At 38.6% G+C, this 72089-nt stretch overlaps 2 protein-coding genes across 3 annotated transcripts; one reads left to right on the forward strand and one right to left on the reverse strand.

The window, feature by feature from the left end:
- The first annotated feature begins 20624 nt into the window (after positions 1 to 20624).
- Positions 20625 to 22289, forward strand: LOC145000834 (cytochrome P450 76A2-like). Its single transcript, XM_078960118.1, has 2 exons — positions 20625 to 21536; positions 21606 to 22289. The coding sequence occupies exons 1-2, from the start codon at positions 20631 to 20633 to the stop codon at positions 22215 to 22217; spliced, it is 1518 nt and encodes a 505-aa protein (XP_078816244.1). The 5' UTR covers positions 20625 to 20630; the 3' UTR covers positions 22218 to 22289.
- Positions 22290 to 37363: 15074 nt separating this feature from the next.
- Positions 37364 to 39895, reverse strand: LOC144999868 (protein PSK SIMULATOR 3-like). 2 transcript variants are annotated; one of them, XM_078959027.1, is made up of 3 exons: positions 39590 to 39895; positions 37926 to 39118; positions 37364 to 37856 (listed from the first exon to the last, which is right to left on the reverse strand). In XM_078959027.1, the coding sequence occupies exons 2-3, from the start codon at positions 39055 to 39057 to the stop codon at positions 37603 to 37605; spliced, it is 1386 nt and encodes a 461-aa protein (XP_078815153.1). In that variant the 5' UTR covers positions 39058 to 39118; positions 39590 to 39895; the 3' UTR covers positions 37364 to 37602. The 2 variants fall into 2 exon arrangements, with proteins under 2 accessions (XP_078815153.1, XP_078815152.1); XM_078959026.1 differs by having other exon boundaries at positions 37364 to 39118.
- Positions 39896 to 72089: the final 32194 nt, after the last annotated feature.

Raw genomic sequence — 72089 nt, forward strand, 5'->3', positions numbered from 1 at the left:
TTGATACCCATGTTATCGGAACCACATGTTCTTCCGGAGAGGCTTCTAATGATGACATGGCACACAAACTGCTACACTGCCGAGAGCTAGTTCTTTTTGAATTCTCTGATTCCTCTTAACTTCTTCTGATAACCCATCTGATACAGGGTTGAGATCAAAGAGTTAGGCCTTAGAGAGAAGAACTTTGTAGTAGATATGACCCTTGTATTGATTGCTTCTAGGAACTTGGCTTTGGTTAAAACAATAAGAGAGTTATCCACCATATTGAAATGAACTTCTTGAAGCTTTTGAGATGGTCGGAAAGCGCTGAATGCACATTTGAATAGAGTTGGTAATGGAACAACTTCAGTGAAGGCGTTGCATTGTCCAAATAGTGGGTGTTTTGAGAGAAATTAGATCATTAGCCTGATAGCATCATTGTAGGAGGGATGATCGACAAATATGGCTATGAAATTGCTCGAGGCAATGGAAGGGGATTGATATTTGATTGTGGATTCAGAGTCGGTGGGTCGAGCAGACGTAGAGGACTTCGACTATTTCTTGGAGATGATTGATTTTACCATTGTTGCAGAAATGTTTTAAGAACTTGCAAGAAAACTGTTTGAGCAAGAAGGAAGAAGATGAAGATCATCGATTAGGGATTCAGAAAGTGTAAAGCATTCTTGGGAGAAAAAAAGGGATTTTTATACTACCGGATTTCAAATTTTATTTGAATTAACTTATCTACAACTGTTAATGTAACCATTATTAGCCACAAGTAAAATTAAATCAAAAAGAAAAGTTTTACTAGAAAATCGAAGAATTTAATGGCTGTCAGACCCATGATCACATGTTTGAATAATGTGTCGTGAGTGGGGTTTATCCGTTGTAAAAAAGGAGAACTTGAAACGGAGTAGACGGTTTGTAAGCTATGAGACACGATAGACTAAGAAAAAAGATTTCTCAAAATATTTCTTTTATGGAAAAAACAATTTATTTGTTATTTAACCTAAAATAGGCCTGACACAGAAAAGTGAATTTAAAAGAAACTAAAACATTGTATGCTACAAAATGAATGTTTTTTTGAGGAATTTTTATTTAATGAATATCATTAAATAGCACACAAAGTTATCAGAGAATTTATGAAGTGATTGCAGGATCATTTATTGTAATTGTGGATGGATTATGATGACTGCGGTGGAGAGAAGTGTAACTACTGTAGTGGAATATGAAAGGAACACTTGATAAAAGGTTAGAAATAACAAAAATTAAAGACCCAAAGAATATATGTCTTGTATATGGTTGCGGTATACATAGTATACTGAAACGATATATGATAAATATTTTATTCTAGGACCGCAGTGGAGACCAGAAGTGATCTGCGGTACCTATCAATTCAAAAAGAATTACGGGTCTGGATTCATCATTCCTAGCATTTCTAGAAAATTATTCAACTTTATAGCATCAAGTGCCTTTGTAAAAACATCAACAATTTCCTCATGAGTTGGAAGAAAAATTAGTTTGATGTTACCTTTAAGGATGTGATCCTTGATGAAGTGGTATTGAAGTTCAATGTGTTTCATCTTTGAATGGTGAATAAGATTGTGAGAAATCGCTATAGCACTCTTTGATTCACAATAAATCGGTATCCGCAACATTCTATATCCATAATCCACGAGTTGCGTTTTCATCCATAGAAATTGGGAATAACAGTTGTCTGTGGCCACATATTCAGCCTCAGTGGTAGACAACGAGACACAATTATGCTTCCTTGAAGACCAGCTAACTAGTCTTCCTCCTAGAAATTGACAACCACCAAAGATACTTTTTCGGTCTAATCTGCATCTGGCGTGATCTGCATCTGTGAAGGCTTGAAGGCTGAAGTCCTTTCTCGTAGGGTACCAGAGGCCTAATGCTTTATTTCCATTTAGATATCTGAGAATTTTCTTGATCGCGGTCAAGTGAGATACTTTAGGGTCAGCTTAGTACCTAGAACATAAGCCTGTTGCAAAGACAATATCCGGTCTGCTTGCAGTGAGGTACATCATGACCCAATCATTTCATGATAAGTTTTGTGGTCAACTGATTCTCCTAAAGGATCAGCTGCAATCTTGTATCCGAAGGCCATGGGAACCTTGGTTGCGAAACAATTGTCCATTGAGTATTTCTTCAGTAGCTCAGAGGTGCACTTCTCAAGATGAATGAATATCCATTGAGGTACTTGTTTCACTTGAAGACCTAGAAAGAACTTGATCTCTCTATTCTTGCTCATTTGAAATTTCCTTGTCATGAGCTTTGCAAATTCATTCATCATACCCTAATCTGTTGACCAAAAATGATATCATCAACATATATTTGGACGAGCATCATGTGATTACCAGCCCTTCTAAATAAAGTAGGATTAATCACTATTCTTTTGTAGCCAGACGTGACAAGAAACACAGAAAGAGTCTCATGCCATGCCCGTGGAGCTTGTTTAAGACCATATACTGCTTTTTCTAATTTATAGCAATGATTCAGGAATTCTTGACTTTCGAAGCCTGGAGGTTGCTGCAAGTAAACTTCTTATTTTAATTCACCATTCATGAAGGCACTTTTTACATCCATTTGATGTACTTTGATGTTCTTATGTATCACATACGCTAGGAAGATGTGTATTGCTTCCATTCTGGGTACGAGGTCATATGTTTCATTGTAGTCAAATCTTTCAAGTTGACTATACCCCTTAGAAACTAGTCTTTCTTTGTTTCTTACAACCACACCAGATTCATCAAGCTTGTTTTTATATACCCATATTGTTCCAACAATTGTGTGGCCATTTGATTTTGGTACAATTTTCCATACTTCATTCCTCTCAAACGGTTTCATGACGAGATGGGGACTCGTCTTCATTTTAGCACCGCCTTCCACCCCCAGAAGGACGGGCAGAGCGAGAGGACGATTTAGACTCTCGAGGACATGCTCCAGGCATGTGTTCTAGACTTCGGTGGTAGTTGGGATACGTATCTTCCACTAGCGGAATTTTCGTATAACAACAGTTACCACGCTAGCATTGACTGTCCTCCTTTCGAGATGCTCTACGGAAGGAAGTGCAGGACCCCGATTTTTTGGGGCGAGCTCGGTCAACGAGTCATTGGGAGCACTGAAGTGGTGCTCAAGACCACAGAGTTGATCCAGCAGGTTCGTAGCAGACTGCAGACTGTGCAGAGTAGGCAGAAGAGTTACGCCAACAGGAGGCATTCAGACTTAGAGTTTCAGGTGGGCGATATGGTCCTCCTGAAGGTATCACCCTGGAAGGGTGTTATCAGGTTTCGGAAGAGGGGCAAGTTGTGACATCCCCAAAATCTCGGCCAGAAAAGACCGATTTCATTTATGCTTTTTAAAATAATTTTCAGAGTAAATCCTTTTAATTTTAAAAGAGATGCGGAATTTGTTCCCAAAGACAAAACATGATAAAATAGATATTTATCAAAACATTTCATAAAGAAATATGATTTCATTTCATAATCAAAAGTCGGGATGTCATGTTCCGATACAGGTCATAAAGCATAAACGATAACATTACAAGTCGTTCAACAAATATATACATATACAGACTTGTAAACAAAAAGAACTTGATGTTCGCCCATCTTAAGCTCTTGCGCCACTTCCTGTAAAATAAATCAACTGAGTGGGTCAGGCTTGGGAGCCTGGTGAGCATATAGGGTTTTCAACCCACAATAATTATATTTAATTTCAACAATCAACAATAAACCCGATTACCCATTCCCGTTATCCTCACCTTACGTTCCTAAAAATAACGTCTATTATAAGGAACTTATTTTAGGATTTTTCATCGGGACGGATATTACTGCAGAGGGGCTTCCTCAACAATAAGTATCCTAAAGGCAACCATGTGGGGGATAGAGTACACCGGTGAACACGTCGTTCACAACACCTACAGGTAATGAGCCTGCTAGTGTTCCACAGGACAGTCTAGAATAATCCGTGGTCGTCATCCATACTCTGCTGAATGACTAGAATAACACCAATAACACCGAGGCCTCTCATCTGTTTATTACACACCAATTATCTACCCATGTTCTACCCAACATATTAGTAGATAAAAATATACATTTTTATACATAGTTTAAAAACCTGTATAACATGCTTTAAGCAATACATATTCCACATAACAGATGAGGCATACACACATAACACGTATTTCATAGAGAATACATCAGATCTATAAGATAGAAGAGAGTGAATATACACTCACACGTATAACAACCAAGTATATACACATAACACGTATTTTATAGGAAATACTTCATAATATTGCGTTGGAATGAAAATAACTACACACTCACTTGATCAAAAGATGATCGGGCAGCACTACGGCTTGCAGAAGAGGTGTTTCTCCGTAGATCTGGAAGATCTTCACAAAACCGGGCTCCTCGCGGGCAGCGTTTCGGCTCGGGAATAACGCTCTTCGGGATCCTCGGGGCTTCGGATCTTACTTCGGGGCTCGGGAATATTACCGGGGGTTTGGGGTATGATTGGCACGCAAATCGAGGCAAAACTTTGAGAGAGGGAAGAGTTTGAACAAGAGAAAATGGCTGAATTCGAGTTCTATTTATAGGCTGCTGGGTCTGGGATTACGCGGGGCGTACTCAAATTACGCGGGGCGTACTCAGTACGCGGGGCGTACTCGGGTTACGCGGGGCGTACTTTGACGTCACTGCGTGCGTCGACTGGTGGCACTCGAGTATTGGTCAGACAAGTTGCATCCGACTGAGTACGCGGGGCGTACTCAAATTACGCGGGGCGTAATTGACTTGTCAAACTTCTAAATTGCGTAACTTTCGCATACGAGCTCCGTTTTCGACGTTCTTTATATCCACGCGAAGGTCAGACCATACTCTACAACTTTCATTTAGACTCCGTCGGCTAATTTTGACTTTTATTTTTACTATTTATTTTTAGAAGGCCGGGACAGAAAAACTTCGTTATAAATTCATAACTTCTTCGTCTGACGTCCGTTCTCGCCTAACTTTTCATTGCTTTGCTACTAACAACTAGATCTTCGATTCTCATTTAGATTGTTTCAGCTAAAAACCGCTCGATCTCAAATCGAGTATTCGGGCTGCATACTGCTAAGTCGAAACTTAGAAAAATCATAACTTCCTCATACGAAGTCAGATTTGGGCGTTCCTTTTATGCACGTTCTCGGTTTAACGAAATCTACGACTTTCGTTTAGATCGCTAAGGCTAAATATCGCTCTATCTTAAATTCATATTTTACATCACTCAGCGTCGTACCGGTTCTGTCTCGAAACTTCGACAGGTCATAACTTCTTCGTTATAACTCGGATTTTGGCATTTCTTATATCTCCGGAATCCTTGTTTCGACCACTACAACTTTATGCAAAGATATCGGGCTTATCTCACACTTTAATTTTGACGCTTATTTTATTCTTAATTCATTAAATTATAATAATTAAGAAAATACACACATAAATCACATAATTCAAATAATTCACAAATAATACATTCTTATTATTTCAAGTTGAGTTACAAGGTTAACCTAGACTATTACATTGCTAAAAATGGCAAGCCTAGAAACACGGGCGTTACAATTCTCTCCACCTTAGAATGATTTCGTCCCCGGAATCACACACCAGCAAACAAATGCGGATAGCGACTCATCATGTCACTCTCCGTCTCCCAGGTGAGATTTGGCCCATTCGTGTGTTTCCATCGGACAAGCACTAACTCCACCATCTTACGTCGCAATTTCTTAGTCTTTCGGTCAACAATTGCCTCCGGTTCCTTAATCAACCTTTTGTTCTCATCGATCCTCAACTCTGAAAGTGGAATTATGTCGGGAACTTCTCCTGTGAACTTCCTCAAATAACACACATGGAAAGTGTTATGAATTCCATTCAGTTCTTCTGGTAGTTCGAGCTTGTAAGCTTGGTTCCCAATCCTCTGAAGAACTTTAAACGGTCCAATAAACCTTGGACTTAACTTTCCCCTTTTTCCAAATCTTATAAGTCCCTTCCACGGCGAGACTTTAAGCAAAACCGAATCTCCAACTTCAAAAGTCATCGGTCTTCGCTTTTTGTCAGCATAACTCTTTTGACGATCCTGAGCTGCTAACATTCTCTCCCTAATTATTTTCAACTTTTCAGCAGTCTGATGAACCATCTCCGGTCCCATAAACTGTTTTTCCCCAGCCACAAGCCAACAAGACGGCGTACGACACTTCTGTCCATACAAGGCTTGATAAGGTGCCATCTTTATGCTCGAGTGAAAACTATTATTATAGGAAAATTCTACCAAAGGTAAATGTTCATCCCAATTACCTAGGAATTCCAAGGTACACGCTCTCAACATATCTTCAAGTGTTTGTATCGTCCATTCGCTCTGACCATCATTCTGCGGATGGTAAGCTGTACTTAAACACAACTTGGTACCCAATTCCTCTTGTAGACTTTTCCAAAATCTTGAGGTGAAACGACTATCACGATCCGACACAATCGTTAACGGAACACCGTGAAGTCTCACAATTTCCTTCACGTAAGAATTTACAAGCTTTTCCATAGACCATTTCTCATTGGCTGCTATGAAATGCGCACTCTTAGTGAATCGATCGACGACCACCCAAATCATGTCGTGACCATTCTTTGTTCTGGGCAGTTTAGTGACAAAATCCATAGTAATGTCTTCCCACTTACCCATAGGCACAGGCAATGGTTCTAAACTCCCGTACGGTTTCTGATGTTGTGCCTTGACTCTTGCACAAGTCACACACTCGGCCACATACTTCGCAATGTCGAGCTTCATCGTCGGCCACCAATAATAGGGTTTCAGGTCCCTATACATTTTAGTGCTACCGGGATGAATTGAGTACATGGTCTTGTGAGCCTCTTCCATCAGAAGATCTCTGACTCCTCCTGTCTTAGGTATCCAAATCCGATCTTGGAACACCTTCAGTCCGTGACTGTTTACACCGAACACCAACGTTTTGCCCAAACGTTCCTCCTTCCGGTCATTCTTCTCCGAAGCTTCCTCTTGAGCTTTCTTTATACTTTCCAAAATAGTCGAGACAACTTCAATTCTCAACGCTCTTGGCCTTCTCCTTTCAAGATTGACTTTCCGACTGAGAGCATCAGCGACAACATTGGCTTTACCGGGGTGGTAAAGTATCTCACAGTCGTAGTCTTTAAGTAGTTCCAGCCAGCGTCGTTGCCTCATATTCAATTCTTTCTGACTAAAGAGATATTGGAGACTCTTATGATCAGTGAAAAGTTTGCACTTCGTGCCATAGAGGTAATGCCTCCATATTTTCAGAGCGAAAACTACCGCTGCCAACTCCAAATCATGAGTCGGGTAGTTCTTTTCATGCTCTTTCAGCTGTCGAGATGCATACGCAATCACCTTATCTCTTTGGGTCAAAACACAACCCAATCCAACACCAGACGCATCGCTATAAACAGCGAAGTCTTCAACTCCATCGGGTAGAGAAAGTATCGGTGCCTCGCATAGTTTCTTCTTTAGCTTCTCGAATGCTTCTTTATGCTTATCACTCCAAGCATAAGTAGCTCCTTTGTGGGTCAAAGCTGTTAATGGACTAGCAATCGAAGAAAAGCCTTGGATAAACCTTCGGTAATATCCGGCTAATCCTAAAAAGCTTCGAATCTCCGTGGGACTTTTTGGTTGTTCCCACTTCATTACAGCTTCAATCTTTGCTGGATCAACCATTATACCTTCTTGGTTGACCACGTGACCCAAGAATTGGACTTCTCGAATCCAAAAATCACATTTGGAGAACTTCGCATACAGCTTCTCCTTCTTCAAGACTTCCAAAACTTCTCGCAAGTGTCTGCCATGCTCCTCTTGGCTTTTTGAATAAATCAGAATGTCATCTATGAACACTATCACAGATTTATCAAGGAACGGGTTACAAACTCTGTTCATTAAATCCATGAATGCTGCGGGAGCATTGGTTAGTCCAAACGACATAACCAAAAACTCATAGTGTCCATATCGGGTTCTGAATGCAGTCTTCTCTATATCCTGCTCTCTTACTTTTAGCTGATGATATCCTGACCTCAAGTCGATCTTTGAGAAATAACTTGAACCTTGTAGCTGATCGAATAGGTCATCAATCCTCGGCAACGGATATCTATTCTTTATTGTTGCCTTATTCAGCTCTCGGTAATCAATGCACATCCTCATGCTTCCATCTTTCTTCTTTACGAATAACACCGGAGCTCCCCAGGGTGATGAACTAGGTCTAATGAAACCTTTGTCCAATAACTCCTGAAGTTGCATCATTAGCTCCTTCATCTCCGTCGGTGCTAATCGATAAGGTGTTTTTGCAATTGGCGTTGTTCCGGGCAACAAGTCAATACGAAATTCTACTTGTCGATCGGGTGGTAATCCAGGAAGATCTTCGGGAAATACTTCCGGATAATCACACACAACGGGAATATTTTGCATCACCTTCTTTTCCTTCTTAGCATCGATCACGAATGCTAAATATGATGTACATCCCTTGGTCAAACACTTTCTGGCTTTCATTAGGGAAATGATTCCAGAATTTACTCTGCGTTTATCTCCATACACCATAAACGATTCCTTTCCAGGCGGATTCACTTTCACTATTTTCTTCTTGCATAAAATTTCGGCATCATTGGCACTAAGCCAATCCATTCCCAAAACGATGTCGAAACCATTAAGTTCTATAGGTAATAATTCCTCGTGGAACTTATTCCCATTCAAATCAATTAAAATGTTTTTCATACGATGGCTAACAGGTACAATCTTGCCACTAGCAACTTCGACTAATAAAGCATTATCTAGTCTCACAATAGGCAAAGCTAGTTTTCTACCAAATTCATGCGATATAAAGGAGTAGTTGGCTCCAGAATCAAATAAAATTTGGGCAGGAAATTTGTTAACGAGAAAGGTACCTGAAGCGACATCAGCTTCATCTTTAGCAGCTTCCAGTGTCATCTGGAATGCTCTCGCCTTTGGCTTTGGCGGAATGTTGGGTCTTGCTGCCTCCTTCTTCTTCAGACAATCCCTTGAGATGTGCCCCTCCTCACCGCAACCATAACAAACATTCTTGGTGAAGGTGCATTCGTTGGCATAATGCCCTGGCTTTCCACACTTGTAGCATGTGGTTTCCCTGCCACACTTCCCATGATGCTTCTTCTTGCACTTGTCGCACCATTTCGCCTCTACCTTTCCTCCACTTCCTCTCGAACTAGACTTCGAGAATTTACTTTTCTTGCTGGACCCTGAAAATCCATCGATTTTCCTTTTCTCACCAACCTCTGACCTTTCTAGACCTTTTTCCCTGATCTGGGTCTCAACATTTCTAGCAGCCCAGATGGCGGCTTTCAATGTGGTTGCTTGCTTAACCATTGGACCATAGTCCGCTGGTAGTCCAAGGGCAAACTTGTTGACCTTAGAGAGTTCTGTAGGCACCAAATATGGGATAAACTTCATCTTTTCCGTGAAACTTGTAGCGTATTCAGTAACGCTCAATTTCCCCTTCTTCAAATTCTGAAACTCATTACTGATTTCCAGAAGGTCCTGCTCGGAGCAGTATTGCAGTTTTAGTTGTTCCAGAAAGTCTTCCCAAGACATTTTGCTTGCTTCTCCCTTGGGCATAGAGTCAGCTAACAGCTTCCACCAACTTAACACGCCAGATTTTAGCAGAGGGATCGCAAGAGCGGTCTTCTTCCTGTTGCTGCATTCGGAACTTTCAAACATAGTCTCCATTTCAGAGACCCAATCCATAACTTGTACCGGCGTCGGGCTTCCGGATAGGCATGGTGGTTTGGATGCCATGAAATCCTTATACTTGCACCCACGACCATCATTTCCTCCATACTGGTTATTGCGTCTAACCACTGGTTGTTCGTCTTGACCAATGATCCCACTAAAGTTTTCTCCTTCAGACTGCCCTCCATTCTCCTCGGGCTCTTCCGCTTGAATTGACGGTTCTTCACGATTCTGCCTAAGCAGGCATCTTGTTTCTTCCATCTGACGATCCAACATTATTTGAATCATCATTTGTACACCAGCCATTGTTATCGGCTCAGGTGCAGCAGCTACGACAGGTACTTGTTCGATTATAGGCGGTTGATTCCTGTTTTCATTAGCATTTCCAACTCCGCTTCTTGTTCTCACCATTTTGATCTATACACCGAATAATTTCACCTTATTACTCCAAACGATTACATGCTAGTTCTAATATCGTATACATACGCTTAGAATCCTAAACACATAAACCTTCAGATCTGGTTGGCAACAAACCATAGATCCGAACAAATAATATCATATATGGCAACATATAACATTTAGCACATACAAGCATTTTAGGCAACTTTCCTAAGATAAACTAGTGCTTGTGTCTAAGATCCAACAGACACACACCTCGCAATCTCCACTTAGAATGCTAAGTTTAAGTTTAGAAATCCTACAAATTCCTAGTTCGCTTAAACTAATGCTCTGATACCAACTGTGACATCCCCAAAATCTCGACCAGAAAAGACCGATTTCATTTATGCTTTTTAAAATAATTTTCAGAGTAAATCCTTTTAATTTTAAAAGAGATGCGGAATTTGTTCCCAAAGACAAAACATGATAAAATAGATATTTATCAAAACATTTCATAAAGAAATATGATTTCATTTCATAATCAAAAGTCGGGATGTCATGTTCCGATACAGGTCATAAAGCATAAACGATAACATTACAAGTCGTTCAACAAATATATACATATACAGACTTGTAAACAAAAAGAACTTGATGTTCGCCCATCTTAAGCTCTTGCGCCACTTCCTGTAAAATAAATCAACTGAGTGGGTCAGGCTTGGGAGCCTGGTGAGCATATAGGGTTTTCAACCCACAATAATTATATTTAATTTCAACAATCAACAATAAACCCGATTACCCATTCCCGTTATCCTCACCTTACGTTCCTAAAAATAACGTCTATTATAAGGAACTTATTTTAGGATTTTTCATCGGGACGGATATTACTGCAGAGGGGCTTCCTCAACAATAAGTATCCTAAAGGCAACCATGTGGGGGATAGAGTACACCGGTGAACACGTCGTTCACAACACCTACAGGTAATGAGCCTGCTAGTGTTCCACAGGACAGTCTAGAATAATCCGTGGTCGTCATCCATACTCTGCTGAATGACTAGAATAACACCAATAACACCGAGGCCTCTCATCTGTTTATTACACACCAATTATCTACCCATGTTCTACCCAACATATTAGTAGATAAAAATATACATTTTTATACATAGTTTAAAAACCTGTATAACATGCTTTAAGCAATACATATTCCACATAACAGATGAGGCATACACACATAACACGTATTTCATAGAGAATACATCAGATCTATAAGATAGAAGAGAGTGAATATACACTCACACGTATAACAACCAAGTATATACACATAACACGTATTTTATAGGAAATACTTCATAATATTGCGTTGGAATGAAAATAACTACACACTCACTTGATCAAAAGATGATCGGGCAGCACTACGGCTTGCAGAAGAGGTGTTTCTCCGTAGATCTGGAAGATCTTCACAAAACCGGGCTCCTCGCGGGCAGCGTTTCGGCTCGGGAATAACGCTCTTCGGGATCCTCGGGGCTTCGGATCTTATTTCGGGGCTCGGGAATATTACCGGGGCTTTGGGGTATGATTGGCACGCAAATCGAGGCAAAACTTTGAGAGAGGGAAGAGTTTGAACAAGAGAAAATGGCTGAATTCGAGTTCTATTTATAGGCTGCTGGGTCTGGGATTACGCGGGGCGTACTCAAATTACGCGGGGCGTACTTTGACGTCACTGCGTGCGTCGACTGGTGGCACTCGAGTATTGGTCAGACAAGTTGCATCCGACTGAGTACGCGGGGCGTAATTGACTTGTCAAACTTCTAAATTGCGTAACTTTCGCATACGAGCTCCGTTTTCGACGTTCTTTATATCCACGCGAAGGTCAGACCATACTCTACAACTTTCATTTAGACTCCGTCGGCTAATTTTGACTTTTATTTTTACTATTTATTTTTAGAAGGCCGGGACAGAAAAACTTCGTTATAAATTCATAACTTCTTCGTCTGACGTCCGTTCTCGCCTAACTTTTCATTGCTTCGCTACTAACAACTAGATCTTCGATTCTCATTTAGATTGTTTCAGCTAAAAACCGCTCGATCTCAAATCGAGTATTCGGGCTGCATACTGCTAAGTCGAAACTTAGAAAAATCATAACTTCCTCATACGAAGTCAGATTTGGGCGTTCCTTTTATGCACGCTCTCGGTTTAACAAAATCTACGACTTTCGTTTAGATCGCTAAGGCTAAATATCGCTCTATCTTAAATTCATATTTTACATCACTCAGCGTCGTACCGGTTCTGTCTCGAAACTTCGACAGGTCATAACTTCTTCGTTATAACTCGGATTTTGGCATTCCTTATATCTCCGGAATCCTTGTTTCGACCACTACAACTTTATGCAAAGATATCGGGCTTATCTCACACTTTAATTTTGACGCTTATTTTATTCTTAATTCATTAAATTATAATAATTAAGAAAATACACACATAAATCACATAATTCAAATAATTCACAAATAATACATTCTTATTATTTCAAGTTGAGTTACAAGGTTAACCTAGACTATTACATTGCTAAAAATGGCAAGCCTAGAAACACGGGCGTTACACAAGTTGGGTCCCAGGTTCATTGGCCCTTTTAGGGTTTTAGCTCGGGTGGGTCGAGTTGCTTATCGGTTGGATCTTCTGGAAGTGCTTAGCCAGATCCACAACACTTTCCATGTTTCTCAGTTACGAAGGTGTTTGGTGGACGAGTCAGTAGTTGTACCCTTGGAGGATATTCAGGTTGATAGCAGCCTGAATTATATCGAGAGACCAGTTGCGATCTTAGATCAGAAGACGAAGACCTTGGGGAACAAGGTGGTTCAGCTTGTGAAGATGCAGTGGCAGCATCGAAAGGGTTCAAAGTGAACGTGGGAGTCCGAGGGGGAGATAAGGGAGCATTACCCAGAGTTATTTTCAGCAGCAACAGCAACAGACTTCGAGGGCAAAGTCTAAGAAAAGTGGGGAAAAGTTGTAACGCCCCATTTCTGGTATGTAATTCAAATAAAGTATTTTCTTTTCTAAAGGGGTACTCGACAAGTCTGTAGCCTGACTCGTCAAGTAGAGATGGGACGATCACGCGTTTTGAGCTGGCTACTCGACGAGTCCATATGCTGGACTTGGCGAGTCTGCCTGTCTGGATGAATCCCTAAATTTTAAGGGTTTGCACCCTATTTAAACAAACTTATGCACCCCTAACCTCGCCTCTATCACTCTTAGAACATTTTCCCTGTAAACCCTAGCCCCATTGTTGAGTTTGAGTGTGCTTGTGATAGCTTGGTAGCTTTGGGAAGGAAAGAAGGTCCATAGAAGGGATTGAGGTCCCTCTTGAGCTTGGAACCCCGTTAAGAGCTTAGGGTTAGCATTTCAAGCCTTTAAAGCCATGCATGCACGTAAAGTTTGCAACTTTACGTGATAAGCATGCCCTAAAAGCTTGGATCTGTGATTTGGAGCCGCTGCATGGCTCAAATCAGGTATGTATGGAAAATGGATTGAATGGACTCGAAGAGTCGCAAGCTTTACTTGGCGAGTCATATGAAGATAGCCATGGACTCGACGAGTTGGATGAGCAACTCGGCGAGTCCGACGAAGATTGCCTTAGACTCGACGAGTTGTTCTACAACTCAGCAATTCGGATGATTTTTTCCCGAAAAAAGTAGTGTTTGAGTCAAATGACTTCATTCCTTCATATTTACACGTAAATTCAACAACTTTACGTGTTCAGATGGTCCTAAGGGCTCAGATCTACGAGTTATAGGCCCTGGAATGGATTAGAATTCGACTGTATGGAATCTACGATTGGACTCGACGATTCGAGTAGCGAGTCCCCGTTTTCCTTCGAGTTGTGAGTTTAGAGTGAATCAGTGAGTGGGAAAGGGGCTCGGTGAGTTAAAGTCAGAGTTAGTAAAGGAGTGACTCGGTGAGTATGCACCCTGACTCGGCGAGTCCGGTCAACTGGAAGTTGACTTTGACTAGGGGTAAAATAGTTATTTTACCCTAAGGGCATTTACAAGTAATTGATCTAGTGTTTTTGGGATTTGTAACCGGTCAGTTCCGGAGCAGCAGTCAGCCACTTATAGAGTTAGTATCTCAGCATCCAACATTACGAGGTGAGTTTTCCTTCCAGTAGGAACGGGTCTACGGCCACAATACCGACCCGCCTAGTTAGCAGTAGTTCCGGACTTTGGTCCGATGCAGTAGTTCAGTGTGCTTGATGTCTTTGTGATTCAAGCATGTCGTTGTGTTATGTGTTTTGGACTTCGGTCCGATGCAGTATGCAGTATATGTGTTTACGCTAGTTGATATGTTTATGCTATGCTATGTTATGCTTAGTCAGTTTCCGGACTTCGGTCCGATGCAGGGGACAAGGTCCCAGTTAGTTCCGGATTTCGATCCGATGCAGTTAGTTCCAGACTTCGGTCCGATGCAGGGGACAAGGTCCCAATCAGTTTCGGACTTCGGTCCGATGCAGTGGGCAAGGCCGTGGTTAGTTCCAGACTTCGGTCCGATGCAGTTTCCGGACTTCGGTCTGATGTAGTGGGCAAGGCCCAATATGTGTTTATATATTATTGTATGGTATGTGGTAGTCTGGGGGAGCTCACTAAGCTTTGTGCTTATAGTTTCAGTTTTTGTTTCAGGTACTTCCGCAAGCAAAGGGAAGAGCTCGGGATGATAACATTGCACACACCACATCTTTAGCTTTTGTCCTGGGAGTTTTATTTCAGATACTATGTTATGTTGTTACAGTTCTTTTGTTATGACTCATCTATTGTAACTTTTTGGGATTTATGATGTACGATTGTATGATATATTATAAATTGTTGACAAACTTAGTATTATTTAAGCAAAAGTTTTTGGGTCGTATTTCGGGTCGTTACATTTTTGTTATATGATTTTCGAAAACTGTATGCTAGATCTAGGGTATATTGCTTTGGTATTCAATTGCATGTCCAACTAGTGAAAAACATAGATCCAAAGCAATTAGGGTTGCATGATCACATAGGATGTAGTTATACTCAAAACCCAAAACATTTAGCCATATATAAATGTAAAGTTGGCAACTTTACATGATAATCCAGCTTAGGGAGATCAAATATATGTTTTGGAGCTTTGTTTTAATGGGCTATGTGAAAAATCAAGTGTGTGATGAATAAGGGTGAGTACAGTGGGTGTACACGTAGGTACGCTTAGCGTATAAACCTCCAAGCGAGTATGTTGTGCGTACGTGCTTGTATGCCCTGAGTACTCGGTCTGATTGGGGCTTGTAAGCTTGGGCTTCGGTTGTGGGCTATCTTTTAGGCTTGGTTGCTTAGGGATTTTTTGGGCTATTTGAGAGTATTTGTTTTGGATTAAGGATAAGTTAATGTGTTTTAGGGTTAGGCCCATGTAAGGGTTTGGGCCTAATTTGGAAAATTGGGCCATAAATCTAATTTGGATGATTTATTGGTCTGTGGGCCTTTATGATTGGTAGTTTGGGGCTTAGTCTTGGACCAAAACTAGGTGAGGGGTAAAATGGTCTTTTTACCCCTTATATGGATTGTTGGATTTAGATTGGAACCCAATTGTTAATTGGGTGTTACTTGATTGATAACGCGGGAATTCTAGCAGATCTGCAGTCAAGGATTTATTCATGGGTTCAACTGTCGATGTGAGTCTCCTCATTTTTCTATGGGTTGAAGGAACCAATGACAACCCATATGCTTTACGTATAGGAATACCAGGAGGCGGCCCTTGGTATTTGAATGAAATACTAGGAGGTGGCTCCTGGCAGGTCTTTATGCATGACCAAAGATTGGACTCTGGCAGTTAAATAGATAAGTAGTTGTAGAATATATGCTAGTTGTCTTTGTGATGCTTGCATGGAAGACCAGGAGGTGGCTCCTGGCACTTTTCTGTAAGACCTAGGGTTTTGATCCCCGACTTGGCAATGAAAGACCATGATACGGCTCATGGCATAATGGAAAGACTATGGTTGGCACATAACACCTCCTCTTGCATGTTTAATATGTATGGCTTGCATGTTATGTTTGTTATGTGGTATTTGGGGAACTCACTGAGATTTGTGCCTACAACTTGTGGTTGATGGTTTCAGATACTTCTGGTTCGGAAAGGAAGGGTCAGGCTTGATCGCAGCGCAATCCTTTTAATTTGTGCTTAGAACTTGTGGTTGATGGTTTCATGTTTGTACTCAACCAATTCTTCAATGCCTCCGAGGAGATCCACAATCTCTTTAATTTTTGTTCTATAATCGTGAATAGAGAGATCAAACATGGCTTCTTTATTTACCGGGAAAAGTAATTTGAGATTCAACCATATTTGTTGAGAGGATGAATCAGGGTTGAGCAGATGTGAGTAAGGATTGAGCAATCGAACTATATAGCTAAAACTTCACAATCGAATCAAGTTTATGCCATTCCGAATCAGTAAGAGACGTCCTAGGCGGATTATACGTGTTGTCGATGTGATCAAGTACATTGAAGCTAATACAATTATTAGTAAATATTTTGCACCATGTTGGTGATTTTAGTATCACCATGTCATTTTATGTAACTAGAACTAACATGTGAGCTAGGGGCTTCATAATTTGTACTGTAATATATGTACGGGGTTTGTGCGGAGTGCACATATGTATAAGATTGAATTAGAAGCCGGTTCGACGACAAGTCGGGGGTCCAGGGGCAGCCTCCTGAGTTCGGGGTTTCCAAAGGGGCGGCGCCCCTAGCGGGGTCCAAGGGCAAAGCCCTTGGCTAAGGTTCCGCTGCCAGGTCAGCGGGCGGGAACATATGGGAACATAGTGAGAAATTCATATTCTTGAAGGTGATTATGATAAAGCTAACGAAACTCGTTAGTATTGGAAACCCTAAATTCTCATTAAAATCTGGATTACCCTGACTTGCTTCCAAAGGAACTTATGACGACCCAACCTTAATGAAACCCTAATCTCGTTTGTTATATATAAACGTCTCTTCCTTTTATAGGAGACACATGAAAATTAGCTCTTGTTTTTTCTTCAAATACTCACATAATCTTTCTAGCAATTTGGCTTACGATTTTTTTTGCCTAGAATCGTAAGTGTCCTCTTGGATTATCCTAGACTGAATCTCTTATAACCCAAACATATGGTAGAAATATTAGTTTGGAAAGTGTTCACACGATCCAAGTTGGTATTCAAATCTCCACTATAAACCCTACTTGTTCTAACACACCAAGCATCGTAGTTGAGACAATTGAGATCAAGAAAAAAAATATACGTAGGTTTTTATGTTTGTGATGCCATAACAGAGGCTCTGGTTGGTTGGTGGCCATTAGATTTTAGGCTGTGAAGAAAAGAATAGAAATCAGGAAGGATCGTTGGAAAGGAGGGAAAGACAAAGATATTGAAAGGGTCATCGATACAATGCTAACGGGTATTTTCCCACTGAATCATGATTACATTTTAAACATAATAAATAAATATAACTTACAAGGCTTTTGGCCGATACATACACACAATAAAGTGGGCTTGCTCTACAAAGTATACAAAATACAAATATATACCTTGGATATTTGGGGTGTGTTTGGATTGCTTTTCAAATATTGGTTTATTGGCAGTTTTAAAATCTAATAAATTAAAAAAATGTTTTGACAAACTCAAAAACACTTTTTAAAATAACTTTTTTATTATTTCAAAAATCACTTTTAAAAAAGCATGTAAAATTTGGTTTTTTGAAATTGTTTTTAGTTTTTTAACCAAAATAACTTAAAAAACATTTTTAACTTATTAACTTATTGGTTTTTCACCATAAAAACTAATCCAAATACATTTTTTAAAGAACTCATTTTACCACTGGTATAAACCAATAAACATTTTTATCTAAAAATACTTTTAGAATTCAAAAAATACTCTCAAACACAACATTGGATACCAACCCTGATGTTATTTGCACAACTGGCTTGAAAATAATGCAATGAACAAGTAATATAATATATTGCTCATCGTATTTGAACTTATGAGATCACATGCTAAAAAATGTTATTAAACGACAAATAAACTATATATTCATATTATATAAATTTGTTATTTACCTACTCAAATAAATAAATAAATATGTCTTATCCACCGAAAATGTTCTGAACTTGACTAATCATGAATCACCTGATAAAAAGGTGTTAGGCCCAAACACGAACCATGGTCCATGGATTTGCATATTGATTATTAAAGTGCTGCATACGGTATTATGTGCATCATTTTGATTTTCTTTTGCGAATTTATAAAAAAAATGATGTTTGAAAAATAAAATCAACATGATGCACAAAACCCTAGTTTGACCAATTTAACAGAAGACGACAGTTAAGGTTTAAAAAATATGGAAAAGAGTGATCCAAGTTGAGATGAATAATTTAGAGGATACGATTCCAAGAGTACCAAAATATTATTTGTTTCAAATAAAAAGTCAGATGCAAATATGGACCAAATTTACTGAGAAATTTAAAGGAAAAATAACACATACGTCTTATAAATTTTATAAACTTTACCCTTTTAGTCACTTAACTTTTTAAGTGGTTTTATGAGAGAACAAATTGTGAAACGACATGTCTTTTTGATCACCTTAACTTGAAATAACCGGTTCTATCTACCAAATAAGCAATTGATGATGCCCTGGCTTGTAAAGTTCACAATGTCAGCTACCATAGTCAACGTTGAGGAATTGTTGAATGGAACACATAAACACACACACGCACACACCATATCCTCCTTTTAATTGGTTTACAAGTAAAAACTTTTTCCCTAAACAATTCATCAAACACACTTCTAATAAGAACTTCCGAAGAAAATGTTAACTCTGCAATTTGTTTGACTTCGATGAGTAAATGTCAACTAGAGTTGCTAATCAAAATTTAACCTACGAATTTCTGGAAAAAAAAATCACAAAATCCACATAAGAATCAACTCAAAGTAACCTGTTTAACTTCATTGAATCGAATTCATTATTCAATTCCATAAGAAGATTTACTAATCTTTCTATCGTTAGTGCTGGTGAAGGTATACATAAGAAGATGACCAATACACATACTTAAACTTTAATTTTATGAAGACAATGTCCTCTACAATTCATTATCATCAATTACTCCATTTCCATCCTAATCGGCGACCTGGAAACACATCACCAAGTTCGGATCTATTCCCGGAGGAAACGTTGATGGAAGAAGATTGCAAACGGGCTGTCGTATCCACCATGTGCTTGTGGGTATCCACCATTGGGTTGTGGAGCAGCGTAGGGGGAGGATGAGGGTTTGTTGGGAAGAAGGAATCGGGAAAGCTTTTCGGTGCCAAAGATTTGGCTTAGAGGGAAGAAGGAAAAGTCTAATTCAACGGTGGTTGCCACTATTGGGACATCGTCAACAGGGTTTTCTCATTCCGTTTTACCGTAGCTTACGAGAATAGGTGATCGGAAATGAAGATGAGATCAAGGCAAACAACAGGGATAATTCTGAATTGGATATTGAAAGGTGATCAAATAACTTGGAGATGAGGATAAACACACAGAGGAGGCGAGGCGGTTTTGCATCATAGCTTGCGAGAACAGGTTGTTTAACCTCTTCACCAAATTGCTTCTGCAATAGGTTTTCTTGTGGTGATTTGGGATGAACGAAAACAAATGCAGAGCTCTCACCATAGAATTAGTGGATAAGTTGATTTTCATATGTTGATTTGGGGATATATGGAGAAGTCAACCCAGAAAAAGGATTCTTATCACTGTATGTTTGTGTGTGTGTGTGTGAGGGAGAGGGGGGAGGTGTCAATTTCCTTTATAATAAACAAATAAATAATTACATCAATTTAATGAGTTGGCATAGGGGTAACCGGGTTACCCATTCGTTTTGTTAAAAATGACATATTCGACCCGATAAAACTAAATTTGTTCCCTCATAAAGTCACTTAAAAAGTTAAGTGACTAAAAGAGTAAACCCTAGAAAGTTTATAGGACGTATGTGTCATTTTTTCAAATTTAAATTGTCACTTTTGTCAATTAAAGTCATGTGTGACATTTTCTATTATTTTTTTAAGGATTTTTTTGGAACAACAAACTAATCTTATCACAACCTATGTTTCAAGCGAGACTTGAACCTATAACATTTCAAATGAGATTGTCATTCCTTACCGTTATACCAGATGCCATTTGATAATTTAAAGATTGTTTTTTCAGAAACTATTGAATTTTTTATTTATATAAAAAACAATATTTCTAATGAATCACTATGAAGTAAATGTGAGACATGTGGCAGCATCATGTTATAAAAAAAAATACTGTTATGTATTTTAGAAAGTAAAGTATGATATATCAAAAAAAAAAAAAAAAAAAAAACTTACTATAGATCAGCGTGTACTTCGGAATTTTTAATTAGTAGCCGGCCGACGGGGAAGACATTAATTGTCATTAAGATCTATAAATACATAAAATATATCAAAGAACGATCCAAAATACGATGGAGTTTAATTGGACTTTTGTTTTCGTTTCTTTCATAACTATTCTCTTTCTTCTTTACCTCCGAAAGAAATATGCCACAACCGGCGGAAAACGGCAACCACCAGCTCCACCAGGGTGGCCTGTGTTTGGTAACCTTTTCAATCTTGGTGCCATGCCACATAGAACTGTGGCCGGACTTGCCGCTGAATATGGTCCAGTCATTAGCTTAAAACTTGGCTCGGTGAACACAGTGGCGATCTTGAGTGCCAAGGCCGCCACTGAGTTTTTCAAGAACCATGATTTGACGTTCATGGAACGCACGATCACCGAGGCCAGTAAGTCTCACGGCTATGACAAATCTTCCTTAGCACTCGCTCCATACGGAATGTATTGGCGAGTGCTAAGGAAGATCTGTACAGTTGAGATGCTTGTGGCAAAAAGGATCAACGAGTCAATCGCTGTTAGGAGACGGTGCGTTGATGACATGTTAACTTGGATTGAAAAAGAAGCCGATTCAAGTGAAAGTGGGACCGGGATCCACGTTGCAAAGTTTGTGTTCCTCTCATCGTTTAACCTACTAGGCAACCTCATGCTCTCCCGCAACTTGGCAGGCCCGGATTCTAAACTTGCATCCGAGTTTTTTAATGTGATGATAGGGATGATGGAATGGGGCGGTCATCCGAATATATCGGATTTGTACCCGTGGCTGAAATGGTTCGATTTACAAGGGGTGAGAAAGAAAATGGACCGAGATGTTGGAAAAGCGATAGAAATAGCAACGGGGTGGGTAGAAGAGCGGGTGGAGGAGCGGAAAAATGGCGTCGATAGACATAAGGACTTTTTGGACGTGTTGTTGGACTACGAGGGCACCGGAAAAGATGAACTAGAGAAGATGTCGGAGAGGGATATCACTATTTTTATTTTGGTGAGTTTTTGACTATTAATTTGTTGGTGTTTCTAGTACTAATAGCGTATCTTTCTAATTTTTTTTCAGGAGATATTTCTGGCTGGGTCTGAAACAACTAGTAGTACGGTTGAATGGGCCCTAAGCGAGTTACTCAGGGCACCTGACAAAATGATACGGGCCAAACATGAGCTGAATTCAGTGATTGGCTCAAACGAAAAACTCGAAGAGAGTTCCATTGATAACCTTCCTTACCTACAAGCCATCATAAAGGAAACCCTACGTCTCCATGCTCCGATTCCATTTCTGGTCCCACGAAAGGCTGCCCACGACACTGACTTCATGGGATACCATATCCTAAAAGATACCCAATTGTTTGTGAATGCATGGGCCATAGGAAGGGACCCAGAATGTTGGGAAAACCCTAATTCATTTGAGCCCGAGAGGTTTTTGGGCTCAAAAGTTGACTACCGAGGTCAACACTTTGAACTCATACCATTTGGTGGAGGGAGAAGGATGTGTGTAGGGGTACCACTAGCGCACCGTGTGTTGCACCTTGTATTGGGTTCGTTGTTACACGAGTTTGATTGGGAGCTTGAAAGCCATGTGAAAGCCGAGACGCTGGACATGAATGATAAAATGGGAATTGTTGTTAGGAAACTGGAACCACTAATAGCGATACCCAAAAAGATTAAAAGTTAGTTTATATATAAGTTTGTTTATCGCTACATTATGAACTTTATTCAAGTAAATCTTCATGTATTGTGAAATTTATGTTAGGATTAAGGGCAAGAAATGATAAGTTGCGTGTTCTTTTTTATGATATAGTTTTCTTTTCATATTTCCTAGTAGAACATTATATTAAAAAAACATATTGAAATACAGCAAAGAATGTTTTTTTTTTTGTTACAATTGAAAATATTTTAGTAGTATAAAATTCTAATAAAAGAAGAGATCAAGAACAATGTTATAAATTTATAGCGATTGACAATAAAGAAAACATAAAAATGTGATTTATGATACAAAAATAAAAAGGACATTATATCAAACTTTTCTGCATTTCTCCATTATAATAATCTTATATAATAAATACCAATGACGAGCTTCGTGTGTAACTTCGTGGGGTAACTGCCCTCGGAAAAGATTGATAGCTAGCCAGTAGCCCAGTATGATCTTTTTGTACCCTTTGGAATATATGAACGCCAGAAGTGAAAATGATATTTTTTAAAAATAGGCGTCTTAAATGTCATCTCCCTATTATGTAGTGTAAATATAAATGTAAGTATGTAAACATTGGTTGTGGTAGTTATGTAGGTTTGGTCATATCCCCCTTTTAGTTTTATTCATCTTTTTATGCAATTATATCTTATCTGTTGCCTTCGTCTTAGCTTCTTGGCTCTTGCTAATCTAATCGTAGCCATTTAATTTTTCTATATAGTTTTATTAGCAGTATATATAACTGTCTTCCAAATATCAAGCAAGAAAATGAGATAACTGTCTTGTATAGTGATAAAACTTTCGATATTAAAGTATATAAACTTATAGCAACCTATTATGAGGTAGCGGTGGAGGATTATGTATCAAGAGATGATGGAAATTTTGATTTGGAAACAATTAAAAAGTGTTAGCAACAAAATTTTAAACTTGGTTATGTTAACTGTTTTATATATATATATATATATATATATATATATATATATATATATATATATATATATATATATATATATATATATATATATATATATATATATATATATATATTGTAGCACCATTCAAATTTAAGTTAATAATATATTGTTCAATAACCTTAATTGGGATAAATAAATTGGTAGAGATCGTAACTAGGCTTTCAAAAATATAAATAACATTGAACTCCGAGTTATAACGAAGAAGTTATGATCATTCGAAGATCTGCAACAAAATCGGTAAAATACTGTTAAGTATAAAATATGAAATTTCAATAAAATACGTTTCAACCTTAGGTATCTAAATGAAAGTTGTAGATATCATTAAACCGTAAACGTACACAAAATGAACGCCAAAATCTGACTTCGTATAAATAAGTTATGATTTTTCAAAGTTTCATACATAGCAATAGACAACTAAAAACTCGAAATAGAGATCGAGCAACTTTTAGCCAACACAATCTAAATGAGAATCGAAGATCTCGACAATAGTAGTTCAACGGTAAAAAGACAGACGAAAACGGACATCGGATGAAGAAGCTATGGTCTCGGGTTTGGGCTGCTCATTTCTCTTCTTCAGGCCACTTTACTCTGCGTTTAGCATCTTGAGACTACCCCGACGCCCCAGTTACACGTCAAGATCCCGATAAAGGCTCGAAGTTCCCGAGAAATAAATATTTTCCAGTCAAAGTACTGCCCGCGTGAAGCCCGATTTTTCACCAGAAACCCGTTGTTTCGTCAAGAACGATCCTTCCTAGAAACAAACCGCTACCCGATTCTCTACTTATCAAGTGATTTCATACCTCCATTTCTACGTTTTTAACTAATTTTAAATGCTTTTGAACACTTTACCCCGCCGGGGGGGGGGGGGGGGGGGGGGTACAAGTAAACACACGGTTAATCCCATGTAAAAACATCAATCTTTTGTTATACATTTCATGTTTTTTTTTATAACTATCATATGGATTTTTTTTTTAACATGCAAACATCTTAATTACACCACTTTACCCTCTCGGGATGAAACATGATTATAAATATTATAAGTTTTATTTATATGTTTGCATCATATCAAGGGTAACCATTTTTACTATAACATTCGTAAACATGTAGGAACATAGAAATCATTATTATGCCTTTGTCAACACTGTAGAAAAGGGTAATTATTTCAGAGACAAACATATTCATTTCTAATACGTGACTTAATTGAGAATCCGTGAGTCATTTCTCTTCACTATACCTATCAAGGTACCGCTAAAAAAGTCATGTTTTATAACCAGAATCTCCCGTCCGGAGAACGTGACAAGTGTGCATAGATCTATACGAGACTAATGATCATGCACCCTGACTGTTAGCTACAGTCCGCAGGACGACTAGTGTCATAATATTTCGACGCCTGAAGAACGTCGCTACAGGAAAATTATGATAGTACGGTTATGATAACTCACTGGATAGACAATTATTATGGTATTATGTTTTCATGGGGAAAGTGACTATAAATACGATCTTCTTATAGTGTTGTTTTATAATAAGACTATACATCATTCTTTTGAGCATGTCATAGTTGCTTACAACTTACGATCTTGGTCATTTGAGACTGCATTTCACTTTTAGGAAAATAAGGGATTTTCCTGGTTCAAATACATTCATTTTGTACAATAACGATTTACAACATCATCTTAGGAAAATAAGGGATTTTCCTGGTTCAAATACATACAGTTTATACATCGATCTTTCATACTCATTTCATACATCTAATAGAAAATAAGGGATTTTCTGGAAAACATACACGAACTTTCGAATGACATTCATTTTCTCAAAACACTTCTTATGAACTCACCAACTTAATTGTTGACACTTTTTCTTGAAATAACTTGTATTCTCAAGAAACCGCTAATAAGGGTTAACAACTACTTTTGGGGATTAACGCTCTGGCGTTAACATCATCTTTTGGAATTCATCATGCTGTATTTGAATTTTAAACATGTAATAGATACAATCATGTAAACGTTTCAAATATATGTTATGGTGATGTGTACTTTCTTTACTATTTAATTGTTGTGATATTGAATATGACGTCCTCCACCCCCGAACGTTTCTGCCGTTTTGGTTTGGGGGTGTGACTATATATATATATATATATATATATATATATATATATATATATATATATATATATATATTGTTTATAGTACTTTTATGTTGTAGTATTTTTTATTGTGTGTTCCATGTATTATTAGCCCACATTCTTAGCCCTTACCATTTTTGTATATATATATATATATATATATATATATATATATATATATATATATATATATATATATGTGGAATAATATTATTCAGGTAAAGGAAAACATTTGTCAACAACTATCCCTTATCCCTTCTCAAAACAACTTCCTCAAGCATATCACAGTGTTAGTTCATCCATGTCGCATCAACAACTTGGTCATCCTAATACTCAAGTCTTCCAACATTTACTTTCCAAAAAGTTTATATCGTGTAATAAAAAAGATCCTCGTATATTATGTCATGCTTGTCAACATGCCATGCTACTTTCCTATTTCATGTCATTCGTTATGATGTTTGGACTTCTCATTTAATAAGCCATAATGGAATAAAATATTATGTCATTTTTCTTGATCATTATTCTCATTTTGTGTGGGTATATCCATTGTGCAATAAATCTGATGTGTTTTTTAAATTTCCCCATTTTCGTGCATATGTCAATATCTAAATATTTCAATGTGATAATGGTAGAGAATTTGATAACAAACATTTTCACCATCTTTGCGCCACTAATGGTATTCACATGCGTTTCTCTTGCCCTTACACATCTCAACAAAATGGAAAATCCGAACGCATGCTTTGTACTCTAAATAACACTATTCGAACCTTTTGTTCCAAGCCCATCCTCAACCAACTTATTGGGTGGAATCCCTTCATATGGCCGCTCATTTCTTAAATATCCTTCCTTCCACCACCCTCAAACACGACACTCCATTTCACAAACTCTTCCACAAACACCCTTCATACACCCATCTTCATGTTTTTGGTTGCCTATGTTATCCTCACCTCAACAACACTAATAAACTTCAACCCCGATCCGTCCCATGCATCTTCCTTAGTTACCCTTTTACTCACAAAGGGTATCGGTGTCTCAATCTTCATACCAAAGAAATCATCATTTCCCATCATATTAGATTTGATGAATCTGGCTTTCCTTTATGTTCCATGACTCATCATCAATCTCCTGACTATGATTTATTAAATATTGAAGATTAATGAAACTGTTTCAATGATCCAACCATTCCCTCTCAATATTCTCTATCACATCCCGAACAAAATTCAACCACCATCGATAACTCCACCCAAAATATTGGCAACAATGTTGATAGCATTCCCTCCTAGTCTAATCTCGAGTCTTCTCCTTCTATTTCTAATTCGCCCCATCTCATGAACAATAATCCTCCATCAAACACTCCTCCCATTGTTCCTACTTCCACTCACACTCATCCTATGAAAACCAGTTCTCTCCATGGCATCTTCAAGCCCATTGAAAAACTAAATCTTCACACCTAGTTTTCTCAGTCTCTGCTTCCCCAAAACTATTCTCAATCCTTTCAAGATCGAAATTGGTACAACTCTATAACTGAAGAATTTAATTCACTTGTTTCTAATAAGACTTAGGTACTTGTGCCTCAACCTCTCGCTGCAAATGTTGTTAACTGTATTTGGATTTTTAAAAAGAAACATAATGCAGATTGATCTCTTGCTCGCTATAAGGCACAACTAGTTGCTAATGGTCATAGTCAATGGCCTGGTGTTAATTGGGATGAGACTTTTACCCCGATTGTGAAACCGGCTACTATCAGGACTATCCTCAGCCTGGCTATTTCACACCACTGGCCAGTTCACTAGTAGGATGTGGAAAATGCATTTCTCCATGGTCACTTATAGGAGATTGTTTACACGCATCACCCCTGGGTTTTCGTGATAGATCCCTACCAGATCATGTTTGCTTAGTTCAGAAGTTTGTATTTGGACTCAAGCAAGCACTGCGAGCATGGTATCATCGGGTTGCTTATAGTTTATTATAGGTTCCGGGTTCACTAGTAGCAAATCTGATTCTTCATTGTTCATCTACAGACAGAGTGATCATATTGCATACTTATTACTCTATGTTGATGATATCTTTTTGACTGTATCATCTTCCACTCTCCTACAGTCCGTCATCACCGTTCTTCATTCATAGTTTGCCATGACTGACGTAGGCACTCTGAACTATTCTCTAGGCATTACGGTAACTAGAGACAACCATGACATGTTCTTATCTTAGCAGAAGTATGCCACCGAGATTCTTAAGTGGGCTAAGATGCTTAATTACAAACCCGCCTACACTCCTGCTAACACATTAGCTAAGTCTGACAACACCAGACCTGTAACACCTAGATTCTGGTCGTTTGTTAATTTGGGATCGTGATCTGAAGATCGATTATCATAAGGCTTTGGTCTTTGAGGGAAGAAAGATTAAGACCTACTTGGATGTAGGTAATATAAGTTATGGGATCCAAGTACTCGATTCGTGTTTTGGAGTCAAAGGGGTAATATGGGAAGAAGTGATGTTTCGGGCTTCTTACGTGAATTAAGAATCTTAATTCGGTATGGTTTTAGTCAAAGTAGTATGATAGGTTTGTGGAGCTCTTCAATACCTTTCTGAGCATATAAAGATCGCTGGAATCAGAGTTGAAACGAAGAAGTTATAGCTATTTGAAGTTGAGTGGGATTTATGGATTTTCAATTTACATTGGGCGTACACAAGGTGTACGTAAGGTGTAAACCATTAAAAGGATCACATACATCTTTGAGTACATTGGGCGTACGTATGGAGTACATTGGGGGTACTCATCCAGAATCTAAACCCTAATTTTTAGGGTTTTGCCCCTATTTAAGCACCTTAAGTACCTTGAGGCCTCACCATTTCCAGCCTCCATCCTCCCAACACTAGTTTCAAAACCTTAATGTTTGAGAGCTTGTTTTGGACCTTTAAAGTGTTCTTGGTGCCTTGTAGAAGATGGAGAAGTTCATCATTGTGGATTGTTGTGGCTAGAGCTTGGATATCCATGACTTTTATCATATTTGCAAGCTTCCAGAGGCATAAAGCTTCAAACTTTATGGCTCTTTAGTGTAGATCTAGTTTTGGGTTATGTTTTGAGCATGTTTTGGTCCCATGGCTTGGATCTTGTGAGTAGAAGTTACTCCAGAACCTTTGAGCCTCATTTCTAGTCATTTTTAAGGTCATTAAGTCATAAAAATTGAATCTTGATGGATATAATTCTTCTATGCATGAGTTAGTGGTCCTTTGGTAAAGTTATGAATCCAAAGTTATAAAGTCAGGAAATTTATGACTTAAGATGTCCCTTAGAGTTAGGTCTGAGAGTTGGGCATTGGGTCTTAAATTATTAAGATTTAGAAAGTTGTTTTGGCCTCAGCTAGAGTACGTTGTGCGTATCTCTCTGGTACGTTAATGAGTCTCGACCTACTTCTTTTTTGGTGATCAACCAGTATGCGGGGCGTATATGTGGAGTACGTTGAGCATACTCCCAAATGCATATGTGGTCCATTTTTGGGTCTTAGGTCATTAGGAGTTTTGGGTCATGATTGTTAGGTTAAGTATGGGAAGGGTAAAAGGGGCTTTTTACCCTTATTAAGTTTGAATAAAAATTGGACCCTTGGTAATGGGTTACTACCTTAATTATTGATTAGGAATGATTTAGGATATGTTCAGCATGAGGAGCCCTTATAGCAGTCGTATGCGTGTGATTCAGTTATCTTCAGTTCGAGGTGAGTCTCTTCACTGTACCCGTGGGTTGAAGGCACTAAGTCAGCCCACTAGGGTGAGTTATGTAGAATGCTAGTTGTCTTTTTGACTCTTGCATTGTATGTTGGGTTGGGCCTATTAGCATGATATAGGGTTGGGCCCATTTATATGAGTGGACAGGTCTCATCGTATGTTGGGGCTAGGCCCATTGTATGACGGGCTAGGTCCATTTGTAAGTAGGGTTGGGCCTATTAACTAGGAAGGGTTATGCCCATTATTATAGGTTGGGCCCAATACACGAGGGCTAAGCCTAATGATATGTATAGTATGTGGTATTTTGGGAACTCACTAATCTTTGTGCTTAGTTATGTGTTTATGGTTTCAGGTACTTCCTGTTGCAAAAGGGAAGGGCCTGGCGTGACTGTACAACATCCCTAGTGTTTTCCACATTGGCTATTTATGACATAAAATCTGATGATAAAATGATTTAATTATTGTAACTTGTTTTGGAACACCAAAATTGTATGGTTTAAGTGTTTTTAAAATGCAAATTTTACTCTGAATTTTTGGGACGTTACAAGTTGGTATCAGAGCCTTGGTTTGAGGGATTCAGACACACTTTCAGGTGTAACTGAAATTAAACTAAGGATTTGGTAATCTTTTGAACGAAAACAAGTTTCTAAAAAGATTTTCATAATTAAAAAGGGGGTGTGATATGTGCAATTAACCGAGCTCAAGTAAGTGATTCCTAGAATACTTATGGATGTTGATATATTTTATGATATGGAATGCATGCATGCTAGGATAAGGCTAAGGATACCTTCAGGAATTGCATGATAGATTCGCCTGATTTGTGAGGGCTTGTAGCCTAGGAGGATTTGGATGTTATGCTAGATTTGGAATCTATATTGGTGGAAGTGATTGTTAAGTGTATGCTTTAAAAATTGTATATGTTAGGATCATATAGCCCTAGAATGACTGATTTAGCCTTATTTTCTGTTCCTTGTTTGGTTGTGGTCCTAGGGTAGAATCATTTATTCAACAGTCTATTTGATCCAATATTGTGTATAATTTGCATGCATAAGGCAACCAACAGTAGCGTGGTAGTTCCTTGCATGGTAGTAGCAAGTGAGTTTTAGATGCCTTTTTGATTGATTTGTGGTTTGGAGTGTTACTGTACGAATGTTGTTTGCTTTGTGCTTTGTGGGACTCTTGTGGATGTGAGTTAACTATTAAGTGAATACATTAACTTACATGCTGAAAAGGTTAAATAATCTCAGAGTGACTGATTTGGCCCTATTACACAACTCTCATTTGAGTCCAACCGTTGTAGGGATGCATCTTTTACTCAAAGGATTATCTACGATTTGTTGCATGTAATTGTATTCATGAAGTAGTTAACTGACATTAGTGGGAGTTCTCCAGCAGCTGATGGCATGGTGAGGCCAGGAACCTAGGAGAGCTTTGGAAGTGTTTTAGTGGGTTAGGATGCGCTGCTTTGTAGGGTACTTGGACTTCCAGTTTTAGAAGGCGACTTGGAGGATTCGGGATAATTCTTGGGGAGAGTATGGATAGGCATGGAAGGTTGTATTGGGCCCTTACTACTAAAAGCACAAGATCCGTACTCGAATCGAGGAAAGTCACAGAGATTATAGGAAGCCTGTACGATGAGGATTCTTTGGGTATTATATGATCAATTGTGTGATTTCTTTTCAATATGATGATGAGCATGGGTAGAGGAGGTTCTGGTTCTGGTTTAGGCATGTGTTGGTACTGAGCCGTTTAAGGAGTGAATGTGGGAGTTCATCTCGTCAGCGATCACCCATGATATTTTGCAGTAGACTCCTGTGATCTTTGGTTCGGTCAAGGCGGGGATTATGGGGATTATGAATGAGCATATAGGCGCATTCCGTACTAAGAGTGTGGCTATTATGGGAGCTCACACTTTGTCCTTCCGCGAGTTCCGTGCTTATGGAGCTCCCAAATTCTTTGGGGATAAGTATCCTATTGCTAGTAGGTGGTGGTTAGCGGACATAGTGAACGCTTTACGGACAAGCTTCTACCCCATGGGGACGAAGGTCATATTTTCATTTTGTCTTCTGAAAGATAGAGCTCGTGTCTGGTAGGAGGAAATAAATTTCTCTTTGGTAGGAGAAGCTATTGAGATAATGACTTGGGATGAGGTTGTGACCTGGTTTAGGTTAGAGTTTGAACTAGCTATCGAGGTATAGCAGTTGGCGAGGGAGTTTTAGGACCTAGGACCTTCGCCAGACGACCGAGACTGTGGCGGAGATCAATGCCAAATTCAGGAAAAGGGATTTATTAGTTCCACAGTACGATGCGGATGAGGAGATGGAGAAGACAAGGTACAATAATATGTTGATGGATGATATTAAGGAATATGTGAGCATACCCAGCTGCAAGACACTTAAGGATATGATTGCTAGATCCCAGGAACGGGAGATTGATTTGGAGCACATCGGGAAAAAGGAAGACATATTAGGTATGGACAGTTGTGGGTCTTGCGAAGAGGCCAAAGACTCAGGATTCGTGAGTAGGAGGCCATCAGGGTTGGGTTTGGTGTGCCAAGTGTGAGAGAACTCATGAGGAGAGCTATCAAAAGACATGAAGGGGATGTTTCAGTTGCGGTTAGATGGATCATTTCAGTAGAGATTGTCCTCGGGGATCGGTTTCGATGTGTTTTCACTGCAATCAGGTGGGCCACAAGAAGGTCCACTGTCTGAGGTTAATGAGTGGAGTAGTGAAAGCACCTGCTCCAGTTACTTTGAGGATTATTAATGTCTGCGAGGGAAGGGTAGAGGTTCCAACAGTAAGAGGTCGAGCATTGCAGTTGCAGGCATGGGAGAACAAAGTTTCATCAGACGCTATTGCATGTATGTTCCATTTTCATTTTCTTCACACCATATCATTATATATATATATATATATATATATATATATATATATGCTTTTAAATCATGCATTTGTGTTTGTAAGACATTATTTCCGGTTTAGTTTCTATATGATTGCCTGCTTATTATTATCAAGGGTCGTCATATGCCATTTTGCATACTGAGAGCCATGAGTGGATCACATCTTGTTGAGATAGATTGAGGTTGTCAGCTATTATGGTATGGACCCTTGTTGGTAGTGAGATAGGGGTCCTTCTTGGAGGAATCAATAGTCAACTTTGATGTGTTAATTCAACACAATGGGTCAGCAAGAGTTGTAGTGCAGGTACATTTGATTACTGAATTTCAAGATAGTGTAAGGTGTAAGGGATTGGTCAGAACGCGATTAAAGGGGTTTGCCTCCAAGTTCATATTTTTGGGATTGTAAATGTGGTCCGAGCATCAGAAGCTTCCCAAGAGGATCTCATGGAAGTTGGTCGTTCCCTTATAGGAAAATGAAATTAGAGTTCAAAGGTGCTTGTATCGCTCCAGATGGACGACCATCGACTATGGAAAAGCTCTTTGACCTGATCGCTACCGCTAGTAAGGTGAGAGCAATAGTGAGTGAGTAACGATTTTGGTCGCATAATTTTGTTCAGACGTTGGGATCGTCGAGGAATATAAACTATATTCGTTAGAGATGTTCTAAGTGCGTCGATCTTTCAGAAAGTGGGTTGTTGGATTAGTGATCCGTCTATTCCGGTAAAGGGTTTAACATTCGTTGTCATTAGCTAGGTTGGAAGAGCGTAGTTGAATCCAAGTAGGGAGAACTGTTGGGATTATTGGGAATAATTCCAGGTACAGAAAAAGGAAGAATTCCATACGCTAGTCAAGTGGAGAGCTAGTTCTAGTTACGTTGTGGATTGACGTTTGCACAATAAATGGGGGTGTTGTCAGACTACAATGTAGTTGTAGCATACACTAGGTTGATAGGTTGTCAGCGCTACTTGAATTCAACTCCACTCGAATGAGATAAGCCATTGCATAAGTGGTGGTTGGGCTGTTGGAGGATCACAACGCATGCATGGGTCAATTCAGATCATTTTGTTGGTCCACAACTCCTTATTGGGAATGAGGGTATTTGGATTTATGGCAATGTTCTATATTTGTATGGCCCTCGAGGAGTGAGACTCGTGGGCGAGGCCCGTTCAATTATGTAGATTGGGTGAGACCCGTGGCCGAGGCCAATTTGGTTATGGCAGTAGGGGTGAAACCCGATAGAAATTGGTTTGATTAAGGTGTTGGATCACGCTTAGAGTAATATAACTATTTGATCGACAGATGGAATCCGTGTGGTATTTAGGTTCAGGTAGCTTGTAGCAGTTAGACTCATGCGCGAAGTCTCATGGGGTGACCCTGTGTGAGATGGTCGGATGTCGTAGACGGTAGAGGATTTTGTATCCCAACTTAGTAGAAGGTCCTTTCGGCAGCAATAAATGGTTAGGGATTCTATTTTCTGGTGGTTTCAGCAAGATAATTCAAGCTCGGAAGAGTTTCGTTTGGTTGAGTTGTGAAGTGGTGTGGTATTGACTGCGTATCATAATGGTTTTGTAGGTCAGGAAGTCAGACAAGTTATTGGATTTCTGAATTATTAGGAAAAGTAGTGATGGTTACTCTTCATAAGTTAAAATTAGTTTGGCAATGCTCGTTTCTTCATCAGGGTTTATGTTTTCTGCTATCGTTGGGGTTTTGATTACATTATTGGAAGAACAATCATCGGTATGAGGCGACATCACAACCCTATTTGTATTTCAGCAAAATTCTATCTAGATTGGATAGTGTGGTAGAAGAGGTAGTAAGGTATGATTTTGAGGACAATATCTAATTTAAGTGGGGAGGGGGTTGTAACACCATGTTTTAGGTTGTTTCTTAATTTGGGGCCACGATCCGAAGATCGATTATCATAAGGCTTTGGGCTTTGAGGGAAGAAAGCTTTAGACCCATTTGGATGTGGGTAATATAGATTATGTGATCCAAGCCCTCGATACGTGTTTTGGAGTCAAAGGGGTAATATGAGAATAAGTGATGTTTCAGGCTTCTTGCGTAAATTAAGAATCTTAGTTCGATGTGGTTTTAGTCAAAGTAATGTGATAGGTTTGTGGGGATCTTCTATACCTTTCTGAGCATATAAAGATCGCCAGGATCGAATTTGAAACAAAGAAGCTATTGCTATTTGAAGTTGAGTGGGATTTATGGATTTTCGATTTACGATGGGCGTACACAAGGTGTACTATTTGTGTAAATCATTATAAGGATTATGGGAATCTTTGAGTATGTTGGGCGTACATATGGAGTACGCTAGTCATACTCATCCAGACCCAAACCCTAATTTTTAGGGTTATGCCCGTATTTAAGCACCTTAAGTCTCTTGAGGCCTCCCCATTTTTAGCCTCCATCATCCCCAACCCTAGTTTCAGAACCCTAATATTTGAGAGCTGGTTTTGGACCTTTAAAATGTTCTTGGTGCCTTATAGGAGAAGGAGAAGTTCATCCTTATGGATTATTGTGGCTAGAGCTTGGAGATCTAGGACTTATATCATCTTTCCAAGCTTCTGGAGGTATAAAGTTTCAAACTTTATGGCTCTTTAGTGTAGATCTAGTTTTAGGTTATGTTTTGAGCATGTTTTGGTCCCATGGATTGGATCTTGTGAGTATAAGTTACTCCAAAAACTTTGGGCCTCATTTCTAGTCATTTTTGAGGTCATTAAGTCATAAAAATTGAATCTTCATGGGTATAACTCTTCTATGCATGAGTTAGTGTTCCTTTGGTGAAGTTATGAATCTAGGACTCCATTAAGCCATGCAAAGTCATAAATTAAGGAAAATTATGAATTAAGACGTCCCTTAGAGTCAAATATGAGAGTTGGGCATTAGGTCTTCAGGTATTAAGAGCTTAGAAAGTTGGTTTGGCCTCAACTAGAGTAGGTTGGTCGTACCTCTCGGGTATGCTACGCGTAATGGGTCTCGACTGACTTCCTTTTCGGTGATCAGCCAGTACACGGGGCATATGTGTGGAGTACACTAGTCATAATCCCAGATGCATATTTGGTCCCTTTTTGGGCCTTGGGTTGGGCCATGATTTTTGGGTCAAATATGGGAAGGGTAAAGGGGATCTTTTACACTTATTAAGTTAGAATAAGAATTTGACCCTTGGTAATGGGTTATTACCTTAATTATTGATCAAGAATGATTTTGGATATGCTTAGTGTTACGAGCCCTTGTACCAGCCTTGTGCGTGTGATTCAGTTATCTTCAATTGGAGGTGAGTCTCTTCAGTGTACTTGTGGGTTGAAGGCACCAATGTTGGCCCACTAGGAGGAGTTATATAGAATGCTAGCTGTCTTTGTGACTCTTGCATTGTGTGTTGGGCTGGGCCCATTAGCATACGTATAGGGTTGGGCCCATTTGCATGAGTGGGTTGGGCCCATTGTATGTCGGGATAGGCTCATTTGTATGTAGGGCGAGCCCATTGATTAGGAAGGGTTAGGCCTATTATTATGGGTTGGGTCTAATGTATGGGTTAGGCCCAATGATATGTATGGTATGTGGTATTTTAAGGAACTCACTAAGTTTTGTGCTTACAATTATGTGTTTATGGTTTCAGGTAATTCTGGTTGCAAAGGGAAGGACTTGACGTGACTGCACAACATCCCCCAACGAATTCCGGATTGGCTATTTATGACTTATACTCTGATGATAAAATATTTAATTACTGTAACTGGTTTTGGAACAACTCAATTGTATGGCTTAAGTGTTTTTAAAATGAAAATTTTACTTTGAATTTTTTGGACGTTAAAGGACCTCCTGTCACTCATCCGACACTCTACAAGAGTCTTGTAGGGGCTCTTCAACAACTTAGTTTCACAACACTTGGCATCACTTATGCGGTTCAGTAGGCTTGCATTTACATGCATGCTCCTCGAGAGCCTAACTTCACCGCTCTCAAGCGCATTTTGCGCTATATTCGTGGTACTATTGATCATGGCCTACAACTTTTTGCTTCCCAATCTTGTGGTCTGATTGCTTACTCTGATGCCGATTGGGCTGGCTGCCCCTCTACACGCCGCTCGACTTCTGGTTACTGTGTTTTCATGGGTCAAAACCTTCTCTCTTGGTCTTCCAAGAGACAGGGTACCATTTCCAGGTCCCGTGTCGAGGCTGAATATCAGCGCATTGCAAACGCGGTTGTTGAGAACTGTTGGATGTGCAACCTGCTTCATGAGCTTCACTATCCACCACTTTCTACTGCGCTTGTATACTGTGATAACATTAGTGCCGTTTACTTGTCCAACATTCCAGTTCAACATCAACACACAAAACACATAGAGATCGACATTCATTTTGTGTGAGACAAAGTCGCTATAGGTCAGATTTGTGTATTACATGTCCTATCCTCGTCTCATTATGCTAATATCTTCACCAAAGGGCTCCCTTCGACTTTGTTTCTTGACTTCAGATCCAGTCTGAACGTCCGTTCTAGACCTCCCGTTCTGACTGCGCGGGGGGGGGGGGGGGGGGGGGGGGGGGGATGTTAGTCGTATATATGTTTTGTGTATAGTACTTTTATGTCGTAGTATTTTTTCATTGTGTGACTCATGTATTATTAGCCCACATTCTTAGACCTTATCATTTTTGTATATATATATATATATATATATATATATATATATATATATATATATATATATATATATATATATATATATATATATATATATATATATATATATATATATATATATATATATATATATATATTTGGTGGAATAATATTATTCAGTCAAGGGAAACCATTTGTCAAGGGGATATGAAAGATCTGAAAGTATTTTCTATGAATCTAAAGCACCCAAAGTTGTGTGTACAAGTGTGCCTATATGTGTTCACGCACAAGCAACTGAGCATGAACGTGCATATGCAATTTGTTATACTTTTTCTTTAGTCTTATGTAATATAAATTAATATCAATCAAATGTTATTTACCAAATGGTTTATGGACAATTGGTAGTAGCGGGTAAATTGTAAATGTGTCATTGGTTGAGGATTATGTGATGGACAAATATGTAGATTTAAGACTAAGATTAGGGTTGTGTGGGTTAACATTTTTTTTAAGTAAAATGTCATCTGAAAAACTAGTTTAACAGTAATATTGAGTTATATAGGGACTATGTTGGTTTTTTCCGGTTTGGTATAGGGCAAATTGGTCAGTATATCAATATTAAGATGTGAGGGGTTAGATATAACGATTCAAGGATGAAAATCGCAACAAAATCCAAAATTGGAGTGAAACCTTTTATGTGGGTCACTCTAAAGTTTACTTAAGTAAATTCTAATGAATTTTGGAATCATGTTTTTATTTATGTTGTACTTCAAGTATTGGATAATACAAAGACATCCCAAGAAACCACAAATATCTTACATTATGAACATTATTTACAAGGAAAATAACATAAACCTGCATTTATAAGTACATGGGAACCACCCATTTTATCCTCAAACTCACCAGCTTACTCTTTCAAGAAGAGCGACTATGGTAATAATGAGATATAATGAGTAATTACCCACATTTGTTTCTACAAAAAGAAATATATCAAACTACAAGAAGAAAAGAGAGTAAACAGGTTTTATGCTCATCATGCAGACCCCATTAATGATTTGTCAATGATTTCTTGACTAAACCTCCAAACATGATGAAGCCCCACAAGAAGTTCTGTAATTGCAATTTCACTTGTTGCTTGATCTGCATAATGTAATGTCTGAACAAGAAGCACTTGTCCCTTTGAACCCATAGGTTGCTTCTCAAAATTTCTCTCAGAATACCATTTTATCATGTTATGAGCAAGTGGAGATAACCAATCAAGAATCCTTTTCAATGATGATCTCCAATCTGATGCAACACGATGATCAATTTTTTTTGAGGAAAGAAAAAGTTTTTGTCTTAATGAGTTTTTGATACCTGTGGTCAACATATCATACAAGTCTTCTCTTGCATCGGGTCTCAAATAACGAGGAGACATCGCTAAATTCTCAATAAATATGATAATATTTGCATAACGTAAAGCTAAAGCATTGTCACCAAGGGTCGGTTCTTGACCTTTCAACAATCTTTTAGCTTTCTTGATTGGGTCAAAAGCGTCATTTTGAAAAATACCTTTGACCCTGATGGAATTAGGGTTATAACTTCTTGACGTCGTGCATCCAATATGAGCCGGTTTTTGTGATTTAATTGATGGGTATCTTGCACAGATGATAGGAGAGTAACAAGTTTGAGGATTTGGTGTATGTCTAAGATTTGACATGGATCTACTTGAAGAAGTTTCAGATGGGTAGACCGAAGCTCCTGCAAGGGTAGAAATGGAATACTTGCGAACAAAACAACCATCTCTTCCCATTTCGGTTGTAATTCCGAAAACGACCTTGATCCTTTCGACTATTGTGAAAAGAGATCTAAGCAATAGTCGGACAATATAGTCAAAGGTCCGAACCCATGGTGACATGTCACGTAACCCATTTACTTCCTCACGTTGCCACATCACCTTCTGGTGGAACTCAAGAAGTTGACTTTGATTGACACCGTTTGACTGCATTTTTTTTAGTCTGGTTTCTAAATCAGACAATATTTCAAGTTCTTCATGCAACTGTGACATAACATTAGCAAATTTCTTCATCTTTTTAACCCTTTTCTCCATTTTCTTCAACCTATATTCCCATCCACACCATTTGAGATTAATCTCAAATGGGTTGTGGAAAACATGGTCAAGATTATGATACATGGGGTCCACACACTTCTTTCCAAGCCTAGCCACTGAGATTGATACACCCTTTAAGTTATCAATGATTTCTGATAGGGCAAGATCGATAAGGTAAGAATGATCATCTGAAATAAGTGTACGGATGCCAAGTGAATATCTGAGTTCTTCTTTTAGTCTTGACACGTGTCTGTCAGTTAGGCAGTGCCATAAATTTGCTACTTTACACATCAATCTTGAGACTTCGAATGATAAGATTCCAATCATTGGGTTTTCAGCCTCCAATCCCTTGTTTTTATGTGAAGTCTTGAGAATTGTAAACCAAGATGAGTCGTTCATTTTCTTGATTTCTAAAGAAATACGTGATGATGATGATGATGATGATATATGCTCACTAGTTCTGTTACAAAAACAATAATAAAAATCAATAATTGGTAACGAAGACCATGGGTTAAACACCGCATAACAAAAAATCTTTGCAATTAGCTGAGGAATTCAAGATCACTGTTACTCTAACACATTTCATATGTTCCTTTTATTGTTCCTGTAATTTGCAATTGATAAATCAATTCCCCTCGAGATTGGTGAACGGAATAAATTGCAAAGAGTGGTTTTCACGAAACAATTAAGCAAGAATACAACTAATTTCATATCAATACTAAGCTTCAAACACTTTTTTTCATTTGTTAGCCCATTAAGTACTACAACTAAGGGAACAATTGTGTGCAACAGACTCGAAACAGTTTTGGCACTGAAAGTGGAAGGAATAGAATCAAACACATAGAACGTATAATCATGTTCTCCGATTAAGACCAACATACAGATTTAATGCAGAAAACTAACATCAAATTTTCTGCATTTAAAAACTCACCAAGAATACCCAAAGCCAATCGAAAGAGCATTGACAGACAAATGTTTGAGGTAGAGTTTTTATGGCAGTTATGGACATTTTGTCTAGAGAAAATCGGGAAATCCGAAGGGTTGATTCTTGGATGCAGCAAGTAGCCACTTCGTGCCAAACTATGTAGGAAAGGTGTTGAATTTTGGAAGGTGACCTATGGATTGCGTTATTTGTTCAGAAATATACAATAACAAGGGATGAAAATCCACAACTGTTCCTTGGTTTCAACAAGATTGCTACGTCAGATATGCTGTGGTATCCCACAAAGTAAAACGAAATTTCTCATCTTGTCTACTACGATAAATCTCCCAATTTAATATATAGTGTTTTTAAAAAAAAAAAGACGGGAAAATTTACATTAACTTTTTTTTTTTTTTTTTTTTTTAAATTATTATTATTATTTATCATTTTGCTGATTATCAAACATAAATTAATAATTCCAATAAAATGATAAACTGTTATTCACTAAAATTATATAAAAAAAAAAAACAATATTTCAAGATATTCATATCTTTTGGGGATCATGACCATTAATCCCGCAAAAAACAGCCACACAATTTGCGTGAACTATATTTTCTAAATACTTATGCCGTGGTTATCTTGATGTATCAACTACTTGTTCCGCTAAATAGTAGAGTTGATTAATGAAAATGGCGATAACAGATTTTTGGTAACGTATAATTGAACAAGTTAACATATAATACACATAAAAAATAAATAACATAAAAGAGTATTTAAAAGAATGTGTTTCTATAACTAATTAAGAGGTATATTTGGAAAATTTTAAAAAAAGCTACTCTATGTAGCTTTTTAAAAAGCTAGCTGATAAGCTACTTTTTGGCTTACCAAACATGACAATTTAAAAAAAAAAGCTCGAAAAATAAGATAGCTTATCAGCTAGCTGTGGTGCGCCAAACACAACCTTAGTCACTTAAGTTGTTTTGTGGCTTTATGAGAGAACCAAGTTTTGGGCAACCTGTCCTTTTAGTCTTTTTACTTGTTTTAGCTAGTTTAGGTTACAAAACTTGGGGCCCACCCATCTCTCTCTCTCAATATATATATATATATATATATATATATATATATATATATATATATATATATATATATATATATATATATATATACACACACACACACACACACTTTCGCTTCTTCAAACCCTATATCCTTTTTCCTTTTTCTTCATAAAAAGCGTTTGAAGGTGGTGCTCGATGGTAACTCCGATGGAGGATGGTTTCGGTTGTGGTGTGGCAGAGGTGGTGGTGTTCTGAACCCCAGATCAATTTTCCTTTTCACATTAACACAACCCTCTATCTTCTTCTATTCTTCTTTATTGTTGACGGTAGTGGTTCCTGCTAAGCAGATGTTTTATGGGGTTGTGGCTCTCGGAAATGGTGGTGTATATGCGGTTGTGGCTCTCGGAAATGGTGATGTATATTGTGGTTGTGATGAAGGTTTAGTGGTGGTATGCGATTGTTGAAAGTGGTCGACGCAGGTGGCGGTCGGTGTGGGTGGTTGGTTTTTGTGGTTTACAGAGGCAGTAGGAGCGGTGGTGTATGATAGTGGATATGGATGTCTAGGGATGCAACGAGTTTGGTTTTCGTTGGCTATGAATTTATGCAGTGGTAATTGTTGTTTCATAGTGAAGGTATGGTTCTGCCGGTAGAAAATAAGATCAGTGATGTTAAGGCTTTGGGTCGTTGTTTCATTTTTCCAAGAGATTCATACCCTTGTTCATGCGTTGGTCCTCAGGTCGAAAATGGTGTTCTTTTTTATTGTGTTATCTTTTACGATAATGCTACCTCTGCCTCTGGTGCCTCCGATTAATCTTGTAGACCCTTCTCCACTCTTGTTTGTCTCGTCTTTCTCTTTTCGAATCTGATCCAAGTTTAAATCATAGGTTATTGTATATGATTTATGAGTTGATTCATATGTTAAGTATGTTAATTTAATGCTCTGGAAACCATTAAATCCATCTTGAAATCGGTTTTAATGTGTGTATGCTTGTTTGTTTTTCTATAGTATAGAAGAAAAGGAAAAGACGAAGAAGAGAGAGAGAGAGAGAGAGAGAGAGAGAGAGAGAGAGAGAGAGAGAGAGAGAGATTGGGGTGTTGTGGTCCCTTTTTATTTTTTTAATTGTTAAAATATAAAAGTTAGTGAGTTGGCATAAGTGGTAACCGGGTTACCCATTGATTTTCTCAAAAAGGACATATTGGACCTGACAAAATCAACTTTATTCCCTTAAAAGACACGGAAATAACATAAGGGACTAAATGGGTCAACCCTAGAAAGTTTATAGGTTATATGTGTTGTTTTTGCTTAATATTTGAATGAATCAAAATTTAGGTTTGACAAGATAGATGTATCTGATAAAGAAGAGCCACTAGAAATGAATATAGGAGAAGATGGAAGAACCACTAGAAATGAATATAGGAGAAGATGGACAGAAGGTAGTTTGTTGACATGTTTGTTCATTGGTAGTTATTATACAAGTTTTGAACGTATGCATCATTGTGCATTGATCAAGATATAATTCAAATGTAAGTGTGGTTAATTCATAATCTCCATATATATAAACAAAACAAATATACCACACAAACTCGTCACATTAATTCAAAGTTTACAATAACGATGTCAATGTGATACAATATAAATACTTGCATTGGAAGTGAGTGCTTAATAAATAACCTTTTAAATTACACAAATTATTCGTGATTTGCATTAATAGTCGCAGGCAAAATGAACGCTTAAATAAATAATCTTACAACCAATGAGAATGATTAGTGTGTACATGTTGCCTTTTGAAGCCCATCTAAATGTTGACCGTTATGAGGTAGTACTCACGAGGTCTTGACAAGGTTTTTCCTTTTTCACTTTATATTCTTGAAGAAGGAGGTTTATATCTTCTTTATTATAGCATCAGTTTTCTTGAACGAATCGATATAGGGTTTCAGAGGGTTAAAAGGTTAGATTTCTTTTTCGGCCATGACATGGTGAAGCCTCACCACGACGTGGCAATAGGCTTTTGGGCCGTGGGAATATAATGACCCACCACGACGTGGTGGCGACTGTTGGAGAAAACGCTAAAGTTTAGGGGCTGATCCCTATTTAAACTCCTTAACCTCTCATAGCCTCCCTCTTATCAGCCTCCATCTTTCCAAATAGTCCATTGAAAACCCTAGATCTATTGTGTGAGTTTTTGGCTTCTAAGTGTTTGTGTTTGGTGCTTGTGAAGGAAGAAGGTGGTCGAATATCATATTGAGAGTCCAAAGCAACTTAGGTCCAGAAGTTTATCTTCCTCAAGCATCTCAAGAAGGTATAAAGTCTTCACCTTGATGGGTTAGTTGATAGATCTATGGATTTTGTCCACTTTTCTCTATGCCTTGTTGTTTTGGAAGGTTGAATCTCATAATATGGATCTCTAAGCCATTTTGAGCAATTGGCTCTTTGGATCTGATATAGATTTGAGTTTGAGGCCATGCATGGAATCTTGGCCCTTTTGACCTAATTTGACAAAACAAGAGTTCAAGACATGCATTGGACATACATGTCTGGAAAGCATCGATTTTTATGATGTGTTTGGTGTTGGAAACTCTTATGGAGCTTTTGAGCAAGTAATCTTAAGGATTGAGTGGATATTGCTTAAGTTATGTGATTTTTTAGACCTAAAAGTTGAGATCTATGCACTTTGGAGGGTTTTATTGGATAAAGTTGGAAACTTTTTCCATCTAGACCCTATTTTGGACCATATATGAGTTGGAGACCCCTTTTAGATTGAAGGAAATGGCTAAATACGTTAAGCTGCTAGAAATTCAGTTACCACAACGGGGTAAGGCCACCACGACGTGGTGACGGGGTGGTTCACGACTGTTTTGTCGTATTAAACACCACGATGTGGTATAAGGGTGATGGGTTTGGAGCATTCTAACACTTCCTAAGTGTACATGCAACCCTAATAACCTTGGATCTATGTTTATCTAATTATCATGCAAAGTTGAATTCCAAGGCTATATTCCTATCTAGCATACATGGGGAACAATTTTTAACTTGAATGATAGATAGAATAACTTACCTTGTTGTTGCTTATGTTCCTTGAAACCTTGTGAGCCTAGCACCCCAAGTGTGATGCCTTAAATGCTTCACACAACACCAAATGCTCTTGGAAAGACTTTTGAGAGAATGCACACTACTAGAAATCATCCTAGCCCTCTTGTTTCATATGTGTATGTAGCCGATTTTGGTGGAGAATGGGATCCTTATATAGTGTTGACACATCTAGGGTTACACCATGTAAACCCTAATGTGTCATGACTCTTCATTTCCATGACCCATGGGTTTGTAACTCCCATGGAGCATCCTATGGGTGAAACCCAACTTGATAATCCATGGAGCCTTTTAGCCCACTATACAAGATATGGATGATTTACATAATCAACCCATATATTTAATTAGTTATCTTTTGATCACTTAATTAATTCTAAATTAATTCTTGATCAAACTAATCAAATAATATTATTAATATATTAGAACTTATAATATATTAATAATCTCCAAGTGTTATTTCTCTCATTTAGTCTATCCAATTGCATGGTGCCATGCAACCCAAATGGACCATGCCGGGTCGGGTCAAGTACATTGTAACACCCAAAGTTTCAAAGGCCAAGAAGGGAAAGAAAGGCCCTAATTTAAGGGCCGACTCGGCGAGTCCAAGGAAGGACTCGGCGAGTCCGAGCGGGATCCGGGTCGAGGTGTAAGCGACCGACTCGGCGAGTCGGTCAAGGTGACTCGGCGAGTCAGGTCTGTGCGTGGAAAACCCTAAATTCGGGACTTGGGGCCTATATAAATGTCTTAATCTTCTTCCTAGGGTTCCTTACTGCCTCTTTAGCCCTGGATATCAACCCTAGCCGTCATATCTCCTAGTTGATCCTTGGAAGGTGCATTAAAGCTTGGAAAAGGAAGAAGGAACTTGGAGGAGCAAGAAGGAGCTATAGATCTGGGATTGTGAGTTCATTCTGAGCACTTGGAGGTAATAAACTAGTTCCTGGACCCTTTTTGCACCTAGATCTATGTGTGGTTATTGGGGCTCTTTTGCCATAATGTTATTATTTTGAGTTAGAAGCCGGATCTGGAGTTGCTACTTCAGATTCAAGTGTTTTAGGGCCTGGAGAAGCATAAAGTATCAGCCACTGAGTCGATTTTGAAGTCCCTTGGCCTTACACCCTAGTTAATGGCATATCTTGCCTAAATCTCCTTCTCTACACGTAAAGTTTGCAACTTTACGTGTGGAATAGGCTTGGGAAGGGTGGATCTATAGTTTGGAGTCCATGCATGACTCAAAAATCCTCTGCATGTAAGGAGATCTGAAGGGACTCGACAATTCCTTTGAGTGGACTCGGCGAGTATCATGAAGTTTTGGAGAAACTCAACGAGTGGGATGAACAACTCGTCGAGTCGTATGAAGATTGCCTTGGACTCGGCGAGTCTGTTCTTGGACTCGGCGAGTCAGGTCGCAAAACCCCAAACCCTTCGAGTTGTGACTCGAATCAGTGAGTCGGGTGGAGACTCAGTGAGTTGAACAGGTCTGGACTCAGAAATCGGTAGACTCGGCGAGTCATGGACTGACTCGGCGAGTCAAGTCGCGAATGAAAGGAATCTGATCATTTTGAACTCGGCGAGTCAGTAGGGTGACTCGGCGAGTAGGGTTGACCTGGAAGGTTGACTTTGACCAGGACTTTGACTTTGGACCAGGGTGAACTTGATTGTCTTTCGGGGGTCAGTTAGACTCAGTGTTGCATTGATATTGGTAGTTCGGGGAGCAAGGGGAGCAGGAGTTCCGTGAGTTGTCGGGAAGCAACTAGTGAGATCATCAGCAAGTTCAGCCAGTTCAGGTGAGTTTCCCTTTGTGTGAATGGGTCTAAGGCCACAATGTCGGCCCATGTAGTTATGAGTAGAAGACCTGGGGGTTAGCCCTAGGCACAGTATGCTAGCATTGTTTGCAGTACGAGGTCCAGTAATAGTGGGCGGGCGCCCCAGGAATTGTTTATATATGATAGTTTATACTTGTTGCCTGTGTGATACATGTATGTACCTGGTAGGGAGGTGAGTGTGGGCGAGGTCCCGTATCTCACCAATAGCAGAGTGTGGATGGGGTTCCATATCTCACTAGTAGCAGATTAGGGGCGAGGCCGAATTAGAACAGGAGTAGGAGTGGGCTAGCCCCGTACCTCACTACCATTAGGAGCATGGATGGGGTTCCATAACTTCTCAGTAGCAGGACATGGGCGAGGCCCAGGAAAGGCGAACCCTTAGGACAGAACCAGTTGCATGTGTTAGTTGTGTGTTATGAAATGTTTATGTGTTATTATTCGTTGACGGGCGAGGCCCTGTGACAGGCGAGGCCTAAGTAAAACAGATCTGTATCCGAGCGGGGCTCGAAGCCAGGCGGGGCCTGGAGCGGCGGGGCCGTTGTAGCGGGCGAGGCCCGAGGTAAGGGGGCGAGGCCCAAGATAGGGGGCGTGGCCCAGTATGTGCAGTATGTGGTTATGCATGGTATGTGGTAGGGTGGGGAACTCACTAAGCTTCGTGCTTACGGTTTTCAGTTTTGGTTTCAGGTACTTCCGGTAGCGGAGGAAAGAGCTCGGGGTGATCGCATGGCACACACCATAGATTAGACAGCCTGGGGATGTTTACTCTGATAACGAACATATGTTTTGAAAACTTATACTCATATTATGTTTTGGAAGGATGATGTTACTTTAAGTAATGATTTATTAAAGAAATTTTTGGTCTTAAATTTTGGGTCGTTACAAGTTGGTATCAGAGCCTTGGTTTGAGGGATTCGGTTTGGAAGGATGATGTTACTTTAAGTAATGATTTATTAAGTAATGATTGTTTATATGTTTATATGTTATATGGGCATGTATTTGTCTGTGGTTGAGGCTTACTACTACATGCGTGAGCCAACAAACCTGGGGCATTCCTATCCGATGGTTGATTGGGCTCGACGGTATTCCATCCCGAGGATGATTGTACCCGTTGTATATGTATATATATATATATATATATATATATATATATATATATATATATATATATATATATATTGGCATTCCAACTTGGGGTATTCCATCTCAAAGGATGACTAGACCCGAAGGTTGACTGGGCCTGGGGGTATTCCAACCCAGTGATTGATTAGACCCGACATGTTTGTTATTTTATATAGTGAGACTGGACTACTTTGTGCATCAGTCAACAGGCTGGGGGTAACCAACCCAATGGTTGATTGGACATGACATGTTTTGGTATTCCATCGTAATGGTTGATTAGACCCAACATACTTATGATACGAGAGTATTCCATCCAAGGATGACTAGGCCCATCGTAGACATGCCTAGTATTCCAGCCCGAGGCTGATTCGGCCAAGCACGAGTGTTTGTGCATGTGCTTTGTTGGTCTGATGGTATTTAGGGGAACTCACTAAGCTTCGTGCATACAGTTTTGGTTTATGGTTTTAGGTTCTTTGAAGGACCATGGTAAGGCGAAGGCTTGACCGTACACATCCTAGGTTTTACGAGTGATTGAATCTTGGGAGACTCTAATTTTTAATAATGTTTTGGAAACTACAATTTTGTAAACACTTTTAATAAAATGGAAAAAATTGCAAAAATGGTCCCTATGGTTGGAAAAATTATGTGACTTTGGTCCAAAAAAGTTTGATGGTGCACTAATGGTCCAATTTTGGATCTTTTTATTGTTTTCGGTCCCCTATCCACTTAAAAAGACTATTATACCCCGTATAATTTCTTTTTCCAATTCTTTTAATTGTTATAACAATTAAATTATTTAAAATTTATATCTTAAATATTAAATAACTTAGGCCCACTCCACACCACACACGACACAACCTAAATTGCTTCATGCTCTCCATCTCTTTCTCTTCCATCGAGATCATCAACCATTTTTCTGTAGGAGATGCCATCAACTACCACATCAATCCCCACTACTATTACTGCTATTAAAAACCACCACCACTACTTCCATTGACCACTAGCCTTCTTCACTTAACTATAGATAACCAAATATTGTGGCCGCCATCATCCAACCACTAAAATAAATCATGTTCATCTAAACGTCGATTTACCCAACTCCAATTAATCTCAAGAACACCTACATCAGAAACCACTAACAATAGGATGGAAAATGATACCACCAACTCCCTTTATTGTCCATATCTAAACCTAGTGATGCAAGGGGTACTTAAACCTATAAAATAAACCCAAAAATCATTCCCAAATCAAACCCCCAACTCTATCTCCAACGATAAGCAATCGATTCAAGCTTCATCCCTTTCTCTGCCACTGCAAGCTCATTCGTATAAAATCTATTGAATGCCCTTGCTCTCTTTTCTCCCATTCTCTACTCCCTTTCTCAGGCACTTCTAATCACACAGACTTTGCTAAACTGGACTTTTACTCCTTCCTTGATGATGGGTCTGGTACCTCGCCAACTGCTCTAAAGAATGGATTCGCTGCTTCTTTCTCTTCTTCCTAGCCTACAACAAAGCTTATATTGGATCCCTCCAAGGTTGATGTTATTTCGGCTTATCATCTTTGTCAACCCACCTTAGAGGTTATCTTTTCCTCTCCTTCATATGAGACGCCACAACAACGATCTGATCCACCATCCACACCACCACATCCTGCTGCTTCACCAGTCGATCCATGAGGGCCTAGATCAATACATCATATGACAAATCAATCAAAACCCAAGATTACTAAACCAAAACATCTTCCAAATTTCGCTCACTTTGTCCATCGTGCTGAAGTGTAACTGAGTACTCAACTCCTCATGTAACTTCCTCCAAAACCTGGATATGAAATGAACATCCCAGTCCGAAACCACCAAAACTGGCATCCCGTGTCGAACCACCACATCCCAAATGTAGATGTCAGCTAACTTCTTAACAGATACACTCTTGGTAATTGGTATGAAATGTCTACTCTTGGTCAATATATCAACAATAAACCAAATTGAATCAACTGCATGTGTCATCCTTGGTAGATTTGTGATGAAATCCATGGTAATCTCTTCTCATTTTGCACATGGGAATGGGTAATGACTGCATCTTGTCATGAGGTCTCTGATGTTCGCCCTTGACTTTCTTGTAAGTCAAGAACCACTCAAAAAACCATGTTATCTCCTTCTTCATACATGTCCACCAATAACTCAACAAAGGCTACTATGGCGGTTGATGCTTTGATCCGTAAGCATGTGAGTACTCCTATCAGGGATATTTCTTTGAGGATGGTTATTACTTTGTCATTGTTGGATATGATCAAAAAGGCTTTGGTGAATGGATTGAAAAAGGATAATTGGAAGGTTGAGCAAATCTAGGAGCAACTTCATTTATTTTTCAGAGATAGTCGGGGGTTGTTAACTCAAATGAATAAGTCACATACTAGCGATCACATCCGGTACTGCACGGGCATCATCGGTGGTCAGCCGAAATACCCTGCTCTTCACTACAGGTACCTCCGCCTTGCTCTGGTGGCCATCAGTACTCCTCAAGGGCTGCTGGTGTAGGTGTCATCACTTCATATCCTGCAAATCTCAGACAATTGGCCTTTTTATGGCGAGTTTGATTGCAATGAAAGAAAATCATAGCACTCCGGGGGCAGTCACTACTCATATGACCCGGCTGACAACAACTAAAACATCCTGAAACCACCACTCAACATTCCCTACTATGCGACTTGCCCTAACGGCCCCGATTTTGCTGGCCCCTAGTGCGTAAATCAGAAGTCTTGGGCGTCTTAGCCTGGCCTACTATTGTCTGCACCTGCTCCGGCTTGCGCTTCGTCCGAAGAGCCGACTCAATCTCTCACTCATGGGCCTTCTCAATCATATCATTCAGGATCTTGTAGCCCGAAAAGCTCACAAACTTCCTGATATCATCCCTTAACATGTTGTGGTATCTCGTCTTCTTCATCTCCTCATCCGTAGTGTACTGTGGAACCAATAGAGCCCTCTCACGAAACGTAGCGGTAACCTCCGCCACAACTCAATAGTCTGGAAAAGGTCCTGAAACTCCCTCGCCAGTTGCTACACCTCGATTGCTAGTGCAAACTCCCTATGGAACCTCGAAACAAACTCCTACCAAGTCACGATTGTCACAACCGCAAAGCCTACAGCTCGCCCTACCTCATCCCACCGGTCGTGAGCTCAGTCCATCAGCAATCAGGATGTGAATCCCACCTTTACCCCCTTAGGGAAAAATCTCTTCTATTGCGTATTCTCCGTGTTAGCGATCTAGCTTCAGCTAGCGATAGGGTCCTTAGCCCTTAAGAACTCTGGAGCTCTACACGTCATGAACTCCCAAAAGTAGGGAGTTCACACTCCAATCTGACCTGCAGCAATCTCAACTTGAAAGGACCTGATCCACCCATCCATAAGCTCCATAATCCCCTCCTTGATGGTACCAAACATCATAGGAGTAGAATCCAAGATACCACGAGTAACCTCGGCCGCAATGAACTTGTGCAACCTCTCATCAATTAGTTATATGCCTAAGCCAGAACCTGAACCAAAATCAGAACTAGAACCTTCTCCTCGAGTGATCATCACCATACTTAAGCTGAAATACAAACATATAAACAATCAGCATAAACTCGAGGGAACTCGCAACAAAAAAGGTACCCTTGGAGTCCCCATTATGTTCTTGTGTTTAGTATAGATTCTATGTTTCTAGTAGTACGGGCCCAATACTACCTTTCACACTTATCTGTACCATCCTTAAGAGTTTTCCTAATTCCTTTAAGTCACCATACTAGAACCATATATGAATCCTACGCTAAATAGCATACATATCCTAGACCTTCCTAGGAACCCTCAACTCCCACCCCTTACAATACCGAGAACCTCAATCAACAATGTTGGTTGCCTTATACAAGCATGTTATACACACAATGAAATCATATAGACTGTCAAATGATGATTCTAACCTAAGTCCACAACCAAATAAGGAATAGAAAATGAGGCTAAATTGATCATTCTAGGGCTATATGATCCTAATTGTATACAACTTTAAAAGCATAAACTTAGCAATTAATTGAGCCAATATCCATTCCAAGTAAAAAATACCATCCATTCCTCCTAGGCTATAAGGTATGACACAAATCCGATAATTCTATCATATGATTCCTAAAAATAGCATGCAATTCACATATCAAGCATACTTATCATTATACATAGGTAAGTGTAATATTGGAACCACTTACTTGAGCTCAGCTAATCGCACACATCGTACCCTTTTCTTCTTAGTAAAATATTTTTAGAAATGTAATTTCTTTTCTTTTTAAAAGATTCTCATTTCCTCAGTTTGAGCTCTAACACAAACGAAATTGTGTCTGAATCCCTCAAACCATGGCTCTGATACATAACAGCTAGCATTCCATACAACAAATAACAGTTCAGCATTGGTGCCTTTGGCCCCTGGATGCAGTGAGGAGACTCATCTCATAGACAAACGAAAATCTTGAAACAACACGTTGCTCCAGTAACCAACTTTATCGGTCACCTTTACAAATAACAATGACCAAAACTTAGACTACAACTCAAAATACCCTTTTGTCAAACTTGGTTAAAATCTGGTCCAAGTCAAAAATTCAATAGAGTCAACTCAGCTGAGAAATCATAGCATCTAAAACGGACACATAGGGTCCTCATGCATTTGTTTAGAATGTGAAACAGACCATGGACGATTAGCATTCTAAGTGGATGCATAATTTTCTCTAGTTGCTTCCTTTTTATTCTATTAATATCTTAGTCCTTAAGTTCTTTCATCCAAATTCTAGATCTAGGACTCAAATGATGTCCTTAACCATAAAGTTTCCAACTTTATGGTATAGCGCGACTATTAAGTTCCCAATAACAAAAAACCTAACTTCTTAACTCATGAATACAACGTAGATCATGGATGGAGGGAAACTAACAATCAAGATTGCATTTTTGTGCTTATAAACACTCCAAAACATCTGAAAGGATAGTTTATATGAATTAGAGTAACTCATACTCATAATACTAAGCTTATGGGACCAAAATTAGCATAAAACCATGTCTAAACATGATCTAGGTATAACTTCATCAAGCTCAAAGCTTTTTACCTCCAAGAGATACCAAATGATGATGAGATTCTAGATCCAAGTTGCTTCACTTCTCTAAGATGGTCTCCTTTTCTTTCTTCTTCCTTCAAGATCACAAAAATACATTTTAATGGCTCAAGAATGGACTGGAGTTTGTTATGGATGAAAGTGGGTTGGAGGCTGATGAGAGAAAGAAGTCTTGGGGTTTAAGGATGAATAAATAGGATCCAAACCCTAAGAATTAGAGTTTTGAGTCCAGGACAAGAACGCATAGCGTCCATAATGGACGTGTAGCATCCTTTAGAATTCGCATTTTCTCCAAAACACTACAAGGGGCCCATTTTTCCAAAATTTTCCATATCGAGGGTATAAATGGAATACCTGAAAATCAAGATGTTACAACTAATCATGTTTGCAAGTTGTCCAAAGCTCTATATGGACTAAAACAATCCCCATGAGCATGGTATCATCATCTAAGCTCAATTTTTTCTTTCAAACGGGTTCAGTTGCAATCGTATAGACACCTCCTTATTCATCTATGCTAAATACTCTTATTTTATGTACTTGTTGGTCTACATAGATGATCTCATTCTCACTGGTAATCAAGAATCGCTAATCATTTCTTTTACTACTCTTTTAAATGAATAATTTGTTATCAAAGATCTTTTCTTGGCATGGAGGTCGGCTTTACCGATGATGGTTTGTTTTTATGGCAGTCCAAATATGCTAAGGGTGTCCTTAGTCGAGCTGATTTACTTGATTCCAAACCAGTTCCCATGTTGATAGCTACTTGTGATACATTTACTTCAAATGGACCATTGTTTTTTGGTCCTACTCTCAACCGTTCATTAGTTGGAGCTTTACAACATTTAACTATTACTCGATCTGTTTTATCGTATGTTGTTAATCAAGCAAGTAAATATCTTCATGCTCCTACTCATGCTCACTTTCAATTAGTAAAACAAAACTTGTAGTATGTCAAGGGCACTATTTCATTTGGTCTTATTTTTCGCCGTCCATATACTAATAACATCTTAGGCTACTCTGATGCTGATTGGGCTTGTTGCCTTGAAACACGTCGATCCACTTATGGCTACTACATATTTCTCGATGGAAACTTGGTTTCTTGGAATGCAAAGAAACAACCCACTATCTCAAGATCAAGCTATGAATCAGAGTATCATGTTGTAGCTAACACTACAACTGAGATAGTGTGGATCACTCACCTTTTACGTGGGTTACATCCCCTACCTTCGGATCGACCAACTCTGTTATGTGACAACAAAAGCGCTCTCATCATTAATCAAAATCTAGTCTCCCATAAACGAGGCAAACATATTGATCTAGACTATCACTTTGTTCGAGAATTAGATGCTTCTGATAAACTCTACACCAAGTTCGTTTCCACCAAGCTTCAGGCGGCAAATATTTTCACTAAAAGTCTTCCGCATGCCCGGTTTGAATAATTCCGTGCTATGTTATGACTTGGTCCACCACCCATTCTTTGAATGGAAAGATGTTGCACTGGAAGATGGTTACTATAAAAATCTCATCTATTCCATGAAGTAGCAGTTAAATTCCAAAAAGGATATTGGTGTCATAAAAAACTTAAGGACTAAATATGTTGAGTTGGAGTTTCTCCTGAATAAGGAGAAGAGTCTAGTGACAAGCATGGAGAAGGCGATGTGTGATTCCAAGAAGAGCATACTTATGTGCAAGCTGTTGGTAGTTTTTCTAGTTATTGGGTATGTTTGTTTTGTTTTTAAGTTGTCTAATTAGTGTTGGGATGTGAAGCTTTTGGTGTAGCTGTTAGTGTAAGGTGTATGTATTGGGATGTGAAGATTTTTTGTATCTTTTGTAAAGTCATCCTAAAGTGGTAATGTGTTGCATTTTGTATCTTTTGTAAAATCCCAATGACAATTGATAATTAGCTTTAATGTAAATTCCCAACGATATATAACTGGAATGGAAAGTTTATGTGGATAGTGGAATGGAATTGTTTATGCTAATAGAATTGTTTATGTTATTCAAAGGAAACATGCATGTATGGTTTGATTTCCCTATATGAATATAATTATATTGGTTGCAATCGTCCTTGTAAAATTACCAATTGTATGGGGACCATTTGCATACATAGTGGATCTTTTATTATAGGGAAATAGGACCTTTCAACCCATTAAAGTAATATATCTGGTACCATATACCATATTAACATTCATGCATATAATTCCAAACTATTCCATGCAGAATATATAAAAAGCCATCACCTTTTCTTATAGCTAAACACATTAAAAGACAACATTCTTCAATTAGCTTAAAATGGCAACATACTATCATAGTTGCCAAAAATTACCATATTACACAAACACAAAGTCAAAATTACCATCATCCTAATAGACTTACATTAAATCAATATTACAAAAACACAAACCATAACACCCTATCCTAATAAATTATAAGAGCTTTTCCCTTGGAATTTCCAGGGTCATCAACACCACCAACTGTCTTTCCTAATTTCATCTTCAATTTCTCTTTGAATTTCTTCTCCTTATCCTCTTCAATATATTTAAAATTGGTCTAACTTGCTGCACTTACACAATAGGAACCTCAACAACTTCCTCAACCACAACATTAACTATAGCCTGACCATCTTCAAACACACCATTAGCTTAACCCTGACCATCTTCAACAACATCATTAGCTTAACCCTGGCCATCTTCAACCACACCATTTGCTTCACGCTGAATATCTTCAACCACACCATTTGCTTCACCCTGACTACCTTCAACATTTTCAACCTCAACATACTCACAAACAAAATCTTCAACATCATAACTTCTAGGAGGAGTCATGTGCATATACTGAGCACTTCCCCGTGCGCTACTAGATTTAGAATCATTAAGAGTATCCTGGAAATCATTTTGAGTAGTATCCACCTGAATTAGAGTCAATTCAACCTCATCATGTTCTTGAGGTTTACTTGTACTAGCCTACATTATAGAAAATAATCATGTAAGTGGATAAGCACATGTAAATACTTTAAATAGAAAATGGTTTTACATGTCCTGCTTTATTCCTTGGACAAAGTTTTTGTTTCTTTTTTTTCCCCTCATTTACATCTTAGGGTCTTCTTTGTGGACAAGTAGCCTTATTGTGACCTATCTCCTTGCATATACTGCATTTGATCTTCTTTCCTGTCTTAGAAACCTTGTGTTTTCCTTTATTCTCTGTAGTGGATTTCTTCCTATTAGTAGTTGGCCCACCAGGCATCCTTTTACTAATAGGACGCAATGATGGATCATAGTTGGTATGTGGCCACATGTCACTCCCATTGATAGGGGCAATTCTGTAACTATATGCATTCCTAAAGGTTGTGGTGCTATACATGTTGCCCACATAGGCTTCTACATCCCTATTAAGATAGGATATGCTTGCTACAATATGAGCACATCCATATCCATTCAATTGTCATAACCTACAAGAACATGTTTTCCTTTCTAAGTTCGCTTGATATGCATTTGTTGCTCCCCTAACCTCGAACTGGTTTAATCCACTAGGCAGTACCTGATAATCCCTCTAGACCATCTTAAGCAAATTCACCTTATCCGTGCCTATGCTCTACATATGGAAACAACTCCTTAACAGCTTCTATCAAACCCTGTAAAAAGAAGAAGATTTAAATCAAATAGTGTAAATTAAGTATACTTAAATTACAATGTAATAAACTAACCTTATGTTGGTCTGACATTAAACTGAATCCATTTCCTAAATTCAAGTGTAGATTCTCAATGAGAAGTTCTAAAAACCACTTCCAATTTTGCTTGTTCTCCACACATACCACAGCCCAAGCAATAGGATATATCTTGTCATTTTCATCCCTCCTAACTACACAAAGCAATTCCCCCTTATAAACACCTTTCAAAAAACAACCATAAAGACATATTATCCTTCTACATCCTTCCATCCAACCTTGTTTTACTCCTTGAAAACAAACATAGAACTTGCTAAAATACTTCTTTCCATCTGGGCCAATCTCCACATCTAATTTTACAGTTGACCCTCGATTAGTCCTCAAAATCTCATGACCATATGACCATAGCCTACCATAATGTTCAACAAGACTACCTTCAATAAGTTTTAGTGCATACTTCTTTGCTCTCCTGCATTGGCCCAACTAACTTGGATACCAAATTTTGTCATTACCTTTACCCTAAGCTTCCTTACACTCAATTTTTGACTTTGCATAATTTCTTTGGTATAATATGCCCCAATCCATGAATATGTCACTAGTGACCCTAACTTGAAGTTCCTAGCACAATTATGATCATTTTTAGTGACTTGATTTGGAAACTCTGTTCATCACTCATCCAAGAAGCCCATAGTGTAAATGTGCAAGCACCCTTACTACACCTAACCAAAAGTATTTTCCTATCATATTTTTTCAAAACAAAGTTGATATCCATTAGCCACTGCATGCTTACACAACACTGATTTAACTTGGGCTGGATCCCTAAATCTCATTCCAAGAATTGGTTTTTGTTTTTTCTAGTGTATCAACTCATTAAAAATTGCATGCATGGGTGGTTCATCATCATCTACAATGTTGTTATCCTCACCCTCATCAACACATAACTTACTCAGGAAAGGATCATTTGATGTCCTATTCATAATAACTACATCCTCATTTGAATTCCACATTCCCATTCCTAAGTTCATCTATATTATCCTCATTTTCACCATCAATACAAGACCCATGATCATCATCAACCTCCTCATCATCAAACCACCCATCTACTCCCACTCCAACATGATCGATATAAACAGAAATTACACCATCTGTTCCATAAGCATCAAATATAGAAGCAGTGAATTCCACATCATCTGAAATGGGATTAAGCCAATCCATCAGGGAAAGGCTTGGTTCACAGTAGTACATCTTTTTAACCTCCTCATGCATGAAACGTTCGAAGAAAGTGACACACTCAGAAAATTTCATTGAAGAAAAATCAACATCATTAAACATGGTTTTGACACCACCAGTGTAAGAGAAAGGATTTCAAGTAAATACCCCCTGATAGTTGAGTTCCACCATCGCAAAAAATCCATTAGGTTCCGATTGTGCCATTCCACCGACTGCTTTGATTCTTTAGCTCAACCACAAATATCCTTGAAAAACCATAGCTCAGTTTCGTGATTTGGTGATAAATGAAGAACACAAGTCGACGGGTGAAGCAAGTGAGTTTAAGTATCGACCCCTATATCATTAATTGACATGGCAAATCCTACGTGTAATATGTTTACTACATAAACTAACTATTAAATGAAAGTAATTTATACCTAGACAAAGTCAATCGTGAAACCATTAAAAATCGAGGAAAATGACTTAATTGGCAGGTAAAATATGACTTTAGTAACTTAATTGACTAAAAAAAACTTTAGTGACCAAATTGGTCAAATGGAAAAAGTTCGATGTGCTACAATGTCATTTTCCCAACATGTTTACAATTTTGCAAGTTTTTCTTCAAAATTCTACAAAAGGTCAAATTTCATAAATTATAAAACATTTGAAACAAAATAATTTTTTCAAAATATTTGGCTTTATTTTTTTTTTTATTCTTCTCGTAAATAAGTTCTTGAAAATTATTAAACTATTAAGTTTTTTGGTTAATCATTTAAAAAATCAAGAGAATTAATTCGTAATCTTGAAAAGCTAATTTGCGTATCTATGTTCAATAATATCATAAGTGCCTGTTAAAAGTCAAAAAAAACTATCAAAATTATATTTTAATTTAGATAACTATTATTACTTAAAAATTATATATTTATAAAACAAACACAAGTGAAGCTTTTCGCGTTATTCTAAATATTGTCTTTGTAGATAAACACAAAGATTTTCAATCTCAGTTTAAAAACTCTAGACTAATGTCAAAACCACGTGCTTTGGTTTTTTCAATTAACAATATCATTAAACTGTTACTAAGAAATTTGTTGAGTCAGGTAAAAATATAGAAATAACTAATAATTTACATATGAGAAATTAAATATCAAGCTACTTTTGTTTCTATTAATTCTCCTACCTAATTAAATGATTACATGTGTCATATTAGTATCTTAAAATATCATTAAATTTCACTAAATGAACATTAAATGTTACACATATCACTATTTAATTGGTAGAATCATATATAGGAATATATATATATATATATATATATATATATATATATATATATATATATATTTAAATTCTCTGGCAAATATAACATTTTTCATCATTTCTATACCCGCAGTAACATTCAAGTAATGCCCTTTGATTTCTCATGTTTCAGCATGTGATTTAAAAATAGCTTCGGTACAAAGTAAAAAACGGTCTCTCCAATGCATAAATGATTGAAAGTTCACGTTCTCATCATCTTTAGTAAAATCAAGGTCACCACGAAGACATTCATAAACAGCTCTACCGTAGTTTTTATTTTATAATGCTTGGTGGAGTAGGGCGCCAAAGAGCTCAACACCATGATGGCATACTCGACAAACATGATGGCGTACTCAGCAAACATTACCCCACCATTGTGGCATACCAAAGAAAGAGAAGCCCTAAGAGAGTGGGCTGCTGAGAAGTGTGCATGTGTTTTTTCCATCTACGTTTGATAATTTTAATGTCATTTTTATATATATCATTTAAATGACTGTAACACCCTAAAAATCACGAGTAAAAAATTTCATTTAAATTATAATCAAAATACTAATGTAACTTTATCCAAACATTTAAAGGCATTAAAAAATAAAACAATTATTCATTCCCCAAAATCACATAATGCGGAAAACACGTGTGTATGCGAAACGGTCAAGTCGGGCCCTTCCCTTTCAAACCAGATATACCTGAAACCATAAACCACAAATTGTAAGCACAAAGCTTAATGAGTTTCCAAAATACTACATGCATAAATGATTAGCCTTTTGTGGATATATCTCGATAAGGACCCTCCGATCACGTGTCTCAGCGAGGATCCTCCGGTCTCTCGTATCTCAAGTCGGGGCCTTCCCTTTCGAACCAGATATACTTGAAACCAAAAACCACAAACTGTAAGCACAAAGCTTAATGAGTTCCTCAAAATACCACATACATAAATGATTAGCCTCTCGTGGATATATCTCGATAAGGACCCTCCAGTTACGTGTCTCAGTGAGAACCCTCTGGTCTCTCGTCTCAGTAAGGACCCTCTGGCCTCAACTCAAATAATATAGCAGCATAAGTGATAAAGGAAGAGATGCAATAACACATATTTCGGTATAAGCAAGAAAGACCCTCCAGTCACACCTAAATTTCTACACAGGTAAGTATAGTGAGAAGACTCACCTTGAATGCATAAGCTTACTAACAGAAATCCCCAGCTGTTGTCCTGACGGCTCCCCGAGCTATTAGAACCAACATAATACTCAATCAGCAATTGGGTTCCATTTTAAGGCTCAAAATCCACACTTGGGGTAAAATGACCATTTTAACCCTAACCCAACATGAGCCAAAACTGAGGCCCAATCCCAAGACCAAAAAGGCCCAAACCAAAATATCCATAAAGACCAATTAACGGCCCAATTTTCCAAATTAGGCCCCAACCCCATATGGGACTTATCTTAAAGCCCAAAACTTCCCTTAGTCAAATAGTTGATCTCAGATTGCCCAAAGGCCCAAACAACAAGTTCAATAAAGTGGCCCAAAGGTTCGAAACCCAAAAACACACCAACCACAACTCCACACCGAACGTGGGGCGTACGCTCAACTACATTAGGCGTACTCGAGGAATCCTGATCACGACCTTAGCTTGGTACGTTGGGCATACCATTAGTTACACGGGGCATAACCGGGACTTTTCCGAAACCCAAACTACGACTTAATCTGTTAAGTCCTTGCATTAAAAACTCAGAAGACCTTCAATCTAAGCTCTTAATGCATAATGTCGGCACCTTTATGCATTTGCATGACTCAATAGGACCCAACTACCATCTTAATCTATTAAGACCCATTCTATTCCAACTAGATCATGCATGGACCAATATTAAATATCAAGAAAGCATTTTTTTGAACTAGAAACATCATAATAGGCAAGATCTATCACTTCAAGCTCTTGGAGGACTCAAAATCACAAGGAGAACTTAATACACCAAAAACCCCTTAATCTTGCCCTGTACTCAAGCTAGCATAAGAAGAAATCAAGATAAGAACTTTATACCTTGAATGAGCTGGGAATGAAGCTAAAAGTATGGATCTAAAATTTTCCTTCGAACCACAAGCTAGAACCAAGCACCTTTTTCTTGAAAATGAGTAAAACACACCAAAATACATACTTAGAACTCTCAAACACTCAAAATGAGATTAGGGTTTCCGAAATGAGGCTCAAAGACAATGAAGGCTGAGAAATGAAAGAGCCTTGAGGTCATAAGGATTTTAAATAGTGCCCAAACTCTAAAAATTTGGGTTTGGCACCTTGCTCATTATGTTGGGCGTAGCCCCAACTTACGCTGGGCGTACTCACCCAGGCACGTGCCCTCTAAACCATGCACACATGGGACCAGCTTGCCAAAATTTTCCACCAAGGGCCATTTCTACCAAATACTTCAAATTGCCATAACTTCTTTATTTTAGGTCAGTTTCCAACGAACCTTATATCCACAAAAATGTGCCGAGAATCCCTACGCTTCTCACGACACACCATAGCCTTAAAACTTCCCGAACAAAACCCAAAATCCATAAAAGACCGAGTTATCAAATTACAATTATACACTTGACCTCTGAAGACACAATCGAACACTTGGATTACTTAAACCATAACACCTACATCAGAAAAGACCAAAACCTTTCTTCCCCAATTCCCTAAGCCTCATAACAACTGAAGATTGGGTCGTACCCCAAATAATGAAGAAAATCCAAAATCGAGTGTTACAACTCTCCCATACTTAAATTAGATTCCGTCCTAGAAATCGATCCTTACTAACACTAGGATCATACCAAATAACCCGAGGAATGCAACCAAAAATTCTAAGCATATAACGACCTTCCCAAGACATCCGAACCCAAACTGAAACTTCCAACCCGAAGAAAAATGAACCCTTAGCCCCCGAAGGAAACCACTTCTACCCTTCCGAAACCTGGAATCTGCATTGGTCTGACTCCCCGAAAGACCGCCCATGCAGAAACAACTCCATGCCAAGTCCTCATCGAATAATAGACTAAACAAAAAACTTACATCCTGGTTATCTTGATGCTGCCAATAGAAACAAAGTCACTGACCATAAATGGATACACAACACTTATGCTTGACAAAAGGCTCAGATAATCCTTCGAGTTGGAGATTCATCCCTGCAATGGTTAGACTCAAACGAGAGCTGTGCAACAGGGTCAAATCAATTACTCTGAGTGTAACATCCCGAGATTTGGCAGGTATTCCCGAACCCTCTTCTATCATTACCTTATCATTTATAGTCCTTCGGGTTAGAAGTGAAGAGCCAAGATAAGTTTAATGTAACACTCATAAAATTTAAACCAATTTAAAAATTTTCAACACAATTAAAAACCATTTAATCATTACATAATTTGTTTTTAAAATCATAATCATCAGAGTATCCCGGTTTTCCAACCATAAAAACATAGCAGCAGCAGGAGCGGTACGATCATGCCTTCGCCTTTACTCGATCACCCGAAGTACCTGAAACAAAAACTGAAACTGTAAGCCCGAAATCTTAGTGAGCTAACCCCCAAAATATCACCCTTACACAACCATAATCATATCATATCAATAAATACAGGACAACCTGCATAATGAGCCTTCAGCCTGACTGGACCGCCTCGCATGGCCTACAGCCTATCTGGACCACTCCCGAGCCTTTGGCATGAATGGACCGCCTCGCAGGGCCTACATCTTATCAAGACTGCTCATCATCTATGTTGGCCTACCGGATAAAGCAGGACCGCCTCAGCCCAACTCCCAATCAAACAGACATATGAACATAGATATCATACGCTAGTTTATATCATATAATAGTCAAACCGATCTAATAGATCACTAATCATAGTACCATCCCAAAACTGGGATACAAACCTAACTGGTCACTAACATAGCATCATTCTATAATCAAGACACTAGCCTAACCAAACCACTAACATAGCATCATTCTGTAATCAAGACACTGACCTAACCAGGTCACTAACATAAGCATATCACCATCCTAACTACCAGGATGTAAACCAATAAAGATATCATGCCATAATTTGGATACAATCATAAAGGGCCAGCCTTGGTGCCTTAGACCCTACTGATATAGTGAGGATAACTCAACTCGAAACTGTCGACTTGAAAGTAAGCTCAAACTCTCAGATCACCGCCACGAACTCCACCACCTATATTATTGTAAAACCTTACATGTAAATTTCCAATTTCCCAAAACGTCCCCGAAATTCCGTTGGTCAACCCTTAGAAAAAGTCAGAGTCAACTGTCAAGGTCAACAGTCCATGTTGACCTCAACTTGTCGAGTACCCACAGCTACTCGCCGAGTTCCATGCATAACTCGCCGAGTCACTAGAGTGACTCGTTGAGTTTTCCTTGCAACTCGTCAAGTTCACATATGTCCAAAGGTCAGGAAAACCCCATCCGACTCATCGAGTCATTCTTCTGACTCTTCGAACCCACGAAAATCTTCATCGGACTTGCCGAGTTGACCATGCAACTCGCCGAGTACCTTCAGTCCTTCATCCATACAGATGCTTTTTAAGCCATGCAATGGCTCCAAATTGTAGATCCAACTTCCCAAGGTATGTTTTCACGTAAACTTGCAAACTTTACGTGCATGCAAAGCTCTAAAGTCTTAAAATGGAAAAGCTAGGCTTACAAAGAAGTCTTATACTTGAGGGGAGGTTCATACTTGCCAATGTTGGCAACTTTATGGCCTTAGAGACCAAAGAGAGTGCAGATCTGAAGTTGCAACTTCAGATCCTAACTCAAACACAAGAAAAGTCTCCTAAAAACCATCCAAAAGAGATCTAGGGAGAAATGAGCCAAAGTAACAGCTTAATACCTTCAAAAGGGTGCCCATGAAGTAGATCTCTGATTCCCCATGAGTTCCTTGCTTCTAATAACTTGTTCTCCAGAAGATTTTCTCACCAAAATCCTTCTTTAAAGCTTAACACACTAAGAAAGCACACACACAAGCACACGAATTTAGGGTTTTAGAATGACAAGATGTTGTAGAGGGGAGGCTGGGGAGGCAAATGATCCTTTAAATAGGGTGAAAAACCACAAAAATTAGGGTTTCATCCTCCAGCTCCTACTCGTCGAGTCCCTCCTTGGACTCAGCGAGTAGGTCACTTAAACGCGTGGACTAACCCGCTTCTCCTCGACTAGTCGAGCAACCAACTCGTCGAGTAGACCTCGAAACCACAAAGATCTTATAACAAAAGAAATCAATACTTGGGAATCGGGGCGTTACAATTCTCCCCCAGTTAAACTAGACTTCATCCTCGAAGTCCGATGAGAACAACGTTGGATACTGCTCTAGCATCTCTGCCTCCATCTCCCATGTCCACTTGGATCCCCTCCGATGCTCCCACTGCACCTTCACCAAAGGTATCTCCTTGTTCTGCATAACTTTCTTCTTCCTCTCTACTAGTATGGCCACGATCCTCTCCACGTAATTTAAGCGCTCATCAACCTGAATATTATCCAACGACACCACTGTCTCCTGATCCATAATGCACTTTCGCAAATGTGAAACATGGAAAGTGTTGTAGACCCGACTAAGCTCCTCCGGTAGCTCTATCATGTATGCCACCTTGTTGACCTTGGCACTGATCCTCAATGGCCCACTGTAACGGGGACCCAATTTCCCACTCTTCCTAAAACGGATCACACCCTTCCAGGGTGAGACCTTCAGGAGTACCATATCACCCACGTGGAACTCTAACTCAGATCGACGTCTATTGGCATGACTCTTCTGCCGACTCTGAGCGGTCTGTAGTTGCTGCCTAATCTGATGTATCTTCTCGATAGTCTACAAGACTACCTCCATCCATCCCATCACCCTATGTCCAACCTCACCCCAAAAAACAAGGTGCGACATCTCCTCCCATACAACAACTCAAAAGGGGGGGGGGGCGTCGATGCTGGAATGATAGATGTTGTTGTAGGAAAATTTCGCAATAGGTTAGTGGGAATCCCAGCTCCCACCAAAATTAATAACGCACGCCCTCAACATATCCTTGAGGGTCTGAATGGTTCGCTCGCTCTGACCATCGGTCTGCGAATGAAATGTTATGCTAAAGTACAACCGTGTGCCCAGTTCCTCATGGAACTTCTGCCAGAAATAGGAAGTAAATTTAGCATCCCGGTCAGAGACAATGGAGACCGGAACCCCATGGTGAGCGATGATCTTGCGGGCGTACATGTTAGCTAACTTCTCGGCCAATGAACTCTCCTGTATTGCCAAGAAATGGGCACTCTTGGTCAATCAATCCACGATGACCCATATAGCATAAAACCCCTTTGCCGTCCTCGGCAGTTTGGTGATGAAATCCATCGCGATCTGCTCCTATTTCCACATGGAAATCTCCAGGGGCTGCAGCATACCATGCGGCCTCTGATGCTCGGCCTTGACCATCCTATAGGTCAAGCACCTCTCGACATACCAAGTGATTTCTCGCTTCATACATGACCACTAGTAACTCAAAATCAGGTCTCTGTACATCTTGGTGACCCCCGGGTGAATAGAAAAATGAGACTTATGACCCTCCTCCATGACTGTCTATCTGACGCCACCAAACATCGATACCCATACCCGACCGCATCAGGTTAATAATCCCCGACTATCCTGCACGAATTGGGTGTTCTCACCCCTGATCCTCTCCAACTTCCAATTCTCTGGTCGCATGCCCTCGACGTGAGCATTTCTGATCATACTCACAAGCTGCGAATCCACCGCTAACCTCATACATATCGTTGGGATGGAAGACCCAGCTGACTTGCGGCTTAATTCGTCCGCCACTACATTCGATTTACTGGGGTGGGAAAGGATCTCGCAATCGTAGTCCTTGACTACATCCAGCCACCTGCGCTGCCTCATGTTCAGGTTCGGCTGATCCATGATGTGTCTCAAGCTCTTGTGATCCATGTATATGGTACGATGGACCCTATATAAGTAATGCCTCCAGATCTTGTCATCGTACACCACCGCTCCCAGCTCTAAAGCATGTGTAGGGTATCTCGTCTCACGCAGCTTCAGCTTCCGCGATGTGTAGGCTATCACCCATCCTCTCTACATGAGGACCGCCCCCAAGCCTATGATGGATGAATTACAGAACACCAAAAAATTCTCAAATCACTCCGAGAGAGTCAAAATTGGAGCCTCGCACAAACGCTAACGGAGGGTCTCAAATGCCCTCTACTGCTCAGGGCCCCACCGGAAATCCACCCCTTCCTCGTCAGACGAGTAAGGGGTACTGAAATCTTGGAGAAATCCTGAATAAATCTCCGGTAGTACCCTGTTAAACCCAGAAAATTCCTGATATTTGAGGAAGATCTCGGCACCTTCCACTGCATGACTGCATCGATTTTGGCCGGGTTGACTAAAATCCCCTCGTGATTAACGAGATGTTCTAGGAACTGGACCTCTCGCATCCAAAACTCACACTTTGAGAACTTAGCATATATGTATAGATCTCACAATTTTACTTTAATAGAACCATTTCTTGTCCTAAAAGCCATAAGGTGGTGCATGTTGTGATTTGGATGAAAATGAATGTCCTTCTAGACTCTTGAAAGGACCTGGAGTGATAATAATGAGGTCCCATTAGCTATATGTGTCCCATGTATGGAAAAATAAGGTCTTAATGGATTAAGACCAAGCATTAACAACTTTATGGACGTCCAAAGTGATAAAGTTCATGACTTTATGGATCCTAGGCATGTTAGGTCTCTAGATCTGAAGTTTGGGCTTAAGTGCTTAAGCCATTAAGCACTTCATAAGGTTTTGGAAAACTGTCGAGTATGCCCAGTGTAAATCGAGTACGCCCAGCATATTGGGTCAACCACCTCGATGGTGGTCAACATCTGGACAAGTACGCCCCGCGTACTTCATCTGTTGGGCCTTTGACAAATAGGCTTCAAAATTTGGGATGTTCATGGACTAAATGGAATTGGTCCTTTTCTGGACTTTGTAAATAATATATTTTGGGCCCGGTAATAATAGTGGATCATGGGGTTAGGCCCAATTAGGAGGTTGGGTTTATATATGGACTTTCAAGTCAAGGACTGCGTAATTGGCCTTGGCCCAATAAAGAGAATGGACTTAATGAATGGTGTGGACATTTAGTCAAAAAGATTATTTTGGATATTAACTTAGTATTTATTGTGTAATAGTTTGGGATTCTCGGCGAGACAGCAGTCAAAGATTGACAATACTTCAGCACTACTTGCGAGGTGAGTTATCCTCACTATATCAACAAGGTCTAAGGAACCAAGGCCAGCCCTTTATGGATTGTATCCGGTTATGGCATGCTATGTTTATTGGTTTGCATCCTGGTGATTAGGATGACATTATGTTTATGCTTAGTGACCTGTTTAGGTCGGTCTCCTAGTTATAGGATGTTGCTATGTTATATGATATGTTAGATCGGTTTGATTGTTATATATTTATGCTAACGTATGATAGTTATGTGCACATGTTTGTTTTGATTTGGGATGGGCTGAGGCGGTCCTGCTTTGTGCTGAAGGCCAACATACCCAAGTCGGACCGGATAGACTACAAACCCAAAGGGTATGGTAGTCAGACCGAAGGCCCGACAAGTGGCCCGGATAGGCTGAAGGCCTTACGAGGTTGTCAAGATAGATTAAAGGCCTGGGAGGTGGTCCAGTCAGGTTGAAGGCTCATTATGCATATTGTTCTATATTTTTTGATATGATATGATTATGGTTATATGATGTTGGTATTTTGGGGGTAACTCACTATGCCATCGAGCTTACATCTATTGATTATTGTTTCAGGTACTTCTGGTGATCGCGGGAAGGCAAAGACATGATCGTACTGCTCCTCCTGTTGTTATGATTTTATGATTTGATATTGGGATATTATGGTATTTATTATTTTGAAAATAAACTTTGTAATGTTAAATGGTTTTAAGTGGTTTGAAAAAGTTTAAATTTGGCATGATTTTTATGGGTGTTACAAGTTGGTATCAAATCCTTCGTTTGAGTGAATTGGAGGAACATTCGTGTGAATCTAGTCTTAAATTGAGGAAAGATTTTCAAAATGGTTTTAAATGGTTTTCAAGATAAGTAAAGGAGGATGCAGGGTGTACGATCAACCGGAGCCAGTAAGTAGACCCAAAAATTGTTGGATTAGTATCTAAGTCCATAACTATTTGGTATGTACTTGACCCGATGGTGCATGGTCCTTTTGGGTTGCCTTCACCAAAGCAACTTGATAGGATGAATTATGGAGAGAAAGGATTAAATATGATTTATTAATATATTATGGGAATAATATATTAAAGGAGAAATCATATTGTTTAATTAATATTAGTCAAGAATTAATAAGAATTAAGTTTGTGACTAAAAGAGATTAATTAAAACTTAAGGGACTGGAATTGTAATTATAAGATAATTGCAATTAGGCTATGGATTACCTTATATTATAAGGTTGGACGAATTCTATGGGGAAACCCATAAGAAATCATCCAAGGCCTTTAAGAAAGGAATCCATGGGTTGCTTAGGGCTTAAGCATCCAAATTAGGGTTTCCTTGTTAGATAACCCTAATAGCCTCACTATATATAGAACCCTTATGCCTCAAAAACGTGAACAAGCTTCCTTCTAGGGTTTTGGACGGTTTTGGGCAGCCTCCTTCTCTTCTCCTCTTCATCCTCTTGCTCTTGGTGTTTGTGAACTATTAGAGGAGTGACATTTGTGACTCTAAGCTTTCTAAAGTCATTACAAGAAGGAATTGTGATTGTTATTGCTACATAACAATCAAGGTAATATCTTAAACCTATTATTATGTTAATAGCGATTATCATATGCTATATTTAGGGTTTATAGTCTTGGATAAATTGCATGTACAATAGAGAAACCTAGATCCAAGCATTAGAGTTTGTATGAGTACATAGGATGTTCTTATGCCTAAAACCCATTAATGGTATGAGAGCTTAGATTGGTTTCTATTGTATTGATGCATTATGTAGCTGAAAAACGTTTTCTAGCCTTCTGTTCGACCTGACTCAGCAAGTCACTACCTGGACTCGGCGAGTCAGCCCTACTCGGCGAGTTCCAGAGCGTGACTCGGCGAGTCAGAGCGTCAGATAGAGGGATTTTCGGATTTTTTAGCTGTTTTGCTTAAAGATAATTACCATATTCATTTTAAACCTACAAAATACAAATTTTATTATTTATTAATGAATATCCTTGCCAAAACACAAGATAATTACCAATTGATTAGATAATAACTTCCTTATATGATAAAGATTGAATTATTTGTATTAATTGGGTAACTTATTTTGCAAGAAATTGAAATTAGGTCAAATATAGATAATGATGAAATTAATTATTTAAATTATATTATTTGTTATTTGATCCTTGTATTATGAAAAGTTTCAATGTCCCCTTTAGGTTTTATAATTTAAATTTGAACTTAAAAGTTTTGTTTTTGAAATTTAAATAGCTAAAACCCAAATGTTTTGAATAGTTTCAAAACTTGACCTCAAGTTTTGGAATTTAAATTATGATTAAAAGTTTAATTTTGATGTATATTTAAATTTTAAACCCTAATGTTTTGAAATGTTGCAAAACTTGTCCTCAAGTTTTTGAATTTAAATGTTGATTAAAAGTAAATTTAGAAATGTTAAATTCTTAAACCCCTAGTATTGTTTTGAAAAGTTCAAATCACACCCTTATGGTTTTATTAATTAATTAAGGTGTATAATTAAAAGAGGTTTAATAAATCCATAAAAGTTTTGGTTTACATTTAATTGAATTAAAAGTATAATTGTTAAATTTGACCACCTAGTATTTTAAAAGTATAAAATACACCCAATACTATATATAACATTAAAAGTCTAACATTATATATATGTATGAGTAAAAGTCAGTCTTACCGTTAGTAGGCCTCATTTACGAAGCTGGTCTAAAAGGGGTGTTTAAGAAAATTGCCTATAAAATGGCGATTGAATGGGTATCCACTCTTACCCACCGCACTCTTGACTGATGGAGGGTCATTAGCCGAACGGGTAGGATAGGACGAAACCTTCCATTATAAGTATAATGAAGTATAAAAGTAACTAAATGTTTTACAAATTTCCAATCTTAGTTACTTAGGCAAAAGTGAATTAATGCAATTCCATGAAATTACACTTTGTGCCCTTGCGAAGACGTTAGTGGAGCGTGTGTGGTTTACCGGCACACTAAATGGTTCTAAGCAAAGGTAGCAAATGGTGACTCAATGTTTGTCATAGTTAGGTGGAGCGTGTGTGACTTACCAGCACATCGAATAGGTGATCGTAACATGTGAGGGCACCATGTAAGTTTGCATGGTTATTCACACCCGCTTTGTGATCCTCGGCATCCCAGTCACAAACTAGAGGGGCATATCGAGATTTAAACATGCCATTGAAAATTTTCAATGAATCTCAAAGGATCTAAGAGTTTTCATAGATTTAAAACTTAAATTTCTTTTTCGTTTTTCATGGTGAAAATTAGTGAATCGTCATTCACTTACCTTTAAATATTCTGCAACTAGATTACGACATCCCTTTTCTAGGTTGTAGCGTATTGTGTTGGGTCCTAGCCTTAGTATCTCATTTGGGTGATTTACTAAGGACTCAATCAATCAACTAACTTGAATTTATGTTTTCTCCCGTTTTGTAGATGTCAATGTTCGACAACTATGGTCTTCCCAAATCCCGTGGAACAAGCTTTCCACATGAAGATGATATTCCACAATTCGATCGAGGAACAAGAAATCATGCTTCACTTCCTCCTCCTCCTCCAATTGTTCTCCCTAACCCACAAGATCGAAGAATTGAAAGGTTCAATATCACTAAAGCCCTATTGGAAATGAAACATGAAGATGGTAAACCCGTGTGTACCCACGTTCTAGGAATGAAATCACACATTGATAGGTTGAGAATGTTTGGTGTCTTATTCCCGGATAAGTTGGCTGTGAACTGGGTTCTGCAGTCACTTCCCGAATCATATAATGAGTTCAAAAGAAAGTATTATATGATGGATCATGAAAAAAGCCTCATTAACCTAACTTACATGCTCATTACTGCTGAATGAGAAATGATTTGGCAAAGCAATGGAGCATATTTGTTGGGAAAGTCAACCAACTATGCTTCCGAGGATGTTCTAGGAGAACCGACTTGCGTTTGCTGCCAAGAGAAAGGGCGTTGGATACAAGTCTGTCCAATTTACCTAAGAGATCTAAGAGATGGGAGAGTCAAACTGTATGGCTCTACTTTAGGTAAAATCCACTATCTAACTCGATTAAGTTCCTATTTGTTGATTCTTAATACATAATGTGATAAGATTGCAGTTGAATGTTTTGCAGGATCGATGAAAACAGAGGAAGCTTGATGAATCTAATCACGAAGACATGGATTTGGAGATTAGATTTTGAGCTTTGATAGAGTTGTTAGGAATATTTATTACATAGTTTTTCAGTTGATTTTGCATTGTAAGGACAAATGTTTTCCACTACTTTTATAAATAAAATGAATTTTGTTTGATGTGTTTATTTATTTATTTCCTTGCAATGAAATCGTTATGAAAAATTGGTGTTCGTATATTTACAACAAATGGATGTGATTCTTAATTATGTTGTTTGTGGAAATGTCGAGAATTTACCAAATAGGGAAAGTTTCTCATCGCCCAAGTTTCTATTGGATAGATTTTTGGAATTGTACAACAATAATTGTATGATGAATGAATAATCTTTCACATTTGGAAATTAGACTAATACGTTGACAAAGTGTCAAGTGAAGGACTAGGAGATCAAGTGCACAAGATTATGTGTTGATCAAGTCCACCATAAGAGTAACAAAGATATTCGTCATGATTTACTAAAGTTTTAGTAAATATGATTATACTTACAAGATTAAGTGTAATTCTGAATTGATTGAAAAGGGTTTAAATCGATAGCAGAACGAATAAGAAGAATAAAGTATGCAGAAAGATAAAAGTTTCTCCATTCTAAGAAGAAGGGAGAGTACCTTTTACGCTTTATGATAGGTCTTAATGATTAAGAATCATATCTCAATTGATCCTCTAAGTGAGTCTTAGTACAATTGTATGTCTAAGAAGAGGAATCAAGAATTAAAGAAATGGTTAAATCAAGAAGTCAATCATACTTCATTCCAAAACAAGTCTTAGAGTTAAGATTGTGACATTGAGTAATAAGAAGGTTTATAACATTCATAAAATGAGGAAAGTTGTGATGTCTTGGATAAGGTAAAGACCAACTAGGACCTATTTATGAAGTGTTTTGATAAAAACTACACTAACTCTTGAATATTTGTCAATAAATGTTTATTGACAAGAGAGTATTATATGTCGAAGAGTCAGTGGGAGTCTTAATGGTCTTGAAAGGTTTCAAGAACAAATCAAATAGACCTTATTGATCATCACTAGCACACGACTTGAGGTTTATAACCGATCATGTTGACATTATCTTGTTTATATGCAATTCCAATAGAGTTAATTATGCATGTGAGCCCTTCGAGTTCTCATTTGAATGCATAAAAGGCAAGGACCTTTATCAATGAATGGTACATTGATGAGATAGGGTGAGTTGCTTAACTACTTGGAAGACATGGTGGGCAGCTATGTTACCATAAGGCAAGAAATCAAGATTAAGAAAGTTCGGTCCATATGAGTTTGAATTTGTCGTAAACCTTGGTTTTGACAAATTCACATGGATAGGAACACATACACCATGAAAATCTAAGTGTAATAAGATTTTTTCCTTCATGAAAATGACTGTGAGAAAATGCTTTCACTAAGAGAGATTTTAAGAAGATAGCAATTGTAAAATTGCATTCTCAAATTTGATTATGGTTACGGTATCCCTCTCCATGATTCGAATTGTGAGATTTGGCAATTAGTCTTAATTGTTTAAGACACATATGAGCTATCTTGGAAAAGGTGTATGAAATTAAGAAGCCTTGATAAAGGATTATCAAAGCATTAAGTATTAGAAACATGAACTTAAGAGATTCAATAGGGATTGTTTTTCTGAAAGTTAAGCTGTTTTCTCAATACATGTCAAAGCTAGTAGGAGCATAAGTGTTA

The sequence above is a fragment of the Lactuca saligna genome, chromosome 6, assembly GCF_052625555.1.
Source record: "Lactuca saligna cultivar CGN05327 chromosome 6, ASM5262555v1, whole genome shotgun sequence".
NCBI classification, from domain to species: Eukaryota; Viridiplantae; Streptophyta; class Magnoliopsida; order Asterales; family Asteraceae; genus Lactuca; species Lactuca saligna.

What these genes read in the sequence shown, in the direction of transcription:
- LOC145000834 (XM_078960118.1), top strand. Translation starts at nt 20,631, where the DNA reads ATGGAGTTTAATTGGACTTTTGTTTTCGTTTCTTTCATAACTATTCTC. An exon ending in ATATCACTATTTTTATTTTG is followed by an intron (nt 21,537 to 21,605) that starts GTGAGTTTTTGA and finishes ATTTTTTTTCAG; the next exon opens with GAGATATTTCTGGCTGGGTC.
- LOC144999868 (XM_078959026.1), bottom strand. Translation starts at nt 39,057, where the DNA reads ATGAACGACTCATCTTGGTTTACAATTCTCAAGACTTCACATAAAAAC.